This window comes from Cervus canadensis, chromosome 25 (genome assembly GCF_019320065.1).
Source record: "Cervus canadensis isolate Bull #8, Minnesota chromosome 25, ASM1932006v1, whole genome shotgun sequence".
Lineage (NCBI taxonomy): Eukaryota > Metazoa > Chordata > Mammalia > Artiodactyla > Cervidae > Cervus > Cervus canadensis.
The window spans coordinates 34622318-34694406 of NC_057410.1; the positions used below are offsets into that span (position 1 = coordinate 34622318).

A 72089-nucleotide genomic window follows, 5' to 3' on the forward strand; every position below is an offset into this window, starting at 1 on the left:
TATTCTTAAAATTTTGTTTTTGTTGTTAATTTTAGAGTGGAAATAGATGAGGTCACCCAAAGACTAAAAGCTCAGGTACTCCAACATTTATAGGCCAGTTAGAGAAAGAGAAAGCTGAGAAAGGAATTGAGAAGGCATAGCCAATGAGATATGGAAACTAAGGTGGGCTCCTAGGACAGCAATTAGGACAAAGCCAGAGAATTATCCATACAGAACCCCAAACTGCAGTAGAATGAAGAGTGGATGAGAAAAGAGCAAGAATAAACAGTAAATGCATACCATTAGTTTCAGAATTTTTTTTCTGTAAAGGGGAGAAAGAAATGGAATAGTAGTAGAATGAAAATGTGGACTCTAAGAGCCATTACTTTTAATGATGAGACATACCATCTGAAATCATAATTGTAGAGTTTATAGGATGACTCAAGTCTGTAGATATATATTTTTGGACCGTGAAGTGTTTTAAAATAATTTGATTTTGAATTTTATTTTAGAAGCGGCATATGCTCTGATAGCTACGACTGTACCCATGGTGTTTTGTACTCTCACTCAGTATAGAATATCTGCTTGACTATGCATAGGCTGTGTGTGTTTCTACAAATGATAATACAGAGGGGAGCTAGTGGAGCAAGAGGAGATAATTAAAGAAGCATAGACCTTGAGAAGAGAAACAGGGAATTAGATCTTGTTTGGGGAATTTACTTTACTTCTTCCACTGTCACAGGAGGCAAAACAAAGATACACATAAATGCAGGTGGGTTTTATAATGAGTTAATTGAACATTTCTCTGATGACTTTCACCATCACTCTGCTGATGTTCGTGAGGAGAAACAGAATATAGGATGTGTTTCAGGACAAAGGAAATATAATGTCGTCATCTTAGAGTACTGGGAAGGGAATCAACATCAGAAAAAAGGTAGATCTGCCGGCTAGTGTTGAAGCTTATTTTTAAGAACTTGAAGTGACACCAATTGCTGTAGGTGATTTTCATTAGTAATACACAGCTGCTCAGATGCAAGAGAGAAGAGGGTTGGGAGTTATGTTTAACCAAAATTTAAGTTTTCATAAATGAGTATGATGAAAGAAAAAGAAGAAAGAGAGCAGAAAGTGCTTGAAAGGGAGTGATTATGATAATGGCCCATCATATCTAAAAGCTAAGGAGGAATTTGAAGATAGGTAATTTAATAAATAGTGAAAGAGAGACTGAGTCTGTGGAATGAAGTTCTCCTGAGGCAAAGGGAAAAATAACAATACCCCAGTAATAGGATTATGTAATGCCTGGTGCTGACAAACTGGGGTTATGACAGTAGTAGTGGGTAACTTCCCGGGAGAAGATAAGGCAACTCCAAGGCCTCCGTGGTACGTGGATTATGCACATAGAAGCACGTCGTCGGACATGATGACAGGGTTTCAGTAGAGAGTATGAGGGAGCCAGGAGTCAGTCATAGACAAGGAGAGGCTTGACCAGGAGGTCCAGCAGTTGATGACAGGAAGAGGTTGCAGATAATTAAACCAAATGTCATGAGTTTCAGAATGGATGAAGTTATTTTTTTAAGAGTAAAGAGAAGAAACCATTTGGAAGAGAAAATATAGAGCAGGGCACATCCCTCCATCTTTGAGTCCCGTGAGTAAAGAAGAAGCACAGCTTTTACTTTAAGGACTACAGTGGAAAACGTTTCTCGGGAGACAGCCAGATTTTTAAGATTAAGAAAAACAGAGGGGAATTTTTCAAAAGAAACTGAGGACAAAGGAGAATTTTTGGATCCGAGATCAGGCTTGAAAGAAGACTGGAAGAGGAGACTGGCTAAGACTGGGGAACACAGGCAGCACATTGTATCAATACATGAGTGTATGGTGATGCTAGAAGACTTACAAGAGCTGTGAGTGTCTGATGATGACTAGGTATTTGAGGCAAGAAGGGAATTCTTCAGAGCTAATCATGCAAGCAATGGTTTTATCCCTTATAATCAGTGGAGTGGGATATCTATACCCTCCTGCTGAGTCTTCCTGATGTGGTCTTTGGGAGCTGATAACAAGGGCAGAGAGTTGTGGGCAGCCCTCAGGGTGACTATAGAACAGAGAAGGGAATCAGTAGCACAAGACCATTCTGTTTGAAAAATTAATTCTGTCTCAGCAAGAAGAATGGTATTTAATTAACTGTGTAGAGAGTTATGGCCAAAAGGATTTGTATTGATAAAATGTTTTGGGACTTAAAAGGGATAAAGCCATAAGGCCTCAGTTACTAGATAATACAAGTAGTCATAATAACTGATCTCCTGAGCATATCTGATAACCAAGTTCAGGCCCTATTAAGAAAATTATCATGAAACTAGAAGATATTTACCAGGGATATGAAAGGCTAGAACTGGTAATTAATCCTCCCTCATTGTTCAGTGGAGATTAGATCCTCAGAAGGCTGTTACAAATTTGAGCTCCCACAGTTCAAAACAGTTTTGAAATATTGGAGAGGGTCCAGATAAGAAGAAGAGAAAGTACTTTAAGAATTGTCCCTTAAAAAAAAAAATGTTGCAGTATAGTTGATTTACAAAGTTGCATTAGTTTCAGGTATACAGAAAAATGGCTCAGTTATACATATACATATATTCACCCTTTTTTAGATTATTTTTCCATATAGGCTATCGCAGAGTGTAGAGTTCCCCGTGCCTTAACAGTAGATTCTATTAGTTATCTATTTTATTTATAGTAGTGTGTATATGGCAATCCCAATCTCCCAATTTATCCCTCCTCACATTACCCCCAATAACCATAAGCTTGTTTTCTACATCCATGACTCTACTTCTGTTTTATAAATAAGTTCACATGTACCCTTTTTTAAGATTCCATATATAAGTGATATCATATGATATTTGTCTTTCTGTGTCTGACTTCACTCAGTATGACGATTTCCATTTTTATAAGGAAAGAGAACTTGGAAGAAGACTCACAGATGATCATTTTTGCTTTCAATTCTATATTAAGACTAGTAATTGTCAATATAGTGTTAATTCTATATCTAACACAAGTAATTCGGCTATGAAATCATCATGAAAAAACTGAATTTGTGGAGAGTGTTCTGGGGCCTATGAAAGACATCACTGAAACATCAATAACTTAAAACAGCAGTTCCCAACCTTTTCGGCATCAAGGAGTGGTTTTTGTGGAAGACACTTTTTCTGTGGGAAGAGTAGGGGACAGTTCAGACATAACGCTAGTGATGGGGAGCAGGTGAAGCTTTGCTTGCATGCCTGCTGCTCACCTCCTGCTGTGTAAATTTCTAACAGGTGAGTTTCTAACAGGTGTGGCCCTGGGGTTGGGGATGCCTGGTTTGAAGGACAGAAATGCCTCTTTCCAGAAATGCTCTGAAAGTAGCCTCTAGATGACGTGGTGAGCACATCTACGTGACCTGGCATGCACGGCTGCCAGGAGGAAATCACTGCCTCCAAGATGGCCTCACTACTGTTCCAGAGTTCTTTGTAGATTTCATACTTTACATTTTATCACTGCTTCCATTATCAATAAAGCTGATCCTGAGAAAAATAATTCACACTGAGAACAAATTATTTGCAACCAGGTACAGATGATGGGGATAATGACTGAGAGTGCCCTGAAGAGATGGGCAAAGCAGTCTGAAGGACGAAATATCAGCGCAAACCAGAAAGGGGAATGAGTGTTCTGAAGACAGACTATCTCCTCCGTCAGTTTGTCCAGGACCGAACCTGCTCTCAAAATCCAGGGAAGCTATTCACCTCTGGTCATGAAGGAAAGATTCCTGGTGTACAGGTGAGAGCCAGATGCCTAGATTTACAGAAGACATACCAGAATACCAGAGGCACGTTTTAGTTTTCTCTAGAACTTTTGCAGTGTGAGTGAAAGTGAAGAAGAGAAATTTATTTTTTTTTAATTTAATTTTATTTTATTTTTTTTATTATTATTATTATTTTTTCCAGTGGGTTTTGTTATACATTGATATGAATCAGCCATGGATTTACGTGTATTCCCAATCCCGATCCCCCCTCCCACCTCCCTCTCCACCCGATTCCTCTGGCTCTTCCCAGTGCACCAGGCCCGAGCACTTGTCTCATGCATCCCACCTGGGCTGGTGACCTGTTTCACCATAGATAATATACATGCTGTTCTTTCGAAACATCCCTCCCTCACCTTCTCCCACAGAGTTCAAAAGTCTGTTCTGTACTTCTGTGTCTCTTTTTCTGTTTGCATATAGGGTTATCGTTATCACCTTTCTAAATTCCATATATATGTGTTAGTATGCTGTAATGTTCTTTATCTTTCTGGCTTACTTCACTCTGTATAATGGGCTCCAGCTTCATCCATCTCATTAGAACTGGTTCAAATGAATTCTTTTTAACGGCTGAGTAATATTCCATGGTGTATATGTACCACAGCTTCCTTATCCATTCATCTGCTGATGGGCATCTAGGTTGCTTCCATGTCCTGGCTATTATAAACAGTGCTGCGATGAACATTGGGGTGCATGTGTCTCTTTCAGATCTGGTTTCCTCAGTGTGTATGCCCAGAAGTGGGATTGCTGGGTCATATGGCAGTTCTATTTCCAGTTTTTTAAGAAATCTCCACACTGTTTTCCATAGCGGCTGTACTAGTTTGCATTCCCACCAACAGTGTAAGAGGGTTCCCTTTTCTCCACACCCTCTCCAGCATTTATTGCTTGTAGACTTTTGGATAGCAGCCATCCTGACTGGCGTGTAATGGTACCTCATTGTGGTTTTGATTTGCATTTCTCTAATAACGAGTGATGTTGAGCATCTTTTCATGTGTTTGTTAGCCATCTGTATGTGAAGAAGAGAAATTTAATACAAATATATTTTCTCTATATACATGTAGTAAAACCCAGCTTCACAAAACACGTCAGCTACCAAAAGCCTAAAATAAATCTTGTATTCTGGGGCAAAAAAGTTTTTAACGTAATTTGATTTTTTGAGCTCAGATAGATAAAAGAGAAGAAAAGGAGCCTTCTTTTCAAAACACTCAGATCATATTTATGCTTTACTTCTGGGCATAATTTTTTAAAAAGATAATCATGCAAGAGGTTATTGTTTGCCCTCAAAGCATTCCAAGCAATCAAAATAATCTGTTTTCTTTTGTTTCTTCTCCTTACCCAACATTATATAGGTAAGGTTTTTGAAACATTTACTAAATTTCAGTTAATGTCAATGAAAATCGAAAAAAAACAATTCAAGATATGCAAGGTTTGGTAAAATTCTTTCTTCTTAGAACATTTCTGAAATATCCATTTATAGTATCACTGTGTACATTAATGTCTTCCCTTAACTGGTGAATGTGTTGTAGACAAGATATGTTAAAACAAACTTATTCCATTTAAAATTTTTAAGGTGATACATTTGCAATCAGAATTCCTTTAACATAATTTCAGGAGCTTTATGTACTATGTGATTTGGCTTCTGCTGCTTAATTTGAGTGATTATAAAATAATTTGGGTTTTTTAAAAGACTAAGAAGCATTTCCCAAGGTGAGCTTTTCCAAACAGAAAACTGAGTATAAATTATAAATTCCACCTCCCACAGACCAGAATTCACAACCATTGGTCAGGGGCAAATACCACTGGGACGGCATCCTCAGTCCCTGCGTGCCATTTCAACAAGTCGGAGCCAAAGGTAAGTTTTTACACTTGCCTTCTTCTTGGGTTATAGACTTTTTTTCCTACTATAACAACCTTTGAAAAAAATAATTCACCTTGCTTTAATATTTTGGTGAACTTCAATGGATTGGGTTTAGTTTGCTCCTTTTATATTTATATTATTCTTGGAAAATCCAAAATTCTGAATTAGCTTAGGAATTCATAACATACAGTGAAACAGTTTATCTTAATAGCCATGACAGATGCCAATAAAATTATAGTTGTTTCCAATATATTCCTTAAATCAGGTGCCCTGATTTAAAAGCACGTTCTTTGCTAGTATTGACAGGCACTGTTGGTTGTTATTGATTGAAATATCATGCAAAAGAAGAAAATTACAAAAATTAGGTGTTTAAAATGTACTGATGATCATATTGGAATTGTGCAATTAGAATGCCTTTTTAAGCTATATATTTTAAAGCTTTATATAGGTATATGCTATTAAAATATCATTAGATGGCATAAAGTAGATAATAAGTTCAAAGTTTCAACAAGCCACTACATTAAATACTAATGTAAGTATTTGAAGTAAGAGATATGCTTTTTATCTACACATGGATGTGTGTTCTTCATATTTCCAAGGCTAACAGACTGCCTTATTGGTGATAGCTTTAGGGGATACATCAAATGCAAGTAACTTCTAATATGCAGATCTTCATAATCAAATATAGAGTATAAAAGTGAGAAAAAATAAGCAAGTGCATAATTTTTTTGAACAATGAAACTCACCAGAAATGTACAAGGAAAATATATACTTCTTAGATTAGTGGTGTCCATTGTTACTGATTCCCACCTGAATATGGAGATTGGTTGTTGAGAGATTTGCAAATCACACTGTTTTATTAAGCAGGACTTTGTTGGTGATTGCATAATACAGTTTCAAATCTGAGACTGTGCAAAACCTTCTGCAAAGGCAAGTAGAATAGAGGCTTAGTTTATCCTGTGTGAATAAAATTTATTTGAAAACAGCATAGGAGGGGATAAAAAGGAGCTCCTTGTACTACTTCTTATTCTCAGAGGAATTTCATATGCTTCTGCCTAAACCTGCTTCATAAAGACTTTCTTTCAAGTAACTGAAGGTCAGTTGGTCTGCTAATGCATTCAAGTTTAAAGGTAATATTTACCATGAATTCCTTTTTATATGTCTGCGTAGGTACAAACACCACACGTACTGTTCATAAGTAAATCAAAGAAGTGTATCTGAAATACGAAACCTTTAAAATTAGACATGCTTGATAAAAAGCTTTCCAAATACTTTGTTCCTCAATAAATGATCATGAAGTAACACTTTTGATAGGCTTAATTTAAACATTTAAAATTATACTAAGAGATTTTTTTCTAAACTACAATGTATTCAAAGGAGTATACACAGAATTAAAATAATTAAAATTATAAGATATTGACTGATTCCCCCAAAAACGTGATGTTATCATGGAAAATAAGGATTATATTAATTAAAGAATTGCAAAAGATTGCTCTAATCTTGTGTGTGTGCAAATGCTCCTCTAAGGAAATCTTGCTAAATGGTGACTTTTAAACATGTATTCCCATTGATTCTGAATCTAAACTTTAAGTAGCCATTAAGAATTGAAATAAAACACCAAGGACTAAAGGAAAAGTGTTTTTTCTTATCTCCTCCATTTAGTTAAGAACAAATTTTGAAAATATTGCATGAAATATTAATTTTATGTATGTACATATTAAATTATGTATGTATTAATGACACCCAGCGGCAACCAAGAAGTAAAAGGGAAAAAAAAAAGCCTTCATTATTTTGTCTGGAAAAAGACTTGGGCTTAAATGTACAAGAAACAGTCTTAGTTGTATTACTAGCCAACTCTGTCTTGGTTTCCTCATTTTTAAAATGGTCTGAGAGTTATAGTAATTATCATCATCATCATCAGCTCTGCATCCCGGAGCTGATGAAATAACTTCATGCTTAGTAAGTGGGGAAACTTAGATAATGCGAAGGCTTTTGTGAATAAAGTGAAAGTTGCTCAGTCGTGTCCAGCTGTTTGTGATCCCATGGACCATACAGTCCATGCATTCTCCAGGCCAGAATACTGGAGTGGGTAGCTGTTCCCTTCTCCAGGAGATCTTCCCAACCCAGGGGTTGAACCTAGGTCTCCTGCATTGCAGGTGGATTCTTTACCGTCTGAGCCACCTAAGTTTATCACAGTCTTTCTGTATCTCTTTTTCTCCACGTTTCTTTATAAAATAAAATCGATTTATTGTAATTACAATATCTACTGCAAAAATGTGGGTAGGTTTGTGAATTAATTAGAAGACCTGGCATCAATAGTCCTCAGAATCCACACAGTTACACATGTTATGTGATAAATTATCCGTTGAAAGAAAACTACCAGCTTGAGTTTCTCAGTATTGATGGTGCTCTATAATTCCTATTTAGTGCAAGCTATTCATAAGTTATTAGCAATTAAACATTTATGTGTTTCAATGTTTTATGATTAGGAGAGTTTGAAAAATGAAAGCATTAGCAAGCCTCATTGTGGGACTTGTCATCTTGGGCGCTGCTGTGACCGCCCCAACTCTAGAATCCATTAACTACGACTCAGAAAACTACGATGCCACCTTAGAAGACCTGGATCATCTGTACAGCTACGAGAACATCCCAGTGGGGCGAGCTGAGGTAACCGATTCCTCCAACTCCTGAGCCTTTTTAAAGCATTATATGAGGGATTATTGGGGTTTCTTCTCTTCAAATAGATTTTTGTTTACTTAGGAGTAGAGATGGTTCTGGCTTCCCAGGTGACTCAGTGGGAAAGAACTGCCTGCCAGTGCAGGAGATGCAGGAGATGTGGGTTCGATCCCTGGTTCTGGAAGATCTCCTGGAGGAGGAAATGGCAACCCACTCCAATATTCTTGCCTGGAAAATCCCACGGACAGAGGAGCCTTGTGGGCTGCAGTTCATGGGGTTGCAAAGAGTTGGACAGGACTGAGCAACTGGGAACATACACTGAAATGTTCCAAATTAATAATTTTGTATTAACATTTTCTCCAGAACATGTTCAATGTGATGGAAGTTAACACTGGAAGACTATTTTCTTTTTTATACTTCATTTTCTTTATATCTCCTCATAAAGTTGAAAAATAAGAGTTTCTATCAAGTTAGAACAGAGAAAGAGGCAATCAGTGAGAGAAAGGTGAATTCAAATAGTACACCTATAATGATAAAGAAGTTTGGGAAGTTTGAAGTGAAGAAAAAAGATGTGAGAGATTAAAATGTAATAGAATAAAACTAAAAGAATGCAAAAAAGGGACAATGGTTTGAAACTTTACTGTTTTCCAAGTGGAAATATGCTTCCCTAAATGACTGATTACTCTCAGCAGTAATGTAGGCATTGGCAAGGTTACAGACCATTACCTAAATCTAATATGACATGTTCCTAATTAAATGGTAGGCTTTTTATATAACTAAAGGATACAGACTAATTTTTTCTGAATCAGAAAACAAGCAGACCTTGAAATGTTGGAGTATAACAAACATACAACATTGACAAAAACTAATTAAGTGCAAATAAGCCAAAAGGGAAATTACATCACCTCTGCAGAATCAGAACATATTTGGGGCAGTCATTCGAGTGCAAATCTCCTTAGAATAACTTTTGATAACTAGGGACATGAAATATTTAAACAAAAGCATGTATTTAAATTGTATGAGACTTAGATACATCCTTTTTAAGATAGTAAATGTTCTCATCTTTCTTTTTATTGCCTTATTAAATACAGTTAGATTTTCACTGTACAATATTTTTATATCTTCTCCCCACCCTATTCTTTTACTGTCTTTCTCTTGTTTGCCCTCTGTCTTTTTTTTTTTTAGTGAAATTTCAGGCTTGACAGCAGGAGACTTTTCTTCTGAACATTTGGTTATGACTGTTTTTAAATCTTTATTAATATTCACTGTTGATTCATTTCACTGTGTGCCTTCTATTATATGAAGGGGGCTTTCTATAGAGAATTTATAGTTGTTAATATCTATCTTGCAATAAATGTGATGTCTATATCGCTATTGCATCAATGGAGAGCATTACAAGAAAGTTTTCAGCACTTAACTCATCTGCCCTGCTCCTTTTTCCATCTTGCATAAATTTTTTGAAAAACCACAGTGTATATTTGCAGTTATCTACTAAAATAAAGATTTTAAACTTATTTGTCATTCTTCCAAAAAGTATTTCATAGGATTGGTGAGTACCATAAGTGAATTCTCTATTTTAAGTGGAGCTGAGGAATTTGGCTTCAAGGGACTATTTATTCACTTCAGAAGAACAGATGCACAATAGAGAAAACACCTTTTAAGACTAAGCATCCCTTGTGGCTCAAATGATAAAAAAATCTGCCTGCAATGCAGGAGACCTGGGTTCGATCTTTGGGTTGAGAAGATCCCCTGGAGAAGGAAATGGTCACCCACTTCAGTATTCTTGCTTGGAGAAGTCCATGGACAGAGAAACCTGGTGGGCTACAGTCCATGAGGTGGCAGAAGTAACACTTTCACATTTTTTAATACCCTGGGCAAACTGTGAAGGAAGTGAACTTCATCTGAAGACTGCTTTTAAGTTATTCCTCACTGTCAGGATTTTTTTGTTGTTGTTGCCCAAGAGGCCCTATACATTCTCATGAAAGTCTAAAGTTCTTCCTGCCATAAAGAAAATTAAGCTAATCAATATATCCATATAGAGATGATTTAGTAGACAACCTTTCCTCATGTTTGCTTATTCTAGAATAAGAACCTATCCATAAGGTACTGAATGGGTGACATTATACCCTTACATACTCTAGCCCTTATTTCAGGCAAACATTTCTAATTTTCATAATGGCCTACCCAAGCTCAGAAACCTAAACACCAGAGGGTTCCAGAGAGTCACGGACAACACCTCGTAGTTGCTTAAAATACACAAATCATCACTGATAAAATAATCCTTTGCAGCAAAGTCATCATCAGAAAACTGGCTTTAGGTAGGTGATAGACATAGGTATAGATAGAAATATAGATATAAATGTTCTATCAGTTCAGTTCAGTTGCTCAGTCATATCTGACTCTTTGCAACCCCATGGACTGTAGCGTGCCAGGCTTCCCTGTCCATCATCAACTCCCAGAGCTTATTCAAACTCACGTCCACCGCGTTGGTAATGCCATCCAATCATCTCATCCTTTGTCGTCCCCTTCTCCTCCCACCTTCAATCTTTCCCAGCATCAGGGTCTTTTCCAATGAGTCAGTTCTTCGCATTGGGTGGCCAAAGTATTGGAGTTTCAGCTTCAGCATCAGTCCTTCCAGTGAATATTCAGGACTGATTTCTTTTAGGATGGACTGGTTGCAGTCCATCTCCTTGCAGTCCAAGAGACTCTCAAGAGTCTTCTCCAACACCACAGTTCAAAAGCATCAGTTCTTTGGCGCTCAGCTTTCTTTATAGTCCAACTCTCCCATCCATACATAACTACTGGAAAAACCATAGCTTTCATTAGACAGATCTTTGTCGGCAACGTAATGTCTCTGCTTTTTAATATGCTGTCTAGGTTGGTCATAGCTTTTCTTCCAAGGAGCAAGCATCTTTTAATTTCATGGCTGCAATCACCATCTGCAGTGATTTTAGAGCCCCCCAAAATAAAGTCTGTCACTGTTTCTATTGTTTCCCCATCTATTTGCCATGAAGTGATGGGACTGGATGCCATGATCTTAGTTTTCTGAATGTTGAGTTTTCAGCCAACTTTTTCACTCTCCTCTTACACTTTCATCAAGAGGCTCTTTAGTTCTTCTTTGCTTTCTGCCATAAAGTTGGCAATCTTGATTCAAGGTTGTGCTTCATCCAGCCCGGCATTTCACATGATGTACTCTGCATATTAGTTAAATAAGCAGGGTGACAATATACAGCCTTGACGTACTCCTTTCTCTATTTGGAACCAGTCTGTTGTTCCATGTTCAGTTCTAACTGTTGCTTTTTGACCTGCATACAGATTTCTCAAGAGGCAGGTCAGGTGGTCTGGTATTCCCATCTCTTGAAGAATTTTCCACAGTGTGTTGTGATCCACACAGTCAAAGGCTTTGGTGTAGTCAATAAAGGAGAAGTAGATGTTTTTCTGGAACTCTCTTGCTTTTTCAATGATCCAGCAGATGTTGACAATTTGATCTCTGGTTCCTCTGCCTTTTCTAAATCCAGCTTGAACACATGGAAGTTCATGGTTCATGTACTGTTGAAGCCTGGCTTGGAGAATTTTGAGCATTACTTTGCTAGCGTGTGAGATGAGTGCAATTGTGTGGTAGTTTAAGCATTCTTTGGCATTGCCTTTCTTTTGGATTGGAATGAAAACTGACCTTTTCCAGTCTTGTGGTCACTGCTGAGTTTTCCAAATTTGCTGGCATATTGAGTGCAGCACTTTCACAGCATCATCTTTCAGGATTTGAAATAGCTCCACTGGAATTCCATCACCTCCACTAGCTTTGTTCATAGATATACTTCCTAAGGCCCACTTGACTTCACATTCCAGGATGTCTGGCTCTAGGTGAGTGATCACACCATAGTGGTTATCTGAGTCATGAAGATCTTTTTTGCATAGTTCTTCTGTGTATTCTTGCCACCTCTTCTTTATATCTTCTGCTTCTGTTATGAAAGTATAACACACTTGAAAACATAAATGATATATAATTTTAAAAAGATATTTATGAAATAGGTCCAGTAGCAAAAATCAATCAACCAATCCACTCACCTACCACCTATGGAAAAAATAAAAAAACAACTAAATCAATATGATAAAGTAAGGTGACAAGAGGAACAAAATTCAGAAGAACTTTAGTTCAGATCTTCACAAATTATTACTATAAATTTCCTTATAAGCAATTACCATATAATTCCCTATGGGAAAATATGAAATACAGCCAACAGTTCCAGTCATGTGAATGGATTCTAGAATCTGATTAACATGGCATGAATTTCCTGGATGCAGTCTTGGAAGTTTAGATTCTGGAAGGTCAAATAAACTTATATATCTCATCTTTATAAATTAAAGGCAGTGTTTCCACATGTTCTTGATCTTATGGGATACTTTTTGAGTGAACACTGATAACATGCCCATACAGGGTCTCATTGATGAAAAAGTTCAGAGTAAATGATGCACATTGAGAATAAGGGGATCAGATTCTTCAGCTGTTTTTTTTTTTTTTGTACTTGATGCCAAGAGTGTGGTTCTGCATAATTTAGCCTAGAATTTGTTTCATCTGTACAAAAGACAACTTGATATTCTAAAATTGTAAAATGACAGGATAACTGCTTTTAAATGCCAATTTTCTTTCTTATAAAATCTAAGACTTGTCAACTTATGCCAATATAGTTGACCCTTTGGTCTAAACTTGGTATGATTAATACTTAAGGCCTTTGATATATGTGGTAGGCAGAATTCTAAGATGTGCCCTAAATGGCCCATTCCTGGAGGCATCCATGCTCTCTACAATTCTTAACATCATGAATATATTGGGATATCACTCCTGTAATAGGTTATGTTCTACGGCATACTTGAAATTTAAAAAGGGAGATTATCTTAGTCAGCCTGACCTAAACTCATGAGCCCTTTAAAGTCAGTGTCTTGAAGTTAGGGATAAAATTGGAGTCATGAAAGAAATTCAATGCAAGGGAAATGATCTGTTTCTGGCTTTAAAGTTAGATGGGTATACGGAGCAGGAATGCAGGAAGTCTCTAAGCTGAAGAGAAGGTGATAGCCAGCTAGTATATGGGGGTAGAGGAAACCCATTTCTAAATATACAAGAAACTTCAAGACCCACATGAGGTTACAGCCCTGGTCATCACCTCTATTTCGGCCTTGTGAGGCCTTAAGCAGAGAACCCAGTCAGGTCATTCTTGAACTTCTGATCCACAGAAACTATGAACTTAAAAATGAGTATAGTTTCAAACTGCTATGTGTGTATGTGTGCTAAGTCACTTCAGCCGTGTCCGACTCTTTGCAACCCCATGGACTATAGCCTGCCAGGCTCCTCTGTCCACGGGGATTCTCCAGGCAAGAACACTGGAGTGGGTTGCCATCTCCTCCTCCAGGGGATCTTCCTGACCCAGATAGCAATTTTCAATGCAGCAACAGAAAACTAATATAATATGTAGTGATTTAAACTGCTTTTCTGAAAGCCACATTTGAATTGCTGTAAGGCTGCAAGGCTTGCATTTATGAGTCCAGTGATTTATTTAGTCAGTGAGCCAAACCACCCTTGGTTCCCAGGGTTAGAATCTCAATAGAGCTTTATTAATTTCTACTGGTAGTAGTATAATCATTACCTCCTCAGTGGTTGGAAAGTATTTCTTTCAATGGTTTGAAAATTATATACAGTTAATATTTCAGACTGATGACTTATGTGATTTCTGAAAATCTACAATATCTGGGATCCACTGGACATATGTTAGAAAAAGATTTTAGACCCAGCAATTCCATCACCTGGGCTTTCCTGGTGGCTCAGCAGTAAGAATCTGCCTGCCAATGCAGGAGATGCAAGTTCTATCCCTGGGTTGGGAAGATCCCCTGGAGAAGGAAAGGGCAACCCACTCCAGTATTTTTGCCTGTGATGCCCCATGGACAGAGAAGCCTGGTAGGTTACAGTTCATGGGGTCACAAATGAGTCAGACATGACTTAGCAAATAAACAACAACAACAAATTCCATCACAATGTTTTAAATTATCCTGTGGATAAATCTGCTGATATAAAGTTGCTGCAGTTTTTACCTCTAGCTTTCATTTTACTGTAATGATATGAGTAGGAACTGGTTATAAGCCATTAGACTGAAATGCAGATGTTTTCCTTCTTGATGGATAATAGCTTAATTATGAGCACTTATTACATGTCAGTACTGTGCTAGGAATATCACATGTATTATCTCATTTATTTCTCCCAACCAAAGAATGAAATCCATTATTATTCCCATCGAATAGATAAGAATGTTGAGACAAAGAGCAGTTAAGTAGCTTGACTAAGATTACAGTTATTCATAATATATAATCATAGTGATGTTCTCTTACCAGAATATAATTTCTAACAAACTAATAAAGATTATATTGTCCTCCCTTCATTTTCTACCATTTTCTAATCGTCCTTTTAACTTGCACTGGTTTTGGTTGAACTTAATGCCAGGTGCATTCTATACTGCACTCTGAGAAAGAAAAACATTCTTCTATGGGTGCATATGGTGAACTAGAAGTGAACTTTATAGACAACTGAAAGTTACCTAATTTTTTAAGAAAAAATGGTTTAAGACTACTTAAGAATTGCGAATAGGTATATGTATCTAAGTTATAAGGAATAACCTGAGTGTGTAGGGTCCAAGGAAAATTTCACTAATTTTTTTAAGTGGTTCATGAAAAATCTAAATAGTTCAAAATTCTGTATTCTTTGAATGGCTTAAGTTGAGATTGTGCTTTTGACTGAGCAGGTATTTGGTGTTCCCATTTTCATGATGCAGTTTTTGCATTATTGATTGTCTGTTTCTCTTAGGTCTAAAAAATCATTGGCCTTGCCCATGAGTAAATGATTTTGCTTAGAAACGTACTCAGTGACTGTATTCATATTTATTGAGGTTCTGCTGAAAGGTATGAACTTCCATTCCTCCAGGAAATTTTCCTGGCTCCATCCAGGTAATTTGACTTCTCCACACCTCTATCACATTATTTAGTCTTGCATAATTACCTCTATTTAATTGAGCCTGCACTGTTCCCATATCTTCAATAAATACCAGAGATGTTATGCCATGTGGTCCCATGAAGCACTTGACTGTATTTGTCATAGGATGGTGTCGGGGACATTTAGGACAACATCACACGATGCTCTTTCATGAGGACATGAAGGAAAAATTTCTCTCAGTGTCAGAACAGGCTGCAATTTTTAAGAAATTTGTTTATGTTCCAGGCCATCCATCTTGTAACTGTGTCGGTCATTTTTTTTTCAGAAAACTAGATCTTAATTTTTGCCTCATTCTTCCCTGGCTTTGTATTATTTCCCACACCTCTATCTTCCCGTCACCCTAATCTCCTCATGGAGGTTATTTTCTGAAATATTACCATGTGTGCTTTAAAAATTGCCTCATATACATACTGGAAGGAGTGAGAGTATGCATTCATAAGGAAATAGCATTAATAACTAGCCAAAAACATCATTAATAATTGGCTAAGAGTAAGTTTCTTGAATGAGGAATGCTTTTCTTGCTGTTACTCTCCACTGATCTTAAAATTAAGGCCTTTTTTTTTTTTAATTTCACAGAAAGAACAGGTGGCCAGGTTGTTTAAAATTATCCTTAAAACAAAAACTTCCATTGAAATAAATATATTCAGCTTCAAAAATAGCATTTATCAATAAACTTTGCCAAGGAAATGAAAATTAAATTTAGTGAAGTTATAGGAATGGGAGAGAACTCAGTGAAGGCAGTTGTATCAATTAAGAATGGAGCAGTGATTTTTCTACTGTCATAACAGGATGCTATGCAAAAAAAATTTTAGAACATATGTTGATGGCATGTAACACCTGAAACTGCTGAAGTAGAATCAAACTAATATGGGACTACTTATAGAAATCAATGTCCACTTTAGATAATGACATATAAAAAGGATCTTAAAATTAGGTTATACAAGTATAATGAATTGGTGTAAAACTTCATTAATACTAGAGAGCAGTTTGTCTCAAAACTCATCTGTATATATTCTGAACAAAAAACAATTAAATTAGAAATATTTCTACTATTTATTTCTTCTGGTGAAAGAGGTATGCAATACTTTATATTGTATCTGGAATCATGTCTCACTTTGGCCAATTTATACAATATGTTTTAAAGTTTCAAACATATGGTTGGCATATAAAATACCTCTTATTGGAAGAAGTAACTTGTTAAAGTGTCACTCGGCCTGAAGTAAATATCCTTTTCAGGCTATGGCAAAAATTAAAAGCTAAAATTTCTCTTTACCCTCCCTTTTCATCAAAGATGCTCTGAGGATGAGAGGAAAGAATTTTGCTGATGATCCTTTAATATGGTTGTCTGATTGAGTTTCCATATGTTTCTTTCCAAAGCAGCATTAAACCGTTTGATTTTTATTTTAAGCTATTTGAAAACCTTAAAAAAGTGAAGCAACAAAAATGTACAATCATGCAGGATCATCAGGAGAAAAAGATTACTGATATTATTTGCCAGTGATTTGTTTGTGTTTGTATCTGTACTATACATTATTTGTGAGACCACAATATAAGTTAATTATCAAAACTGGCCCTTGAAATAAGACTTATTTTTCAGAGCAACTGAGGATCAGAGTTCTTATTCAACTAGTAAGTTTCAGAGTAAAATTTAAACCAGATTCTTCTGATGCCAAAGTAGAGAGACCCAGGCACTAAAACCTCCATTATTTTTCAATTCCTTCTCTTTTATCTTTGCTTCTTTTAGCTGTGTCCCATATTGAGGCTTACTTTCTCTGAAATTAAGTTATTTGAGTATTAGGAACCAGATAAAGTTTTCTAGTGATTGCAATTAATATACTATCTAAGTATCTCTCTTAGCTGTCAAAGTATTTAAGGAAGAGACAGGAAAGATGATCCTTCTGAACTGGAAGCAGCTTTGTCAAAAACATGGTGATTGAGTAAACTTGGCCAAACACATTTCTTCCTTGTACATTTTCAAGAGAAAGTAGAAAATAAGATACAGCTTTCATTGCCAGTGTTCATGGTCACATTCTTTTAGATAATTAGTATAAATCACTTAAATCAATTTGAGCACCAGACTTATGCTTAGCGCAGAATTTCATCACACTCGGCCTACCTACATGCCAGCATGTGGAACCCACAGAGTACTCTTAGTAACTCAGACTGAATGAATGGCCCAGGGCCTATTTGGAAACAAAATTTTGATATAATGATGACAACAAAGAACACTTTCAAGACTGAGTATTGACTGGTGGGGTAATTTGGGAGAAAGATAAATTTAAAATTCTGTTTTGTTTTATAAAAATCTTACTTGGTGCTGAATAAAAACCCAAATAGTATTCAGGATTTTGAAGACTTTAACAAAACAGGGAGATGGGCCTATAATTTAAATATTATGTGCTGGAGGAATGGAGTTCACTGGTTAGGCACAGACTGGCAGAGTGGAGACTCTAAGCAAATAAACAAGTAGGATATTTGCTTTTCAACCTGGCTTTGCCTGGGCACTTAAATCATTCCACGCACACTACAAAGAATGGGGATAGAAACCACCAGCTTTGGGTGTTGCTCATGTATACACCTGATTCACCCTTGAGAGGCAGTTTTTCACAGAGTTGAGTGACATGGGCTATGGAGTCAGACTCCTCATGTGTGAGTCTCAAGTCTGTCACACCAACTGTGTGGCCTTGGACTGTCATAAAAACCCTCTGAGTTTCAGCTTCCTAGTCCTAAGATACCTTGGGAGAAGACTCTTGAGAGTCCCTTGGACTACAAGGAGATCAAGCCATTCAGTCCTAAAGGAAATCAGTCCTTAATATTCACTGGAAGGACTGATGCTGAAGCTGAAGCTTCAATATTTTGGCCACCTGAGGTGAAGAGCTGACTCACTGGAAAAAACCCTGATGAGAAAGATTATCTTCAGAACATGTGATTTAGCTCAAAATTGTTTTTAAGGGAATTTTTGAAAGAGTTAACTTTTGAAGGTAGCAGCTTTAAAAATGCAAAGAGCCAACTCACTGGAAAAGACTCTGATGCTGTGAAAGATTGAGGGCATGAGAAGAAGCGGGTGACAGAGGATGAGATGATTGGAGAGCATCATCAACTCAATGAACATGAGCTTGAGCAAACTGTGGGGGATCGTGAAGGACAGCGAAGCCTGGCATACTGCAGTCCATGAGGTCACAAAGACTTGGACACGACTTAAGAGACTGAATAACAATGATTTAACTTAGAGCCTGGAATATAGCTAACATTCAATGAATGTTATCTTTACCATGGAATCAGTTATTAGTCAACAGCCACAGAGGGTTATGCACTGGTGATCAGAGAAGCCTTCATGGAAGGGAGAGGATCTGTGCTATAATGAAGACTAACTCTACTGGCATTGGTTCACTTTGGATCCACTTACCAATCTTTTGCTGAAAGTCAGGAATAGAAGCAGGTAAATCAGACCAAGTCCCTCCTTGTCCCTCAGTAGCTCTCAGGCTAGTCATCTTATAAACGCACAGCTTCAACACAATAAAGGAAGTGAAAAGATTAGTATAAATAAGATCAGTAGTTTAGGGACATAAGGTGTCTATGAGTTCAGCCACAAAATATACAGATGTGCTGAGAAATTATATATCCAAATCTGTCATGAGTCACAGACCTGATAGAAAATCTTAGATATAAATTATTTTACTCATGTGTTTATCTATTATTGTTTTTGAATAGTATGTAAGTCTAGTTACATGCATAAATGCTATAATGAATACAGAAATATATATATAAATATACTTATAGATAGAATCAGATTAACATAAGCTATATACAATGGGTTTCCCTGGTGGCTCAAATGGTAAAGAATACACCTGCAATGTGGAAGACCTGGGTTTGATCCCTGGGTTGGGAATATTCTCTGGAAGAGGGCATGGCAACCCAATCCAGTATTCTTGCCTGGAGAATCCCCATGGAGAGAGGAGCCTGGCAGGCTACAGTTCATGGGGTCATAAAGAGTCGGACACAACTGAGTGACTAAGGACAGCACGAGCTATATATAATAATATTATCTCATAAAATAGTTTACAAAATATATATATATAAAGTATATTGTATTACATTTCCCACATCACATCTTGTATTATATATTATTAATTATGTGTTATATTATGATATAAAATATAAATTAAGACAGTGAGGCAAAGAAAAGAGTTGTTAACATTATATGAAGCCAGGGGTTGAGTACATATTTGAAAATGCATACTATTCTATATATGACACATAGAGATACATATAATATAGAAATTTTCTGGGCAATAGTGTTAGGTTTTAAGGAACCTTATATATGTTCCTGCTATGGCCTACCTAAATTTAGGATCAACTAAGAGACAGAAATGAGACTAAGACCAATAGAGTTCAAAATATCCCCCTTGTTACTGATAAAGGCTAAGTTGCAATATATGATTTAGGTGTGAAGCAACTGTGGGGTTTTTATTATAAAACTTCAGATATAGGCCAGGTCATCAGTCACAGGCAAGGCTAGTCAACCACAGACCTCAGAATACAGTAAACCTTATTGCCTGCATGAAGGGGCAAAACCGAACGCATGCTCCTGGCAAACAGGCAACTTCTTCTGAAAAAGAAGACAGCCACTCATGCTGAGCTCCTTTTCCTACTCACTAATCACCCTGGTCATTCTTCTCCCCTTAGGAGGAGTGGATGGACCTACTCCCCAACACAGTGGCCTCACAAGCCATTAGGCTTGGGCCCTGAGTTCAATATCGACCTCCACATCAAGAGAAGAAGTCAGCCCACTTTTTAGGACAGTGGCTCCTACATTCCTGAGTCCTGCCCTTGAGGCCTGCATGAGACCAACCAGCACTCTTAGATATCCTCTGTAGATCTGATCACACAAAACCCTCAAGTAGGTCCAAGAACATCAGTGAATTTATCTCAAAGATTGAAATTTCACTCTCAGTTCTATGTTCTAACCTCAAATTATATCAAGGCCCAATATTTAATATCAGAGCTTCTGCAATGAAGTGAAATGCTGAATAATTACACCAATAAGACAGAAACATAGAGGATACAGATTTGCATATAGCTCCCCTACCTCGATAAAGTTTTTGAAGAAAAGTTAAAAAGTACACATTAATGTCCCTTGCATATTAAAGCATGTTGTTTAGTCGGTAAGATATATCTGACTGTTTTGCAACCCCATGGACTGTGGCCTGCCAGGATCCTCTATCCATGGAATTTTCCAGGCAAGAATACTGAAGTGGGTTGCCATTTCTTTCTCCAGAGGATCTTCCTGACCCAGAGATGGAACTCGCATCTCCTACACTGGAGGCAGATTCTTTACTACTGAGCCACCTGGGAAGTCGATAATCAAGTGTGAGTGAAAGTCACTCAGTCATGTTTGACTCTTTGCAACCCATGGACTATACAGTCCATGGAATTCTCCAGGCCAGAATACTGGAGTGGGTAGCCTTTTCCTTCTGCAGGTGATCTTTCCAACCCAGGGAGCGAACCCAGGTCTCCCGCATTGCAGGCAGACTCTTTACCAGGTAAGCCACAAGGGAAGCCCATATTAAAGTAGAAACTTGTTTAAATCCAAAGAAATTATAGTACAAAGTCAGAATTACTTGCCTCATGATTTAAAAGATCATAGAATATGGACTCCAAAACTCCCCTTTTTCACAACCTGAGTGGACTCTACCAGGTACAGATGTAGTTCTTCAAAGGCACATAAATTGCTATTTGTTCATTACCAGGTCTCCCATGACCCTGATATTTAAAGAGAATGAAGTACTTTTTGCACATACAATATTATCACAATATTGACCCCAATCTCCATGAAATTTTAAGAAACATGTTAATCCTGAGTCCCTAAACAGCTATTCTAGGCAAAAGTGTATTCCTCATGCCTGTACATACTATTGCCAGAGACCAAGAAGAGAGTTGATGGTATCTGAGAATTCAGAAGATGGAAGAACTTTTGGTTTAACCTCATCCAGATATTGGTCAACTTATGTTCATTGTCCCTAGTATGCAGAATTTGAGGTCAAGTACAATTTGGAGAAATCTCCAACTTCCACTAGAAGTTAAATTATGGCACTGTTTTACCTTTCTTAGAGCAGCTGTTCTCCAAGTGTAATTCTTGAGCTGGCAGCACCAACATTACCTGAAAGCTGGTCAGGTATGCAAACTTTCAGGTTCCACTCCAGATCTAACAAATCAGAAACCTACCCTCCAGGTCATTCTGATGTACCTATGAGCTGCACTGAACTAGAAAACATCCCCAAACATCATGTCTCTTCTCTCAGAGTATCACTGGAGATATTACTGTTTCCTGGCCCAGTTTTAAACATCCAGTTTTTTTAGCACAGGTGATTGATGACTTCCCTGGTGGCTCAGTTGGTAAAGAATCTGCCTGCATTGCAGAAGACTGCCTGCAATATAGGAGACCTGGGTTCCATCCCTGAGCCAGGAAGTTCCCCCTGGAAAAGGAAATGGCAACCCACTCTAGTATTCTTGCCTGGGAAATCCCGCGGACACAGGAGTCTGGTAGGTTACAGTCTATAACATTGCAAAGAGTTGGACATGACTGAGCAACTAAACCACCACCCCACCAATCATCAGATCCATCTGAAGCTTATCTTTCTGCACATTCAAAGCTTCTGAACTCCATTTTCCTGCTAAATCCTGGTTTTCTGGTTCCTGGTGTTGCATTGAGTATGTGTTCTTTCAAGTGATAGATGGTTGTAACCAAGGATTTTCAGCCAGGGGTTTCTCCAGTCTGGAAGCTCTGTGTCCCAGGGGCTTTTACCCTTGCTTCAGGCTGTGAAATTCAAGAAATCCACCTCCCAGAGAGTTTCCGCTTCTTCCCCACAGTTGTTTTTGTTTTGTTTCAAGCTGGAGAATCAGCCTCAGCAGATTCCTGAACTGAAACTGCCAGTTGAGGTTTCTGATGACTGTGGCCCTTGGAAGGCCCGTAAAAAACAATCCCTCTGCTGTGGGCTTCCATAGTGGTTCAGAGGGTAAAGCGTCTGCCTACAATGCGGGAGACCGGGTTCGATCCCTGGGTTGGGAAGATCCCCTGGAGAAGGAAATGGCAACCCACTCCAGTATTCTTGCCTGGAAAATTCCATGGATGGAGGAGCCTGGTAGGCTACAGTCCATGGGATCGCAAAGAGTCGGATACGACTGAGCAACTTCACTCACTCACTCAACATTTCAGAGTTCCAGGACTTAATTGGCACTTGTGTCTCCTACGTTCTAGTCTGTGGAATTAACGTTGACCTTGGCCATATATTTGAGTCACCTCTAGAGTTTCAAAGTGAAAGTCGCTCAGTCGTGTCCGACTCTTTGCGACCCCATGGACTGTAGCCCACCAGGCTGCTCTGTTCATGGAATTCCCCAGGCAAGAATACTGAAGTGGGTTGCCATTCCCTTCTCCATGGGATCTTCCCAACCTAGGGAGGCAGATTCTTTACCGTCTGAGCCATCAAAGTACATTTTAATGCTTGGACCACAACTAGATTATTAATATCAGAATATCTAGGGGTAGAACTCAGATTGGGTGTGACGTCCCTCAGCTATTCTTTTAGTATTCGTCAGTTACTATTGTTTTTAAATCAGTTTAATATGCTTTTTAGTTTGGTCCTTTTACTTCTTTAGTACTGTGTGCCTTCTAGTAACGAGAGTCTTCTTTCTTCTCTCCGGTCCAGACTTGTTTTTCTGACAAAAGTGAAAGTGTTAGTTGCTCAGTCATATCTGATTCTTTGCAACCTTATGGACTGTAACCCACCAGGTTCCTCTGTCTGTGGAATTTTTCAAGCAAGAATACTGGAGTGGGTTGCCATTCCCTTCTCCAGGGGATCTTCCTGACCCGGTGTTCAAACCCGGGTCTCCTGCATTGTAGGTGAATTCCTTACCATCTGAGCCACTGTTTTCTGACAAAATTCTCCAGATATTGTTTTGTGGCATCTTCTACAGAGACATTAAAAAAATCAGTAAATGATAAATCTGAAAAAAGTAACATTGTTCAAAAGAATTTTGGAAATCTTCACATTTCTGAGTTGGATAATCCCATACTAGACATGTTCTTCCACTACATTCTAACCCAGGATTGGACCTGACCTCTTATTGTCCTGCACAGCCTTTTAAAAAAATGCCTGTGTGTTTGCATACCATAACAGTGTAAGCCTCTCTGTTCCTAGCAAACTCAAGACCAAGTTTACCATAACTCCCTAGGAATGTTAGAATGAGAAATTTGTGGAATTAGGGAAGATCCAGTGAAAATAGGGCATTAAAAAAAAAAAAAGGCTAGGCAGGACAATAAGAGGTCAAGCAATGTTGTCATCCATCAGGCTGTACAATTATTGGCTTATGATGTCAATGTACTCGAAATAAGATGCAGATAGGTGGGCCCCAAAGGATAATCAGTGACATCATGTCAATATCTTTGCTAACTTTCAATGTGGGCTTTAAAAAGGAAAAGTATATGTGTAAATATATAAAACACTCCATTTCTTAAAGCATATAAGGAGAAGAACAAATGAAATGTGTCTAGAAGGTATTGAGGATGGATCAAATCTTTTTTCAAAGTGTTCTCTCTGGAATTATGATATTGAAACTCTGATCAAAGACATAAATATGAAAGAAATCAAATTCAGAACATTTAGAAGTCCTTCACCATAACGATATTGAATCTATAACATATATATAGAATGGAGATTAAAACAGATCCATACATTTTGATACTGAGATTAATAAGGAAGATCATAGAGCCAAATATTACCAGAGTCAATTAACTGCTACTCAGCAGCCTTCTGTTGACAGGATGACTTCTATCAGGCTAATGACTGCAAAAACTTATGATAGTCAACAAATTCAAGGATTTCAAACCCTTGAAAAACAGCCTTCTGTTACTTTACGTCATTATAGAGCTGATATACACAGGGTCCTCTGTTCTGCTTCTGTTTCTATAAAGTTGTAACTATAATTAAGCCCCCAAGTGAAGCTACAGAGACTACAGAGAACATACTGGTGGCAATAACAGGGTTCAGGGTAGCATACTAAGTTAGAATGGTCTTTTGAATTTGTTTAAAGTCATTTTGCTCCTGCGAGATTAAGTCAGATTTCTAAATTTGCAAAATTTTGCAAGGCTTTACCACCAATCCTGTACAATAGAAAAAAATGTAATGTGATAGCTATTTTGAAGACAATTGAATCTTAGCTGCTTCTCCCTAGAACATCCTCTGAAATGCAAGTTTTCCTGTTTAAAACGTCTATAATTACCCCTGATAATACATAAATCATCATCATGGATGAATAGCAGTTGTACTCAGAGGCGCTCTGCATATTAAAAGGCACAGTTTGTTATCCTCTGTGCCTCAAGAAAGTCTGTGTTAGAAGGAACAATTTGCTTTGTGTTAGGATGGGAAAGATTGAAACTTAAAAAAAATACTAAATTACTCCATCATAAAATAAAGAGCCAGTGTTTGAAAGGTTCCAAATATCTTGGTTTTCAGTCCAACTTCTTTGTTTTCAATTACTGTGATTGACTCTCTCCCCCTACTCCCATCCTCATGAGATTACTGATTTCAGCCTGCACTAAATTGTCCTTCTGGCAACCTTACTTGGGGAACAAGGGCAGTAAGGGGAAAGGGAACATGAACTGACTTTGCTATTAGATAATGTTTCTACCGCCTTTGCCAAAGTCCCCTACCAATATCATTTGGAGACATTCAATTAGAACTAGATGATACATTTTGTGAGAACTAAGATATTAGAAACCTATTAAGTTTCTGGAGCCTAAGGGGGTGATGGTGAACAGAGTCCTGAATAAACTGGGATAAAACTGAAGTTAAAAAAAAGTCTTTCTGGCAAGTAAAAATGAAATATTGCCATTTTCTGACAACAAGAAAAGGAAATGAGAAAATAAACATGCGAACAAAGAAAAAAACACTGAGGTCCCAGAAGAGACACCAGCTAGAGAGGATATGATTAAATGTAACCTTCAAATCATCAGCTTTTGTTTCTTTTGCATTACAGCTTTCACTTAAACATAGCATTGAACACAAACCTATGAAGAATAGCTGTACATTAGGATAGATTTTTTTTTGAAAAAGCATTTACAGGTTTTTGTCAATACATACATCATATCTTAGCAAGTTAACATCAAATATGACTGTATGCTATATTGGTTAAAAAAAGCCATTAACTAGTCTTGATTTTGACTTTCAGGCATTTATTCATTCTATAGATTTATTAATTTTGCATTAAGCTAATAAAATACTGAGATTTAAAAATAGATAAATTGAAATAATGGTGAACTGAGTAAAATTTGGTGATATATTTCAGTAAGTACTACATAAGTGACCTAGATCAAAGAACAGTAGTCTGTCAAAGAGAAATTAGAGAGGATAGAGAGACCAAAAAAATGTGCATATTTATATTTTTCTAATGTCAATGAAATGTGCTAGGTAAATAAATTCCAAAAATATTAAAAATTGTTTCATTAGTTTAATTAGGAAATGGATAAGAAAACAAAAATTGAAAAGGTCTATTTTAGGGCAAGTTACATTAGCAGCTGTAACAAATAATTCAAAATCTCAATGGCTTAATGCAATAAGGAATTTATATCTTGCTGACATGGCTACCTAATGCAGGTCAAGGGGTTTACTGCCTTCCAAGTAGTTATTCTGGGATTCAAACATCTTTCATGTTAGAACGTCACCATCTTCACCTTTGGACTTCAAAGTCACAGTGGATCTTGTGTTGACAGATTAAGGGAAGAGACAGAATCTGGAGAAAGAATGCTTGCTCTTCCCTGATTTGAACCAGACATTGCACATGACCTTCTCTCCCTATCAGTTGGCCAGAACTAGCCACATGACCCAATCTCAAGTCTAAGAAAGTGGAAAATTGATTTCAGCTGAATGCCCAAGAGGAAAATGAATATATGAAACTATCTTAGCTTAACCAGACTAGAGCTTCATTCTACATAAAAGCTTATTTCTTACAAAATTGAGAGAAAATTATAATCAATGCTGCTTGAATTTTACATTCTACCTACATCAGTGTTATGTGATATTTTTTATACTTGTCAATTTCAGGAGAAAGACTGATTGGCTGCCAAGTTCTCTCATAGGGCAGCATGGCCTTGGGAGGGTGTTCAGCCTTCAGCCTTCATGTGTAGCAACAGACTAATGTAATCAGTCATGGTCAGATATGATGGTAGGTTGATAAATGACACTAAGAAAAAAATCACAAGAGGCTTAAAATATGTACAAGAAAGTCTATTTATGAATTTATAATGTGAGGTCATTTCCACCGATGACAATGCTCACTTCTCCTATCCAGAGCTCCTCTTTCTCAGAATGAAGATTTATAAGATGTTAGATTATTCAGCATAAATTTTTTTGGCTGAGTACAGAATCAGTAAGTATTAAGGAAGTTGTGTAGTTTTATGACAATCATAATCAGATTTAAATCCTGGGCTTACTACATAGGAGCTGTGTGACCTCAGACAGCCCTCTCAGCCCTCCCTCCTTCCATTCTCAGTTTACAAATCTGTTAAATGTGCACAATCATTGCACCTTCCACAGAGGGCTATTTTTGAGAATTACATGCAAATCAATGGAAAGTATAACAGTTGTTCATATACAATGAGTACTCAATCCATGCCCAATATTTTCAGCTAGCCCATAGTGAGATCCAATGAATCCTCTCTTCTCCATTTTAGGGATGATATCTTTAGGTTCAATGAATTTAATGTTTCCCTCTTCCAAACAATGATGTCTACAATAACAAGCTATCATATATTTCCCCGAGCTCGATTTTTCTAGACTACCTTCTTCTTCAGTTTACTTGCAGGATACCCAGGTTCGACCCCTGGGTCGGGAAGATCCCCCGGAGAAGGAAATGGCTACCCACTCCAGTATTCTTGCCTGGAAAATTCCATGGATGGAGTAGCCTGGTAGGCTACAGACCATGGGGTTGCAAAGAGTCAGATATGACTAAGTGGCTTCACTTTCCTTTCTTTGACTATATCATCATCACTAATGAGTCAAGAATCATGAGTCAAGAAACTGCTCCCAAGGGTTTGAGATAAACAGTCTCTTCTCATTGATCAGATCTGCATCATAAGAACAATCTAAAGTAACTTCAGTTTCTTGGGCTGGGAATCTCATTGTGACTCTATCCTGGACTCTATTTTATATACTAAAATCTGCATTATTTTTTCCAATAGGATCAATTATATTTTCATTCTTGGATCAATGTTTAGAAAATATTAATGACAGGGAAAATGGACAGTTGACCAAAGCTTAAGTGTAACGCTTGGCACAAGCATTCAGTCTAGCTGATTAGATAATGATAAACACTGCCAAACCTTCCATCATTTATAAATGCATTCACTCTTTTAGTGATCCTTTCACTCATTCATAAAGATAGGAATCAAACCCAAGTAACGATTTCCATCTCATATGTATTACATTTTCTTTCCATTCTTTCCATCTCACAGGTATAACATTTTCATTGAGTTTTTCACTGGAAACAGTGCAGATTAAGCACAGAGATGAAAAGTATTAAAATATCAAAAAACAAAATATACTAGTTTTTATTAATTCAAACAGTGCTTCAGAGCAGCAAAATGGTTTCTGACTACTCTGAACAGGTGTGAGTAGCATGCTCAACAACAGGTCTCTACTGAAAGAATCAGTGACAAATAAGACAATTAGAAGAGGTGTGGCTGCTGATTCTGAACATACTAATTATTCAAATTTTTACTCTGAAATTAAGACAAATAAATTTAGGCTTAATGGTAGTAATTCAGTTGCATAGATCATTTAGATATGCATTTTGCTAGGGGGCAAATTGATTTGATTAAAATGATTTTTTAAAATTTTGGGTATTTTTTTGTTTAATATTAAGCTTCTTATTATTGGAGTATAGTTGATTACAGTGTTGTCTTAGTTTCAGGGGTATAGCAGAGGGAGTCAGTTATATTATAGCCACTCTTTTTAGATCATTTCCCCATATAGCTCATTACAGAGTATTGAGCAGAGTTCCCTGTGCTATACAATAGATCCTTATTAGTTATATATTTTTATATATAGTAGTGTATATATGTCAATCCCAATCTCCCAATTTATCGCCCCTTCTTTATGTTACTGTCACTTAAAATGATGCTGGGTGCTTTTAGAGAAAGTTTCTTCCGTGGGCAGCTCTGCAGACTATTTTTTAAAAATAAATTTTATTGGAGTATAATTTCTTTACCATACTGTTAGTCTCTGCTATCCAACTAAATGAATCAGCTATATGTAAATACATATCCCTTCCTTCTTGAACCTCCCTCCTACCCACCCTCATTCCACCCATCTAGGTCCTCACAGAGCACCTAGCTAAGTTCCCTGCCTACTGACTATTTGAGAGTGAAGGTCTCAAATCTTTCACAGTTTTATTAATAACAATATAAACACAGCCAGTAAAAGTCTGAGTACACATAATCTGGTAAAAAAAAAAAAAAATGTAACTGACTTTCTTTCTGCTTAGAGTCCTTATTTCTCCAGGAGCAGAAACTTTATCTAAGCCACCTCAGGGTCATTTCAGCCCTATTTTCTCAGAGATTGCATTGAGGTACAGGGTTACCTCCATGGAATCAGGGCTGTGCTGCGTGTGGAGGCCAAGGGATGGTGGAGGACACTTCTTGGTACTATTATCTCTTCAGTGTGACATTTGCAGAGACCTCACTGTGACTTCCCAAGTGGCTCAGTGGTAAAGAATCTGCCTGACAATGCAGAAGATGCAAGAGACATTGGTTCGATCCCTGGGTCAGGAAGATCCCCTGGAGAAGGAAATGGTAACCCACTCCAGTATTCTTGCCTGGAAAATTTCATGGATATAAGAGCCTGGCAGGCAACAGCTCACTGGGTCTCAAAGAGTCAGACATGACTAAGAGACTAATTTCAGCACTCTACCCAGCCTGTGGGCTATGCATCTGTGATCTCTGATAGAAATATACCTCTTTCATGGATATGGAAGGTACTTCTAATCACTGTCTGCCGTGGCATCAACTATCTACAGTTCCAAGGCCAGTAAACAAGAAAATAGAATGAGACAACCAATTAACTCAAAGATATACTCTACTGGTACAGGGTCAAGAAGATAGGCACAAGAAGTAATGACATGTGGAAATGATCTTGTACTGTGTCTTTAAATTTAGGGAAATATAATGATCAGATCAAAAGTCAACTCAGTAGGGAGCAAGTCTGAGTAAAACAAGGAGGTGAAATGAAAAAGAGGGGAGAAAAACTCCAAAAGAATAAATATATATATCAGAGGTTCAGTTATGTGTGCATTTGAGAAAGGGGGCAGGGGTATTTTCTGGCCATTTATGTTTCTTCCCAAGTTTAGGATTCTGCAGCATTAAGCATAAAAGTCTGTTACTAGGAGAGCCAGGTGGTTACGTTTCCCTGGTCTTATTTTCCTGCATGCATTGCCTCAACCACTTCATATCACGGTATGAAAATTGTTAAAGAGGAAAAGAAGACAGAACCCTAAATCGCTTCTATCCAATGGTGAGAATAAATGCATCTGCAGTGCAAAAGGCTCTCCGGGCACAGTACTTTGAAGTTATAGTTCTGTAACTTTGCTGAACTGAAAATGCATTCCTTTTCCTCGGTCTTAAAAGCTGCTCAATATTCACATTTTATTAGCAAGGAAACATGAACAAAACAGTTTTTGATAAACACAAAAGCTGTTTTGCCTCATTATATTGAATGACAACTGAGATCTTACAGCTTCACGTCAAATCAGTGGAAAAACAATTATCTGTAAAAAAAAAAGTATGCACAAACATTTTTCTACAAAGCTAAAGATTCAAGGCAACGTGTCTGGAATGTGTTTCTCCCTTTAGGCTGCCTCCATTCCATGAAACATCTGTCTCAATTTCCGTTCTTCCCAGAACCTCCTTTTGGTCTCTCTGCAAATCCATTCCTTCTGAAACTGCCTCCTTCTGACCCTGCAGATGGAAACCGTATGTTTCTCCGTTTAAGGAAGTGTGCCCAATCTTCTCAAGCAGAGATTTCTGGACACGTTTTATAATATCATGTATGGCTTCCTAATGCACCCAATATACTGTAATTTGCTTTAGGTTTGCTTTCATGCTTTAAATGCAGTAAAGTAAGCTTTAATACCTTCGTTGATTTTTCTTAGCAAAATGTCTAAAACTAAGCATGGTGCTGTGAATTAGATATATTTTGGGCAAGCAAAATTTTTTTTTATTATAATCGATAAGCACTTGTTGATCACCTACTACGCTACAGCCTTGGGGTGCAAAGACAGAAGACCTAACTCAAAGTGTACCATAGAGTAGTCTTGGGTTGGCAGAAAACCGATGGAATCAATACCATACAACGCAGGAAGGGCTGAAATGGAGAAACTACAGATGCGCAGAAGGAGACAAAATCCAAAAAAATAAATTGACCAAAAAATAGTTTAGTTTCCTTTAAAGGGGTAATTTTCCTTTGTGAAGCAATGTATTCAAGTGTATAAAAGTGACATTAAATCATAAGTCTATCATAAAATTTTAAAATAATCTGAAACAACTATCTAAAATACTCAGTATCTAGTCTAATTATGTATTTATTTTACATATATCATATTTCAAACATGAAAGAAATAGCTTGCATATCATGTTGACATTAAATAAGTTAGAAAGTAATTTGTGTGTGTATGTGTTTAATGAAAACAAATAAAGAAGGATGAAAAAAATCAAGGTGATAAAGGGAAACTTGGGAAATTCTAGGGTGCCATGAAAAGACTAGTCCTCTAAGGATTATTCCTACATAAGCCTGTGAGCGGGTATAGTCACTCAGTTGTTTTTCACTGTTTGCAACGCCAAGGACTATAGCCCACCAGGATTCCCTGTCCACAGGATTCTCCAGGCATGAATACTGGAGTGGGTTGCCATGCCCTCCTCCAGGGGATCTTCCCCACCCAGGGAGGGGACTCATGTCTCCTGTATCTCCTGCTTGGCAGGTGGAGTCTTTACCTCTGAGCCAGTTCCTACATATTGACAACCAATTGTCTTGAGCAAATTTCTCACCCAAAGTTTCAAGGTCAGCAGGAAGTTAGGGTAGGGAGGTAGGGATTTACTAAGGGATACAAAGAAACAGGGGCTTCCCTGGTGTCTCAGTGGTAAAGAATCTGCCTGCCAATGCAGGAGGCCCTGGTTCAATCTCTGGGTCAGGAAGATCCCTTGAAGAAGGAAATGGCAACCCACTCCAGGTTTTCGCCTGGAAAATCCAATGGACAAAAGAGCTTGGTGGGCTACAGTCCATGGGGTTGCAAAAGAGTCCACTCGACTTAGCAACTAAATAACAAAAACAAAGAAACAGACGCTGAGATAAGCAAAGAAAGTTGAGAGCAAGGGGTTCTTCCAAGTGCCAAACAGTGTTCTTAGAATCAAAAACTCACCACATAAAACATGCAAGAAGAGGAAATCAAGAATAATCTAAAGTAGAAGCCATCTTTGACTAGGTTTTCAAATTTTATAAAAGTGCCTTGTATTGTCAAAGCTCTCAAAAAGGTCAATTTTAATATCCCAATATTATTGGTAATATTGGTTATTCAAATAACAGTGAAAGTATATGAGAAATGGCATTCCATGATCAAATCATGTAGTTTTTATACCTTTACATATTTTAGTCTAGCATAAAGGATACTTTTCACTAAAAATGCAACTGAAGGAAGTGTAAGTCCCTGTAAAGGAACAGAATATTTGAATCTAGAAAATCAAAGGCTAAAAGGACTTGAAAATACACATCAGTTTCTTATTGGGAGTAGAATTGGGGCTGCAGGAGGAAGGGGAATTTCAGATTTTACTCTCAGAAGCTTTCACAATAAGGCATTCTTGCAACACTATGTATTTAGAAAACAATAAACAAGGTTATTTTTAAACCTATGAAATAAACACACGCGGGTGTTTTAAAGATCAATAAGACCAAAATTAAAAGGCACTGGAAACTATTACTAAGATTTGAGAAACAAAATTAATTAAAAACAAAACAGGAACCCATGTGCCTTCCCAGGCCAGCAGGCGTCACAGTGTTCAACTTCAGGACACCAGCGACCTCTTGTGGCAAAGATGGATACATTTTTAAATTTGTGTCTGCCACAAAAGGTGATTGACAAGGTTGCCTGATGAAATTCTGCTTGTTTTTTAGATTGAAATAGCGACAGTGATGCCTTCCGGGAACAGAGAGCTCCTCACCCCGCCCCCACAGCCAGAGGAGCCTGAAGAGGAAGAGGAAGAGGAATCTACCCCCAGGCTGATCGATGGTTCTTCCCCACAAGAGCCTGAATTCACCGGGGTTCTGGGTCCACAGACCAATGAAGGTCAGGTCCATCACAGTTGGATTGTAATGACGTTCACTTGTCCATTTCTCAAAACTGCCAAGTTCCAACTCTGCAGGGACCCACATGACCCAAGGAGAAAGCTTTGCTAGAGGCTAGGTTTGAAGCAGGAGATACACGTGTATTTTGTGTTAAAATATAAAGCAGTTTTAATAATGCAGCTTTGTCATGATGGAAATGATCAAATAACCAAAGATCTGGGGTGAAAATATTTGTCTTGTATCATTACTCAAAAAGCTTTGTGGTGGAATGCATTTCTAGACCAAAGGATAACACTATTAGCAAGATCAGAATCCATGGCTGAGATCAGGTCCCAGCATTTCAAGGAGATATGTGATGATGGTGAGGATGATGGTAATGGTAGTAATAATGTTTTCCATTGATTGAGCACACAGTTTCTGGGGGCCATAATGCTCAGCATGTCACATTATCTCATGTGACTACTACAACCTCCCTGTGAAGGTATTAGTATTCATTTTTTTTTACATTCTTACTTAAGAAACTAGCTCAGAAAGAGATCACAGAGCATCAGTTTCACACATTGAGTTTCAAGCAAGCTTGTTCTGCTTCTTGAGTGTGTTCTTAGTGGGAACCAGGCTGCCTTTCCACTCAGTCCTAGGAGCAGAGAAAGGAAAAGGGAAGACAGGGTTCCATAATATTGGACTCCACTTTGTAGGACCTGAAAGTTATGTAAACCAGGGCCTTTAGGGTCATAAAAGGAATTCCTGGTGCTAAATGTGAGTCTACGGTTTGTCTATATTTCATGTAAGAATTTGTCAGTGTCAACCTTGGGAGGTATTCAAGTGGACTCACACTAGAATACTTTTACATACATGGAGAATGTGTGTGCTCTGATGAGGGGGGTACAGAAAAAATGAACAGTTTCCATTGCAAAGGTCTATTTAGCATCAAATGTCTCTGTACTGTAAGTTCTGGATATACAAAACATCTTTAAATGACTACTATTTTCACAGATATTTCTGTCTAGTACAGAGAGACGGACATGTAAACCAACTTAGAGGCAGTAAGTGTTACAGGTAATACAAGAAAAAGTTTGTACAGAACACACTGAGAGAACAAAATAGAGGAAAGAGCGTTCAGATCCCCACTTTCAGATTTGCTGGGTGTACTGTCTTGAGCAAAGCATTCAATATTTTTTTGCCTTTGCTTCCTCACCTAGAAAATGGGATAATAAGTAATAGATGTTACCTCATAGAGTTGTTGCGAGGATTAACTGAATAAATTTAGTGCCTGGCCCACAGTAAACATCATCAGTGTTAGTGATTCTTATTATTGATAGAAGAGAATTTTTTTTATTTAATCTCAACAAATCGTTCAGTGTACGATACATTAACTACAGGCACTGTGTTGTAAGCAGATGTCTAGAACATAATTCATTTTACACACCTGAAACCATTTCCCCCTTCCCCCCGTCCCTGGTAATCACCAATGTACTCCCTAATTCTATGAGCTTCTCACTATTCACTAAGAAGTCCTATGAAAAGTTGTCTTTTGTGAAATGCTGCCAATATGCCAGTCCCTAAAGTGTTTTATATTGTGTCTTTGAAGAGACACAATAGTACTAAGTACATGCTAGTTATTATTATTTTCACTTTATAAATAGGCAAACTAAAATTCCAAATGCCATAAAAGTGGTCCAAGATCATGGAGGTGGTACGTAACGGTGCTGGAATGAAGACAGAAACCACTAAATCCTGTCTTTAATGAATATATCATAGTCTTTCCACACAGTCAACTTTCTGTGGGGGTGATAGAACATGCTAAAAACAGAACCAGGGAGATACACACACAATGAGAAGGAAATGTGTATACCCAGCAGAAAGTCCTCAAAACAGGGAAATGAAATATCTCTAGAACATTACTTACTTTTAAGTAATTTCAGAGCTTTCAAAAGTTGACTGATTTGGAATTACCTGATGTGCCAAGACTAAGAGGAGCAGAATGCCCAATCTTTTGAAAAGCTCTAGTAAAATTTATGGCTCAATAATGTAAATTTTGAAACAATGTAAGAAAAATTATGACTTAAAAAATTTGTTTCTTAAAGGAGTCTAAGTAATGAAATTAAAAATTTAATTCACACTTTACTTTGCACAGAAGTAAATTCTAAACTTTAAAACTTAAATGTAAATTGTAAATTGATTTAAGTCAAATAGTTTGGAAATATTTAAAACATCAAAAACCGAAACATTGTTACTATAAATGTCAATTTCTAGAAATAATATTCAGAAGCTACATTGAGTAGGCTTGAGTTATAAGTGAAAAAAAAGCTAGAATTAAAAGCAATTGTTGTGACTATATATAATTATTCTAAGCAATTATTGCTAAATTAGCATGGCCATGAATATATAGAAGAATGAAATGCTTTTCTTCTTGAAACTTTGTGATAAAGAGAAAATATTTATTTATAATAATTGGAGAAATTAGCAAGTATTAAATATTTTATAGCTCTCCCTTAAAATTTTTTCCCAAACTTCCATTCCTAAAATAGCTTTCATTCCTGAAGTTGTTATAAGTGATTTTTTCTATTTAATGACATTGTTTTCTTGGGAATCCTAACTCTATAATTAAAATCACTAAAATGCGCCTGCAATGCAGGAGACTTAGGTTCAATCTGACCTGGGTCAGATTTGAGTTGCGAAGAGTCAGACACCATTTAACAACTAAACAACAACAAGAATAAGACCTTAATAGGTGCATTACTAATTCTTGATCTCAAACCACAAATGGATCCTTCAACAAGGGCAACCAAATGTCCTGATTTGCCTGGGAGTGAGGGATCCCAAGACACGAGGCTTCCAGTGCTTAAAACCAGCAAAATCTCAGCTAAATGAGGATCACCAAGCAATCCCAAGAAAGTCTTCCATCACTTTTTTCTTCTGTCTCTCATGGCTATTTTACTTTCTCCATCCATCTCACATCTCACAACCATTCTCTCCTTCTCCCAAAACTCCTCAAACTAGTCAGAGAGCTTAGCTTCCTCCTACACAAAGAAAATACAGTCTTCAGGTCAACGGCTCTTTGGTCTTTCTATTTTCAGACACATAATTTACCTACATCTATATCCACACCCTACATATTTTACATACATTTCTATCTACATCCAGCAAATTTGGAAAACTCAGCAGTGACCACAAGACTGGAAAAGGTCAGTTTTCATTCCACTCCCAAAGAAAGGCAATGCCAAAGAACACTCAAACTACCGCACAATTGCACTCATCTCACACATTAGCAAAGTAATGTTCAAAATTCTCCAAGTCAGGCTTCACCAGTACATGAACCATGAACTTCCAGATGTTCAAGATGGTTTTAGAAAAAGAGGAACCAGAGATCAAATTGCCAACATCCACTGGATCATTGAAAAAGCAAGAGAGTTCCAGAAAAACATTTACTTCTACTTTATTGACTATACCAAAGGCTTTAACTGTGTGGACACCACAAACTGGGGGAAATTCCTAGAGAGATGGGAATACCAGACTACCTGACCTGCCTCCTGAGAAATATGCATGCAGGCTAAGAAGAAACAGTTAGAACCGGACATGGAACCACAGACTGGTTCCAAATTGGGAAAGGAGTACGTTAAGGCTGTATACTGTCACCCTTATATGCAGAACACATCGTGCTAAATGCTGGGCTGGATGAAGCACAAGATATAATCAAGATTGCTGGGAGAAATATCAATAACATCAGATACGCAGATGACACCACCCTTATGGCAGAAAGTGAAGAAAGAGAAAGAGCCTCTTGAGGAAAGTGAAAGAGGTGTGTGAAAAAGCTGGCTTGAAACTCAGCATTCAAATAACTAAGATCATGGCATCCAGTCCCATCAGTTCATGGCAAATAGATGGGGAAACAATGGAAACAGTGACCAACTTTATTTCCTTGGACTCCAAAATCACTGCGTTTGGTGACTGCAGCCATGAAATTAAAAGATGTTAGCTCCTTGGGAGAAAAGTTATGACAAACCTAGATAGCATATTAAAAAGGAGAGACATTACTTAGCTGACAAAGGTCTGTATAGTCAAAGCTACGGTTTTTCCAGTAGTCATGTAAGAATGTGAGAGCTGGACCATAAAGAAAGCTGAGTGCCAAAGAATTGATTCTTTTGAACTGTGGTGCTGGACAAGACTCTTGGGAGTCCCTTGGACTGCAAGGAGATCCAACCAGTCCATCCTAAAGGAAATCAGTCCTGAATATTCATTGGAAGGACTGAGGTTGAAGTTGAAGTTCCAATACTTTGACCACCTCATGGGAAGAACTGACTCATTGGAAAAGACCCTGATTCTGGGAAAGGTTGAAGAAGGGGACAACAGAGGATGAGATGGTTGGATGGCATCGCCAACTTGATGGATATGAGTTTGAGCAAGCTCCAGGAATTGGTGATGGACAGGGAAGCTTGGCATGCTGCAGTCCATGGAGTTGCAAAGAGTCGGACAAGACTGAGCAACCAAACTGCCTGACAGACATCCTCGCTTCTTCCCCTTCCTCCTGTTACAACAGAGGCACTGTCTGTGCTCCCTCATGTGGGATGTAAATGCTTCCCACTGTGTTGTTGGTTCCATTTCCTGCTGCCCTTTTTACTTTCAATCTCTCTCCCTTTGGATACTTTTCTTCAAATCTGTCCCACTTTAGTCCATTTCCTCATCATACACACTACAAATATGTCTTATAGTTATCACTATCTCTCTTTCCTTTTTGTTTACAGTCAAACATCTCAGAAACATTGTCTGCATGTTCTGTAACTGTTTCCTCACCTCCTACATCCTCCTTCAGGGACTGTGATCTGGCTTCCAGTCTTATCACTCCACAGCACTTACCGAAGTCTCCTATAACCTCCATAGTAACTACTCCAAGAGACATTTTTCAGTCCTTAACTGACATCTCAGCAGATTTAGATTATTTTCTATTCCCTGTTCCTTCAGACTCTCTCTCCACTTGGCCTCCATAATACTGACCATCTACTATCCTTCTTTTCTTTTAACCATTGCTTCTCTATCTCCCTTAGAAGCTCTCTGTCCTCTATAAGACCAATAAGAGCAATAAGCAGAGAGTGAAGGAGGGGGCTGTGTGTATGTGTGTGTGTGTGTGTGTGTGTGTGTGTATGTGTGTGTGTGAGAGAGAGAGAGAGAGAATAGATAAATAAATGGAGATGTAATATAACTTGAATTTTTTAGGGGGGATCTGTTGCCTTTTCTAGCACATTATCAAAGCCAAGCAAGCACCATCTTTTATCTTGATAACTCATTGCCCCTATGCCCATCCCACTCTGCACCCCCACCCTCCATCAATCAGTCTTCCAGCTCACCTTCAAACAGGGTGATATCGTAACATGCAAATCTGGTCATGTAATACTCCTGCCCATCCTTAGGACAGGAGACAAAACCTGTAACACAGCCCATAAGGCCTGTGTGTTTTGCGTCCTACACATTCCAATGCTTCTGTACTGTAGCTACAGGGACCACCTTTCAGTTCCCCCAGAGTGAAGGGACCTGGCACGTTCTGTGTCCTCTGCCTGCAGACTCTTTCAGCTCACCTCAACAGTCAGGTCCTGCTCTTCCTGCAGATTTCAACTCAGTTATCACCTCCTCAAAGAACCATGACTCTCAGACTGGATCAAATTCTCCTATTGTATGCCTCTATGATATTCCATGACATTTACCACAATCATCATTTTATTTATGTGATTAACATCCATCTTACATAGCAGATCATCAAACAGAACTGTGTCTCTGTGCTTACCACTGTTTCACCGGCTAGCACAGTGCAATTTACATAGAATAGATTCAATAAATGCATATTGAGTGAATTAATAATGATAATTGCCCTACCTTTTCCCTTGATGTTATTTCAGTGGCGTGTTTAAATAATGAATGAAAGATCTAATAAAAATATTATATGTGATGTTTTAAATTTATAAAATACGCAATCTTAATATTTACTTCTGAAAATAGAATTTTCAATAAATATAAAAGCAACAATCATGCTATATTCAGTAAATAATTTAATATAAAATTTTAAAATATTACAAAGAATATATTCATTATTGGGGCAGCCTGAGTTGTTATATTTGACTTTAGTATTCTATTTATAGAAAACTACATAAGAAGATATTAAATATTCCAGAATACTCTATATGAGACTGTAATCTTGCTTAATAAACATTTGTAATCCCATTATTTGTTAGAAATTGCCTGTTGCTTACATATGTTATTTGCCTCTCTTTTAGACTTTCCAACCTGCCTTCTGTGTACTTGTATAAGTACCACCGTATACTGTGATGACCACGAACTTGATGCTATTCCTCCGCTGCCCAAGAACACAGCTTATTTCTATTCCCGTTTTAACAGAATTAAAAAGATCAACAAAAATGATTTTGCAAGCCTAAGTATGGATGCTGGCACTAATATCCTTCCCTTTTGTTTCTTAAATGTTTGCATTATAAAATGTTGTCACTGAAAATGAAATATAAATATCAAAATATGTCTCATAAATCAATTTTTACTTATTTGTATGCTTGAAGGTTTGTTTTAATTACAATAAGAAAGAATGATGAATCATTAAAGGTCATTATGAAACTATATGGATTTCCCAAGTGGCATTAGTGGTAAAGAACCTGCCTGCCAATGCAGGAGACATAAAAAACATGGGTTCGATCCCTGCATAGGGAAGGTCCCCTCAAGGAAGCCATGGCAATCCACTCCAGTATTCTTGCCTGGAGAATCCCCATGACAGTCCCCGGTCCATGAGGTCACAAAGAGTCAGACACGATTGAAGTGATGTGACTTATGCACATGAAACTATATAGTTGTTGATATTCTCAAACTATTTTCAAGTAAACAAAAATCACAAATAATTATACTTTATAGGCTAAAACTCATTATCACATTATCACAGTAAGAGCAGAAAGTCATGACCATCCTATTTAGTAGGATCTGGCTCGTTCAAATAGACTTCCATTGAAGCACAATTTAAAAAAATAAAGCACAATTGCTTTATAATTGATGAATGCAAATCTAAATTCTGACCTTATGATTGTTGCCAACTTTGAAGAAAGTTGATATTTGTCTTCATTAAGTGTTTTAATCATTTGAAAATTTCTTTTTAATTCCTGTGTATTTTCATGCTAATGCATCTATTACTGTTAGAAAATATAATAATCTGCCAGCACGGAGGAAAAAAAATATTTTAAATAGTAAGATCCAGACAAAATTTATGAGGAATACAGGAAAAAGATCAATGCTTTTAAATATAATGAAATATAATGTGTCAATTTCTTTGCTAAGGCTACACTTTGGAGTGCATAAATATGAATAGTATTTGGAGGAAATCCAGGTGGTTCAGTAGTAAGGAACCCGCCTGCCAATGCAGAAGACATAGGGCCAGGGGTTCAATCCATGGGCCAGGAAGATCCCCTGGAGGAGGGAATGGCAACCCATTCCAGTATTCCTGCCTGGAGACTCCCATGGACAGAGGAGCCTAGAGGGCTATAGTTCACGGGGTTGCAAAGAGTCGGACATGACTGAGCCGCAGCTGCAGTCTATTAAGTTTTTATAAAGTTGTTAGAAATAATTGTTTCATTAACTATTGCTAATGCATGTTTATATTTGTTTATATGTGGGAAATTTTATATTTATATTTTTATGTGAGTGAAACATATTCAACTACTTCTATCTTTTTTTTTTCCAGATGATCTAAGAAGGATTGATCTGACATCAAACTTAATATCTGAGATTGATGAAGATGCATTCAGAAAGCTGCCTCAACTCCGAGAGCTTGTCCTGCGTGACAACAAAATTAGGCAGCTCCCAGAATTGCCAACCACTTTGAGATTTATTGACATTAGCAACAATAGACTTGGAAGGAAAGGAATAAAGCAAGAAGCATTTAAAGTGAGTTTTAAGTTTGAATATGAAATACTTTAATCTTTCCATTCCCTTTGCTATCAGTGTCTAGCCTTTTTATTTCCACAAAGGGATTCAATTTGATGAGACTTTTAATGCCTAAAGTAAACTTTAGAACACTATGTGTCATGCCTTTGGGAAATACTGGTACATTCTGAAGCTGCTCAAGAACTAAGAGGAGAAAGCAGAGCTGGAATAAGAAATGGGTGGAGCACCAGTCTGTTAAGTTGCACTTAGGAATGTTATAAGCCAAATGATTCATACTTACCAAAGCTCCACTCAAGGACAGTACTTTGTGTGGTTGGAAGGACAGTTACTTGTACAGAGTGTGGGTGATGCCTTGAGGGTAAAAGCCTTCTAAATTATCTGTAAGGGGGATGGATTCAGTTAGTCTTATGAATTTTGTTTTCTAAGTGAAGGAAACAAGTTTGGGGTTAGAATGGCTTTGCTTGGCATGACCGCAGAGAGTCTGAGAACAGTAACCAGTTTGGCTTTCTCACCCAGTCTTAACTCCCTTCGAGTTGCTTCTCTAAATATCTGTTGGACAAATAAATTTAAGCTACTGTTTGAAGGGACATCTCACAACTTCCATAGAGGCTACAAGGGGTTGTGTGGATTCATTTGCTAGCCCTGGGCAATGGTAGAAAGCCTGTATCTCCACTAGTGCTCCTGTGACACCACTGTGGCAGGCAAGGGAGTTAGGGCACCTCATCAGAGCCTGGCAAAGATCAAATCTAGTCCCCTCACTCAGAGTCTATTGGCATGGGTGACAGTGAGTCACAGTTGTCCTGTGACATTTGGTCGGAGTAGACCTGGTCGTATCTAAACATATATTCTGTCTTGCTAGGGTGCCCTCTTGCTATTTGTGCTGGAGATGGGAGCATTTTCTCGGGGAGAATTTCTCATTTCCCCATTCCTGTAACATGAAGGAACTTCTTGTTATTTCCCACCATAATCCTCAAAATTTTATTGCAGAATCTCTGTGTGGGAAATCAATGCCTTGCTTAAACTGAGAAAGTTAGAGTGGACAAAGTAGGTTCTTCCAGAGACTAAGAAAGATGTTTCATTTACATCGAGAGATATTTGCTTGCTATCAGTTCTTGTGGAACTCATTTGAATTGTCCAGGACTCGACTTTAGAAAGCATGGCAACCCACTTCAGTACTCTTGCCTGGGAAATCCCATGGACGGAGGAGCCTGGTAGGCTACAGTCCATGGGGTCGCAAAGAGTCGGACACAACTGAGCGACTTCACTCACTTAGAAAACAAGACCTGAACAGGCATGTGTTATTTTACAAATAGTTTCATAAACAGGGGATGAACCGTATGACTGTGGCACCACTAATTTCTATTAAGGCCCTACACTTGGAATGTTTACAGGATATGTATGATCTCCATCATCTCTACCTCACGGATAACAACTTGGACCACATCCCGCTACCACTCCCGGAAAATCTGCGGGCCCTTCACCTCCAGGTAGGCTAATACTAGTAAGTTATGCCCAGCACATTCATGGAAAACGGATGCAGACGGGAGAAGCCACGATGCAAAAGCTGTATGATGGCATGTTAATACACTGTGACAGTTTTTTTTTTTTTCTCTCATTTATTCTCTCTCTCACTCTGAGTACAAGCTGTCTGCACATTCATGACTCATCTATACTGATTTATTTCTGATAACTAACTTTAGTCTTTATTTTCATTCTTTGCCACCTCATAATGCATCTTTTTGGCACACAAATCTTTTTTTAGAAAATAAGAGCTTCATCTGCTGAAGAAATGTGTGAAGATTAGAAATGGAAGAGAATAAGAGAGAAAGAAAAATTTAATTTGATTTATAGCTTTCAGAAGGAAAAAAATGTCAGTTTTAGCTCCTGATTTTAGGTTCCATGAACTGAGTTAAAGTCAATCCTAGGACATTCCTATCTGCTGAGAGATGATGGACTTTCATTTCTCTGGATTAAGAAAATGCAGTTTTTTTCTAAACCAACATATTTGAAAGCTTGCGTTATTTTAAATTCCTTTAAGCTACATTTTATTTTTGAAGTAATGAGTGAAAACACATTTTCAAAATGTTATGATCTAATATTTTCTAAATACTGGGTTGGCCAATAAGTTTGTTCATGTTTTTTTCTGTAAGATGTTATGGAAAAACCCGAACAATATATTCCACTGAAGTATATTACAATATGATCAATTAAAAAACACTTTTGGTTGTTGAGACAAAGAAAGATAAATTACTTCTTATTTCAGATGTAACTTTTGGTATATAGTTGTAATCACCTTTCTGTAATAATTTCATCTGTTCTGTGGAATAAATCTGTAGAGAACATAACCATTATGTGCTCAAAGACACAATATCATAGTGCAATATTACAGTCTTTTAGGATGAAAAGTATAAACCATCACAAGAAGTGATTCTGCTGTGTGAGAGCAAGTCTGATTCTTTCTTCTTTACTCTGTGGATTCTGTAATTATTTACCTCTGTGTCTTTTCTTCCATCCCTATTTACATCTTTCCATACTTCTTTCTGGTGTCTTTGTGTGTGTATCTGTCTATGACTCTTAGATATCTATCTCTTGAGAGTTTTTCTGACTAACTTCCTTAATGTGATGCCCTTTCTAGCCCTTATCTGGTTTCTGGATGGCTCTCTATTGGTCTTCTCTTTTTCTGGGGGTGAATGTCTATGTCAATGAGAATTTCTTGCCTGGTTTAGGATTAGAAAGATTTTCAAGGGAACCATAAAAGGAATTGGAAATTTTTTTCCAATTCTAAATTAAATTTCATTACTACTGTCTGATGATATTGAGTCTACAGAGTAACCAGGTCTCTGATGTTATATTTAAACATAATGTGCTTGTATATGCAATCTAAGTTTTTTTTTAAGTGATTGGCTTTATATTCCCTATTCTAAGGTTTAAAAAAGTATCAAGTGAACATTTAAAAATATTTCTCTTTCACAATCACCTCACCAATATCCAGTATAAAGCTGTTTTTAATTTACATTGTCTTCATTTTATATTTATCTTTAATGCTCTTATAAAAATCTCTTTTTGTGATTCATTTGAAAAATATTTTCCAACATACTATAAGAATGACAGATCTGGCAAAAGCAGATTCCCTGGGCTGAAATTCTACTTGACACTATTTAATGATTGAACAAATATCTAAACCTCCCTGCATCTCAGTTTTAGTTTATAAAGTGGGTGCTGCATTCACGGATACATGATAATGACTTAAAGATAAGGCATGATAATTATTAACTGAGTATCTATTACCTATCAAAGAAAATAGAATAGTGCATAGGCACTAAATCTATATTATTTCTCATGGACACTTTGTAAAATAGTCAATCCATCAGAAAGACATAAGGGTTATAAATATATATGTACCTAATGACAAAGCCTCAAAATTTATAAGGACTTCACTATTAGAATTGAAGGGAGAAAAAGACAATTCAACAATAATAGATTCCTCAATATTCCACTTTCAATAATGGATAGAACAACTAGCCACAAGATATACTGAGAAACAGAAGACTTGAGCAACACTAACAGCCCTAATGAGCCCTAACAGTCACATACAAAACTTTCAACCCAACAGCCATTTTGACATTTTTTTTTTCTCATTCTTGAACTTTCCCTGCATATTACTCAGAATTTGAACTTGACATTCTCTCTGTCTGGGACATTCTTACCTCAGCTGTCTCCCATGCCCCTGCCTCCTTGTCATTCCATTCTCAGCTCCACTGCTGTCTCTTAAGGTAAGTTTTCACAGACACTTTCCTTTCTTCTTAGTTCAGATTATTTTTGGAAATAATTTGTTTTCTTTAAATTTGCTTTTTCATCTCATTATCTTATACTCCCATTAGTGAAGTAAGCTCCATAAAGGCAAGCATATGTTTCTCATGTTTATTGGCTTATCCTCACTGCTTAGAAAGTGTTGACGTATATAATAATTGCATAATGTGCATTTCTGGATGAGAGAAGGAATGAAAAAGTAAAAGCAGGGGTGGAGTAAAATGGACTATATTATTAATCAATATGAGGAACAGGTGATAACTCATCTAATAATTTATCTTAATCTTTTTTAGAATAACAACATTCTGGAGATGCATGAAGATACCTTCTGCAATGTTAAAAATTTGACTTATATTCGTAAGGCATTAGAGGATATTCGACTGGATGGAAACCCTATCAATCTCAGCAAAACTCCTCAAGCTTACATGTGCCTACCTCGTTTGCCTATTGGGAGTCTTGTCTGATTTCAGATAATGGTTAGCATTATGATGCCTCCTATAACAAAATGATTCTTCCTGCTCTCTTCAAAAAGAAACCTCAGCATGATACTTTCAAAATATGTTCTGGAAGATGATATAAGTACATAAAATACAGCTAAAAGTTTTAATATATGATAGCAATGTAGTAGTCTAAGAAAACACCAGATGAATCAGAAATAAACCAAAAATGTACAGAAATAGGAGACTAAGAGAAAATATTTCATAGATATTCTTATAAATCACATGTAATTTTCAAGTTTTAGGAATTCATATCCTATATAATTTTAAAGTAATCATAATAAAAATTAAAAATTAACAATGTAGGTATATTGCCAAGATTTAAATGCTTTAATTAAACTTTTCCTTTTTTTTTTTACTAAAGCATGTTTTTATTTTCAAATTAATTAAAGAAAATGAAGAAAAGAATAAAAATATTTGAAAATTATGAGGGCCTTGTGGAAAATATTCATTATAATCACAACAAGCAAATAATCGTAATACACATAGCTTCAGTATTTTAACAATAATATTTTATCATCCTAAAGACCTGCCAACTGATTTTAGACCTTTCCTAATTATTAGTTATTATTAGTTAACTGGTGTGCTGCAAGGAGATCCAACCAGTCCAACCTGAAGGAGATCAGTCCTGAGTGTCCATTGGAAGGACTGATGCTGAAGCGGAAACTCCAATACTTTGGCCACCTCATGCGAAGAGTTGACTCATTGGAAAAGACCCTGATGCTGGGAGGGATTGGGGGCAGGAGGAGAAGGGGACGACAGAGGATGAGATGGCTGGATGGCATCACTGACTCAATGGGCATGAGTTTGAGTAAACTCTGGGAGTTGGTGATGGACAGGGAGGCCTGGCATGCTGCAGTCCATGGGGTCGCAAAGAGTCAGACACGACTGAGTGACTGAACTGAACTGAACTGAGTATTTCTGTGCCTGTGAAAAAAATAAAACATAGAAAGTGGAAAATATAACCAATAATATGAAAATGACAGTAGGGAAGAAGTTAAGGAGAGAAAATGGAACTTTCTGAAATGTGTGATAATAATACAAAAAACTGAAAGATAACAAAAGAGTGCACAATGAAAGGTGAGTTTCTTTCCTGCAGCAAACCCTAAGTTCCACTCCTTGGAAATAGTCAATGGTTTCTTTCATTATTTTATCAAGTTTTTCATGAGAAGCAAAAATAATTGCTCCTCTTTTACAAAAATACACATGGATATAATATGTATATATATATATCACTATTATGTATGTATCAGTACATGTAAATATGGATTTTTAAGCACAATAGATAATCACTATTTTTCTTGTTTCACTTAAAACTATTCCTTGATCATTCCTACCATATCTATCATATTGGCACACACAGCTCTACTGATTTTGAAAAACATATATCAGCCTACTACAAGAATGTATATTGTTACAACAGGAACCAATTCTTGAACACAAAAGATGTACTAGGCATCTAAGGTTTTTCTGCATGTATTAATTCACAGCATCCTAGGAGTTGAAGATAGCAATGACTATTCCAATCACAGATCCGAGAGAAAGCTTAAACAACTTGCTCCTGGTTAAGGGCTGACCCCAAAGGCCTATTCTACTTCACCTCACTGTCCTGTCTCATATACCATGAATGTGTCTTTTCCCTGTATTGGAATACAAGAAAATGGTGTACAGACTGGACAGGGAAGTTGTTATGAGCTGAATGCTTACCCCCAAAATTTGTATACTGAAGTCCTAAATAACCCCCTCCCCATTGTGATGGTGTTTGGAAATGGGGCCTTTAGGAGTTTAATAAGGGTTAGATGAGGTCATGAGGTAGGGCATTCATGATGAGATTAGTGGCCTTATAAGAACAGGAAGAAAATGAGATTGTGTGTGTGTGTGTGTGTGTGTGTGTGTGTGTGTGTGTGTGTGTGTGTACCTATACTAAAGAAAAGTCATAAAGAAATCAAAGATGACAGAAATAGATGGAGAAATATACCATGTTCCTGGATAGGAAGAATCAATATAGTGAAAATGAGTATACTGCCCAGAACAATCTATAGATTCAATGCAATCCCTATCAAGCTACCAACAGTATTTTTCAGAGAACCAAACCAAATAATTGCACAATTTGTATGGAGATACAAAAAAACCTGAAATAGCCAAGGTAATTTTGAGAAAGAAGAATGGAACTGAAGGAATCAACCTGCCTGACTTCAGACTATACTACAAAGCTACAGTCATCAAGACAGTATGGTACTGGCACAAAGACAGAAATATAGATCAATGGAACAAAATAGAAAGCCCAGAGATAAATGCACACACCTGTGGACACCTTATCTTTGACAAAGGAGGCAAGAATATACAATGGAGAAAAGACAATCTCTTTAACAAGTGGTGCTGGGAAAACTGGTCAACCACTTGTAAAAGAATGAAACTAGAACACTTTCTAACATGAAACACAAACATAAACTCAAAATGGATTAAAGATCTAAATGTAAGACCAGAAACTATAAAACTCTTGGAGGAAAACATAGGCAAAACACTCTCTGACATAAATCACAGCAGGATCCTTTATGACACACCTCCCAGAGTAATGGAAATAAAAGCAAAAATAAACAAATGGGACTTAATTAAACTTAAAAGTATGTGCACAACGAAGGAAACTATAAGCAAGGTGAGAAGTCAGCCCTCAGAATGGGAGAAAATAATAGCAAATGAAGCAACTGACAAAGAATTAATCTCAAAGATATACAAGCAACTCCTGCAGCTCAATTCCAGAAAAATAAATGACCCAATCAAAAAATGGGCCAAAGAACTAAACAGACATTTCTCCAAAGAAGACATACAGATGGCTAACAAACACATGAAAAGATGCCCAACGTAACTCATTATCAGAGAAATGCAAATCAAAACCACAATGAGGTACCATCTCATGATGGTCAGAATGGTTGCTACCCAAAAGTCTACAAACAATAAATGCTGGAGAGGGTGCAGAGAAAAAGGAACCCTCTTACACTGTTGGTGGGAATGCAAACTAGTACAGCCACTATGGAGAACAGTGTGGAGATTCCTTTAAAAACTGGAAATAGAACTGCCATATGACCCAGCAATCCCACTGCTGGTCATACACACTGAGGAAACCAGAATTGAAAAAGACACATGTACCCCAATGTTCATCGCAGCACTGTTTATAATAGCCAGGACATGGGAGCAACCTAGATGCCCATCAGCAGACGGATGGATAAGAAAGCTGTGGTACATATACACAATGGAATATTACTCAGCCATTAAAAAGAATGCATTTGAATCAGTTCTAATGAAGCGGATGAAACTGGAGCCTATTATAGAGAGTGAAGAAAGTCAGAAAGAAAAACACCAATACAGTAGACTAACACATGTATATGGAATTTAGAAAGATGATAATGATGACCCTATATGTGAGACAGCAAAAGAGACACAGATGTAAAGAACAGTTTTTTTGGACTCTGTGGGAGAAGGCAAGGGTAGGATGATTTCAGAGCGAAGCACTGAAACGTGTATATTATCATATGTGAAGTGGATCGCCGGTCCAGGTTCGATGCATGAGACAGGGTGCTCAGGGCTCGTGTACTGGGATGACCCTGGGGGATGGAACGGGGAGGGAGGTGGGAGGGGGTTTCTGGAGGGGGAAAACATGTGCACCCGTGGCTGATTCATGTCGATGTTTGGCAAAAACCACTACAATATTGTAAAGTATTTAGCCTCCAATTAAATATATTAGTTTAAAAAAAAAGAAAAGCCAGGTGATGACATAATGAGAAGTCGTCCATCTGCAATCCAGGAAGTAAGCTCTCACTAGAAATCAAATCAGCTGAGACCTTGATCTTGGATATCCTATCCTCAGTCTATGGTATGGTATTATGGTAGCCCAAACAGACTAACACAGGTGCCAAGCTCAGTGTTATCTTTTTGCATGCCACAGTGACTTCCAAATGGCCAAAGGCCTTTGAGTCACATTTGAGTAAACACTTCTGGGTTCTAGAGTAGGCTTCCAGATACCCAACCTCCAGAGATTCAGCAGAAAGATGGACTGAGACACTTTGGACCAGGAGGGTAAAGAAAGACTCCCAGCAGGCAAGGCTGACTTACTCATTTTCAGAACTTTGCATATGCTTTTCAATAAAAAGAAAACACACAATTATAATAATAATAGTAAACAGGCAATAAAGAATCCAGCCTGGAATATATTAGTGTTTATAGCAACATGATATAAAATATAACTTTTATTTTTTAATGGAGGAAAGGGTCCATAAATTCATAATGCCCTGCCCACACAAACTACTGATGATCTCAGATCTCCCCACAAATGACATAGAAAACCCCTCTGTTCTCACAGTATTCTCAACACACCATGACTACAAAATCATGAGAATGGGGTGTGGGAAGTTGTAGTCAAAGGAAAGAAAGAGGGAGGAGGGATAGAGTGAGAGAGAGAAGGAAAGAATGAAAAGAGAAGGAAAGAATGAAAAGAAAGAAAAAGGAAGACAGGAAGGAAGGAAGAAAGAAAGAAAAGAAAATACTGGGATAAAAAGAGTATCATTATGCAAAAGCTATGGGGTCAGTTGACATTCTCATGCGCATTATGACTGCCTACTCACAAGGCTCCTTTACAGATGTAATTCATCAACTCTATAAGGACAAAGTAACTACTATAACCCTGAAAATATAGTATGTGATAATAGCATTCCTTTTAAATGTATCCCATTTAAATGACCACTTTAAACACATCACATTCTTAACTGAAAGCTCTGATTCTAAAATTGATCCCTGATTAAACACAATCTTTTTTCCTTATGGCAACAGTTTTTCTTCATGAATATACTACACACATTTCTTTTTCTCTAAATATTACAGGTTCTTTTCCAAGGGGGAGGCCATTGCATTTTATTGTCCCACATTATAGTGTACTTTAAAGCTATTTATAAGCAAACATCTCCATATTGAAATTCCTAAGTAATTCTCACCAAATACACATATTTCTCAGATAATAGGACTACAATATATTTTGCTAATCCTCTGAAAACCTTGAGTTGTTGTAGGGTTAGTAATATTTTCAAAAGGCAATAGCAAATAATACCTACACAGACTACTATTATGAATGTAAAATTCACACCCTTACTTCTCTTTAAATCTGTAGCAACACTGTCTTTGTAGTTATTTTATTATAAACTTTCCCTTCACAATTTACTTAAATAATATGAGAATCATAAATGGAAAATATCACAGTGGCATTCCCTGATGTACAAGGTGCCTCATTAACTTTCAAACACCAAAACTTTCCAAATTGTGGAGAGAAAGCAATGAGTAATTTTGAATCCTTTTCTCACTTTCAAAAAGTCGGAAAGGCTTAATATCTTGCATTTAGTCTCTGTAACCACTAGATGGCGACGACATTTTAAACTACATGAATATCTTCAGGGTGGAAAAAGGCAAGTTTTTGAGAGTGCATAAAAGGAGTTATGTTTATATTACTTTTTGTATATCATAGCAACACATTGATTACAAAGATAAATCTGAAATATGCTTTGCATTTCATTTCTCTGACCAAATGTATCAGGTATATCCCACTTTTCTCTGAAGAATTTTATTTACAAGTTTAATTAGCTGAGCTGAGCTCTCCAAAATCCAGTCAAAAAAATGCTAAAATCTAATAAATATACCCAATTCTACCACTCCAGGAAAAAAAAGGATAATTAATATTGGCAACCTGGAGTAACTTGATATATGTGATAAAATATTTTTTATAAAGTGTCTAGCTTCAGTTTCTTTGGTATAAGGACTTTTACTGACTGAATCTTGAGTTACTACTGCCATCAAGTGTTAGAATTCATTCTTTTCAAGTCACCCAAATGCACAACCAAGACTGCAGTGTTTTCAACCTAACAAAATAACACTCTGAATAACATAAAACAGAGCAAAATCAATGCTGTTACATGGCACTCATTAGAATCTCAAAATGCAGCAGTATCATTAAAATCTCCCAAGTTGCAACTAGTTGCTATAAAGGACATATCTGACTGCCTTTACTTGAAACGTGTGCAAGCAGACTAAAGTGATCCCCAATGGTTTCCTGCCTGTTGGCATACGTGCCTTTGGCATCCAACCTCTCTTCTTGAGCGCTGGTAGGACCTGGGCTTTGCTTCCAGCCAAGAGGATATGACAAAGCTCAGGGATGTCACAAAAGCCAAGCCCCATGATTATGATACACACATGTATGTGTCTCTGAGTGTTCACCGTGCTAGGAAGCACGAAGGAGAGGCTCCTGGCCAGTGTGAGAGAGTGAGTGGCCACGTTGAGGAAACTCATGATGGGGATCTGCAGGCTGCCTCTAGGACCACCGTTGTCCTCACCAACCTGCCATTAGCCTGCAGACCTGAAGACTTCCTCCAGCCAACATGCAAGCTAAAGTTTAGGGCCTTCAGTTAAACAGCCACAAGGAAATAAATTCTGCCAATAACATGAATGATCTTGGGAGCAGATTTTCCCAAATTGCGCTCCAGGATGAGAGCACAATCAGCCAAATGCTTATATCATAGCCCCAGGGAGATCCTGAGCAGAAAACACAGCTAAGTTGTTCCTGAATCCCAACACTTGGAAATGCTGAGAAAACAAATGTATGTACACATTGTTTTAACTATGGATGACTAAGTTTGTGGGAATTTTTAATGTAGCAATCTAGATGGATACAATATATAAATTTATGGTGTGTTGGGTTTTAATGTTGAATCAAAGTATTTCCTTTTGCAGTATTTGAAGAATACGGGTCAATTTTAAAAGTCTTTAAAATTTCTTAACTGCATTTCTGACGGTGATGCTTAACAAGCTCCAGTGCTAATTCTCTTGGGTAATTTACCAGTACATGAACAATCAGTATTATAATGTAAATCTACTGAAAAAAAAACAAAAATCATAAATGGTAATTTGCTGCTTCTCTTAAGAAAAGGAAGACAATTCTGCATTAATGTTATTAAGTAGGGAGGACAGATTTGAAAGATATATATCTCACCACGGAAAAAGTGTATAAAGCCAGTATTACTTATATAAAGTTCACATCAACTGATCAAAAAAATGCCCTTAATTATCCTTGAGGTAATTTTTTAAAGAAAGAAACAGATGGGAATTCCACTAATCAACATGCTCAATTTCTAAAGATCTCAATTAAAACTCAATATCATATACCATATATGTTCTTAGAAAAATAAATCTGGAATAGCACAGTTCCAACTTCAGCATATCAGGGGGTGAGTCACCACCAAGTGTGTGAGAGTCTGTCCAAAAATGGACACTGGAGGCTTAAAATGTCAGCATTCTGCCCTTGGACTCAAGCAAACGTGTCTCCTCAGCAAACCACAGAGCAAATGAACTTGAATGATGTCTGTGGAGTCTATAAGTCCCATGTCAAAGGGTGGAGTGCTGATCCAAGAACCCCTGTACTATTCTCAATTTTCAGCCAGGAAAGTATCAATGACCTTTGCAAGCATCAGGGCTTCCCCACATTGTGCTTCTCTGTCATTTAATGGAACCTTGTATGGACTCAGTTCCCAGTGGGCAGTGTTCCATTTTGCACAATTCCACGGAGCACAGGAAGGTAATAAAGGAATATACTTGATAGTTTTCTGTAGGGTCAAAGCCGGTGGTACTTTTCTGCTGTTTCTCAAAAGTGGGACAGGAAAAAGGACACAAGGATGGGGACATCTAGTCTATTTTTGCTTCATGCATAAGGTTAGTTATCTTTACACGTACTGTATCAATCTCTTGACAAGTCCTAAAACATGTAAGTATGACAATGATGCTAGTTCCCAGTTACTAAGTGCTAAGTACCTGTGCTAAGTACTTTAATCGATACTTAATCCTTAACATAACTCTATGCAACAGGCACTATAACTGTGCTCATGGTATGGGTAAGGAACTGGAGGCTTCCAGAAGTTAATAGTTGCTGAGTTGAAGTTGAAGCACCTTTATTTTTTACTGTTGTTATTTGGTTGCTAAGTCATACTTGACTCTTTGCGACCCCATGAACTGTAGCCTGCTAGGCTCCTCTGTCCATCTGATTTCCCAGGCAAGAGTACTGGAGAATGGGTTGCCATTTTCTTCTCCAGGGGATCTTCCCAATATAGGGATCCAGCCTCAGTCTTCTGCACTGGCAAGCAGATTCTTTACCACTGAGCTCCCCGGGAAGCCATTATTATTATTATTTTTTATTAGCCCTTCTTTTTTAGAGCAATTTTATATTCACAGCAAAATGAGAAGAAGGTACAGAGATTCCTCATATACTCTCTCCCCCATTATAAACATCCTCCACCAGAGCGGCTCATTTAATTAATAATGAACCTACAGTGACACATCATTATCAACAGAAGTCCATAGTTTATATTAGGGCTCATTAGGGCTCCTCTTGACGGTTACACCTTCTACAGATTTGGATAAACCTAGACTTCCCAGCGGAGAAGGCAATGGCACCCCACTCCAGTACTCTTGCCTGGAAAATTCCATGGATGGAGGAGCCTGGCAGGCTGCGGTCCATGGGGTCGCTAAGAGTCGGACACGACTGAGCGACTTCACTTTCACTTTTCACCTTCACACATTGGAGAAGGAAATGGCAACCCTCTCCAGTGTTTTTGCCTGGAGAATCCCAGAGACGGGGGAGCCTGGTGGGCTGCCGTCTATGGGATCACACAGAGTCGGACACAACTGAAGTGACTTAGCAGCAGACTTCCCAGATGGCACTAGTGGTAAAGAGTCCACCTGCCAACACAGAGGACTCAGAAGACACAGGTTCTATCCCTCCATTAGGAAGATACTCTGGAGGAGGGAATAGCAACCTACTCCAGTATTCTTGCCTGGAGAACTCCATGGACAGAGGAGACTGGCAGGCTATGGTCCACAGGGTGGCGAAGAGTCTGACAGGACTGTAGGGAGTCATTCAGGGTAGGCTCTTGTCTATTTAAACCAAAGCCCATACTCTTTAACTGTAATATTACAGAGGCTCCCAAGGTACCATGCTGCCTGGTTAACAAAAAGACGAAAAGAAAAACAACTGGCACAGTAGCATTCTTACAAACCAACCCATGGGGTACATCCTGGTAATGTTTAATCAAAGCACATGTACATGATATACTACAGTTAGTACGGAGCTTCACCACACAGATTCCCTGTTCTCTTCATCACAGCCCCGTTTAAGCTGTTTGGGCACTGCAGTAACCTCACTAAGAATTTGGGCTAAGAGGTCAAATACGTTTAAACACTAGCCCTTAAATTCACTGACCTCACAAGCTCGGGTAAATTAACGTCTAAGCTTCCTAACCTACGAAACGTGGTAACAAGACCTACCTCACAAAGTAGGTGTGAGGCTTGTGAGCCATGAGCCCACCTGCAGAGTAAGCACACGCAATGAACGTCTGCCATCTGGTTTTATGCATGATGAAACAGCTCCAGAAGTTAGCGCAGGGGCCACAATGTAAGGCATGGTGCCCTGTCCCCGACTCTAGGGGCTTTCTCTTTACCCCTTCCATCACCCCAAAGGTGTAGGATATTATTTCTCAACAGACAAGTTTCTCCCCAACCCCTGCCTCTGGGTTTGGCTGAGGGTCCATCTTCTCTAACCCAGGACCTCAAGGTGGTTTGAGGGTGCAAAGAAACGGCCTCAGGCGGTTCCTAACGTGGGCTGCACAAACCCAGCCTCCGCCCTCCCTCCCGCAAGACCTACGTCACAAGCCCCCTGCGAATGTTCACTGGGCACCTGGTTCCGGCCGGAACCCCACCTCCACGCCGGGGGAGAACGATCTCAACCCCAATTGGCTGTCTCCCAGGGCAACCAAGGATGCGGTGGGCACGCGGGGCCCCGGCCGGTATTTAAAGGCTGCCGCGGCCCACGCCACCCCAGTCCGGCCCGGACGGCGACGGTGAAGCACCTGGGTTGAGAGGGAGTAGCAAGGTAACGGCGCGACCCCTGCCTCCCCCCCGGCCCCAGCCCGCGCATCCAGTGAGGCGGGTGTGCGTGGGACCCCGGAGCGGGTCTCACCGCGCGTTGCCCACCCACCATCCTTACCCAGCCCCAGTCCCACCCAACCCGCCTGGGCAAGACAACTCGGGTGCGAAGGATCAGAGCTTACGTGGAGAGCGACTGAGCGAGCAGAGAGGCGGGGATCCTTCTGGAGACAAAGGCGTGATCCCAGCGGCGGGCACGTGGTGCTGGGCAGAGAGAGAAACGAGGCCCTTGAGACCGTCAGATCTGTCCAAACGCGACGACAGCTTCTAGGGCGCTACCGTGTCGACCTCTCGGAGCACCCTGAATCATGACCCAGACCCTCGACACAAAAGAGGATCCTCTTAACTTGGGCGGCGGCTGGGCATCCTCTGCCCCGTTAGGCACCTGGTCATCCGGCCCCCGAAGGCGCAGGGGCGCTCCTGTTTACAGGCGGCGGCCTCGCTACGGTCCCAAGGCCGAGTACAAGCCCCCGAGGAACCAGCCGAAGCAGCAGTACGGTCCAGGCCCTTGGTTCCAGCCACCTCGGCGTCCCTACTGGGCCGTGTATTCTAACCGGGGGCGCTGGGGAGGGCCCTGGCGCCCACCTCCAGCGGGATTCTGGAAGCCCCCGGGCCGGGTGCAAGTGATCCGGGTGTATGGCCTGCATCCGCTCTGCCTTTGCTGCTGCTCCTGCTGCCACGGGCCCTGGAACCCCGGCTGGGCGAGGCCCCCGGGCAGGAAGAAGCGCTGGGGTCGCCGGGGCCGCGGCCTGCGCCGCCACTCTCGCCGCTCCGCCAAGAGGAGCCCTCCGGTGGATCTGAGCACGCTGCTGCGGCCGGTCAACCTGTACGGGTGGCGCGCCCCCGGCATGCGGGCGCCGCGCAACACCACGCAGTTCATCATGAACCAGATCTACGAGGACATGCGGCAGCAGGAGAAGCTAGAGCGCCAGCAGGCGGCGCTGCGGGCGCAGCAGGCCCAGGCGCGGGGCACAGCCTCCCCGGAGGGCGCCTTCGGAAACGACGCGCCCCCTAGCGGTGGCCAGGAAGACGGGGCGCCGCAAGATACTCGGTACAGCTTTGGGCAGAATCCCTCTCTCGTCTTCAGTCCTGACCCAGAGGAGGAAAAGCAGTCGGCCACCTCACAGCTGGTGGAGGAAGAGGAAGGGGAGGCGGAGGAGGAGGAGTGGTGTGACGAGGCGGAGTGTGATGACCAGGAGTTGGAGGGGCAGGAGGAGGATGAAGAGGCAGAGGCCAAGGATGAGGAGGAGGGCGAAGAGGCTGATTATATGGAGGAGCAGGAGGAGGAGGAGGAGGATTTAGCGGAGAAGATAGCAGAGGAAGAAGAGGGGCTGGCGGAGGATGAGCAGACGGAGGAAGAGAATCGTTTGTCTCTGGAAATGCCTTTATCATTCCTAATGGGGGCTGAAGAAGAGAGAGAGAACTTTATGAACTGTACGTATTTAAGCCCCAAAGAGAGAATTCCCCAAGTGCCACAGGAAACACTCTTCATGGTACAGGACATTAACTGTTAAGACATCGGGAAAGGGATTGAGGAATGCGATGGAACTGATTGGAGGCTAAAATGAATTAGCCACTTGTCAAAAACTAATGAAAAAGTGAGTTCCATTAATAAACCTATCTATGTAAACCCCATCTTTGGCCATTATAAAACGTTTAAAAATTGGTGTGTTTGTGTATGACTATGGGTGTGGGGAGGGAGAGCTTTCAAATATAATTTAACTGGAAATGATTAAAGGCCAAATATTTTATTACTACAGCTTGAATATTTCATTTGGTGTTTTCTCCTCTAGATGTTTGAGGGGTTTTTTTTTTTTTGTTTTTTATTTAATAATTCTCTCAATGCTGAAAATGTTTCCTTTTATAACAACTTCATACATCATCTCTACCTAATGAGCTTGGAATGAACAGTTATTTTGACTGTTAGATGCCTAAGAAGCATGTACCATGTTTATTAAATGTTGGTCGGTACTTTTAACATGATAGGTGAAACCACTTTAAAATGCCTATTTTAATTTTTTTTTTCTTATAGATTTTCCACCTTCAGAGTTCATTTTTGAGGGCTGTATTTTGGTAACCCCGTTTGCAGTGTCTTATGGCATCGCTCATTATATTCCTTGTTCCACAGTGCTATGGATCTTCCTCAGAAGAACATGAAGTTGCTTCTGTGGAACTGGTTATCTGCCATGGCCTCCGCAATCCATAAATCCATGAATGGAGAGGATTCCCCATGGTCAGAAGTCAACTTGCACACCTAGTTAAAATCTAAGGTAACTGCAAACAATGGAACATAGATTTTGAAGCCTTGTTCCTGGATATATTCCTTGTCATAAGTTCACAGGAATAATAAAAATAGATTTTGCAGAATGAAATTTTTAAAGATGATTGGCCTTTTGGGGGTGGAATATCTTTTTTTTTTTAATTTTCTTTTCCAATTGTCTTCCTTATAAAGGAGAGTAAAACAAATACGTTTAAGTGCAAGCTTGTGTGAACTAGTTTCTGATGTCTAAACAATTACCTATAGAGAATTCAACATTCAGAATAACAGCTTTTATTCAGATATTTTTAGGAATAATACAGTTCTTGGATCCTTGATTCTCATAACTTAATAGAAGTTCCAGTCATAGCATATTTCCAAAATTCCCCTAAATGAAGGATTTGAGTCCAGCTTCTCAAAAATCACATCTTTTGACAAACTATACTACTAAGTATAGTCTGAACCACCATTCAGTATTTAATGAAGAGAAGACTGTAGGGTGATCTCTTACCTGGATGCTGATTTTATTGCAGCTTTTGGGGGTGATAAGCTTAAGCTGTTAAAAAAGATAATAAAATAATTAAAGTGTTGAATGAAACTACTGTGCTTCTCAATTCTTATTTTTGAATATCAGACATCTTATTCAGTGGTCAACAGGATGAATGTAAGAAGAAAAACTAATGCAAAGATTGTAGGATTATTTTTTAATGATACTAAACAGTCCAAACTACAGTAGTGACTAACCAAACATTTATTATGCTTTTAAGAAATCATTATTTTCTGCAAGATGCAATTTTATGGTGACCTATAAAATTGACCACCCATATGCATTTCTAATGCACAGGGGGAAACCAAGAATCCTGCTGCTGATACTGATCAATAAATCCTTACAAGTCACAGTCTAAAAATACTTTCTCCAAGATACTCAAGTAATCGCTAAGTTCTCATTAAAGAAACACTTTCATTTAGGACTGAATTTCTTCACAATCATATCTGGTCAGTTCTCAAATTATTCTTAGAAAAGATTCCACTTTTACATGACAAAATTTAGCACATGTTAATTGCCTCCACATACACAAGACATTACCCACTAGTCTCTGGAAGGGATGCAAATATGAGTAGTGCCTCAAGAGTTCAGTTTGGGAACCATTATTGACCAAATAATTATGGAACTACCAGGAGCCAGGGACCACAATGATTAGGATACGATGGTGAATAAGCAAAATCCCCTCTTGTAGTTTAGTCCAAAGGACAGACACTAAATGAAGTTAGACAAACTGGCCACTGCCAGAATTCTAAAGGAAGTGCACCACAATGAAAGTATGTATCACAAGGGGGCCCAAGAGAGCAGCTGGGACTCTTCCCTGTAGGGAGAGGTGACTTGAGGCTAAAGGTAGCTGGGAGGAGCTTGGTGATCAGAGGAACAGAGTACAGAAGCACCGGCGTGTCCCGAAGGAGCAGCCAGTGAGAAGTGAGAGAGAAGCCATATTATCCACTCCTTTCTGCACTACCCATATCTTCTGAATAGTCCAACAAAAAAATTAAAAAAAAATAATGAAAGGAGAACCGAAGTCATTGGTGAGTCTCTACCTGAGCTTTTTTTTTTTTTTTTAAGCCAGATACTGTGATGATCCCTTCACTAACCTTGAAGGCTGATATGAAATGATTAAATCATGCCACAGGGTGGGAGGTTTGCACATCCCAGAACACCGATTACACTTTTCAGAGACCTACCCAGCCACTCCCGTGTAATGAAGGGGTCCTGGGCATTGCTGCTCAGCATGACTGGATCACCATGGAGACGCTCCACACCACTTGGTGGTTCAAGAGTACCATTGTTACACATGGCTCAGAATAAACCCCATCTTTATTTGTAGAGGTAAGTATGCTTGATGAAAATTCACGATTTAAAAAAAAAAGTTCTTAAAATCGTTTCAAACTTGAAAGGACACAATGCTAAAGAGCTGCCACTTAGCTGTGTCTTTCAAGAACGGGGTAATATTTGCTTTGTTAAATGTCAGAAAAATAACATTATAAATCATAAGTCTATTCAGAAGGCCTAGGCTTGATAAAAATTTTTGCTGTCTATTCTCAGGTGTTTTTACACAAGAGATTCTGGTATTTTCCTTTCCAGTGACTGACAGCATTTCTTAATTTATCTTCATTACTTTGTCTCCATAGTAACTTAATGGAATTTTTTCCTGTGAAAATATTAGTCCTCTAAGGATGGTAAATACACTTGGCATTTGGAGATCAACTCTGAATTCTCTGAGAATGGTTTCATAACATTTTGTAACATTTGCATATGAAGACAAGAGTTATTCCAACATCTTTAGTTTCATTAAAATAAACATGAAAGGTGAAATAACTCAACTATACCAAACCCACAGAGTCTGGGAAGAAAATGATATAAGTATCACTCTACAGGTGTTCTTGGGTCAAGAATAGGATAAGAAAACACAGCTTCTTCAGTTTAATTTTTGATTTTAGCAGAATAATAAAATGATATATGCAGCTAAATTACATTTATACAGGTTCAAATTAACAATCATAATTGAAAATTACTGTTAATATAAATTGGGCTTCCCTGATGGCTAATAATGCTTCTGAATCAATTTGGCCTTGATTATCTGTATATTTAAAGCAAAATCAGCATACGGCTGTATGTTAACTGTTTTAGTACTAGCAATTTTCTGCATCTATTTAACTTTTAGCCAGTTAATGGAACATAACCTGACCTCAAGGTCAGCTGATGAAAGAGAAGAGTTTGGGCAAATGAGTTGTCACTGCTGCCTAAGACTGGTGATAGGTAGCCTTAGGTCTCTGTTTCCTAAGAAATAGCTGTCATACCTTACTACTGCTCACACCTGTTTGTTGTTGCTATTCACTTAGCCATGTGACCCCATGGACTGCAGCACATCAGGCTTCCCTGTTCATCATGATATCCCTGAATTTGCTCAAACTCATGTCCACTGAGTCAATAATGCCATCCAACCATCGCCTCCTCTGTCTCCCCCTTCTCCTCTTGCCCTTCATCCTTCCCAGAACCAGGGTCTTTTCCAATGAGTCGGCTCTTTGCATCAGTTGGCCAAAGTATTGGAGCTTCAGCATCAGTCCTTCCAATGAATATTCAGGGTTGATTTCCTTTAGGATTGACTGCTTTGATCTCCTTGCTGCCCAAGGGACGCTCAAGAGTCTTCCCCAGCACCACAATTCAAAAGCAACAATTCTTCAGCTCTTAGCCTTCTTTATGGTCCAACTGTCATATCCATACATGACTACTGGAAAAACCATATGCTTTTATTCAGCAAAGTGATATCACATCCACACATGATCATAGCTTTAACTATACGGACCTTTTTTGGCAAAGTGATATCTCTGCTTTTCACTATGCTGTCTAGGTTTGTCACAGCTTCTTTTTCCAAAGAGCAAGCGTCTTTTAATTTCATGGCTGCAGTCACTGTCCACAGTGATTTTGGAGCCCAAGAAAATAAAGTCGGTCACTGTTTACATTGTTTCCCCATCTATTTGCCATGAACTGATGGCACTGGATGCCATGATCTTTGTTTTTTGAATGTTGAGTTTCAAGCCAGCTTTTTCATTCTCCTCTTTCACTTCTTGATGAAATGTTTCTGCCTTCTTCACTTTCTGTTAGGGTGGTATCATCTGCATATCTGAGATTATTGATATTTCTCCCTGCAGTCTTGATACCAACTTGTGATTCATCCAGCCCAGCATTTTGCATGATGTACTCTGCATATAAATTAAATAAGCAGAGTGACAATATACAGTCTTGACATACCTTCCCCAATTTTGAACATACCTGTTGTGAAGACCAAATAACCTAATATTTAAGAAGAATTTCATTACAGACTATAAATCACTATTAATTATTGTACACAAATCATCTCAATTTCTGAACATTGGGTCTAAATGAACAAGGCTCAGGATATCTCATTGTAGTTTTGTGGATTGAGATATCTAGATAGTTGATACCAACTGAGCTAAACATGAACCAGCTGGTCCAAGAAATTCAATTTTGGCTTCCAGTTATAAGGAATGTGCAAATGCAGTGGTCTGGCACTTTGGTACTGAAATTGTGGTCCACGGACCAGCATTATGGGAACCACCTAATAGCTTTTTAGAAATGTTGCCCAGGCTCCACCCATACCTACTGAGTTGGAATCTGCTTTGTAGAAAGGCATCTAAGCACACACATGTGAGACCTGGAAGATCTGTGGTTTAGGGGTTTGTGCATTGCAGAGCCCTCTTGGGAATTTAATAATTAAGACTGTGGTTTGTGTGTTCAATACTTCTGTTTTGTTCCACTTGTGTGACCTAAGTCATGTTCCTGAAATTGTGGCTTCTCATTTTCCTCATCTATAGTATCCACCTCCTGGGATTAAATGAGATTATGATGATTAAATGGGTCAATGCTTACCACATTCTCAGAACAGTGATACTCAATATCTGCCAGTGACAATATGCATTTAACAAATGCACAGATGAGACCACTGACATATTATGTGGTATCTAAAAATCATTTGTTAATAATTAGGGCAAGTATAAATGTAATATCTAATAAGACAATCAGAAAAAATGATTCATTACTTGTCTTGTTTTCTCTTGGATAACCGTAGTCAGGTATGTTACTCTGAGCTGTGTATTTCATTGTGAAGGACTGTAAGAACCAATTGAATCTCTGGAGCTGGACTCATTCCCCAAGTATACTTTCTGCCCTCTGCCTCTTCCCCTTACTGGTCATGATACTTCCTTTCCGACTTTAATATTCTAATAGGTAGTGCTAAGAATTACCCACTCAAGTCAAGATCATTCCTTTCCATACAGGCAATGCATCTTTTCAAAATCAAAATGCATGCATCATAATGCCTAAAGAGGAAGGTTCTGTGTTATGCTAAACCTGAATACAATGAAATTCCAGCAAATATGAAATACCTTCTATAAGCCCCTTACATAGAACACTTAAGGTAGTCAGAACAGAGATCTAAGAATTCAAAAATCATTTAAGCATATGCAAGATTTTAACACATTATTATATATAACCACACTATGAACTAATACTTTATTTTCCTTTTATAGATGAAGGGCCTTCAATTCAAATAAGTAAATTATTTCAGGACTTTAAGTCCTCTATTCTGAGTTCAAAGTTGTGGGTCCAGTATGTTATTGGAACACATCTTCCTGTTGTTTTATTTAAAATAAGTTTGCTAGGAATAAAAATTCCTATAGTAAGCTTAATCTGAGTTCCAAAAGGGTAGGAAAAAATTCAGTCTCTTCAATGTGGGTTTGGTAACAATGGAACCTAAGGAACCTAATTATAATTCTTAGTAGTAGTTTAATAACTTCTATAATTCATGTGATGACAATCTAACAAATTGTTGGTTAATATTGTGTATGTATACCAATATAATATAACATACCAATATAATATATAATTATATAATATAATTATCAACATAATATTCTGTATGTATACCAGTATAATATACCAATATCACAGTAATCCAATATCACCCAATTCTATGCCCCAACCACTAATGCCAAAGAAGCTGAAGTTCAACAGTTCTATGAAGACCTACAAGACCTTCTAAATTAACACCCCAAAAAAATGTCCTTTTCATCATAGGGGACTGGAATGCAAAAGTAGGAAGTCAAGAGCTACCTGGAGTAACAGGCAAGTTTGGCCTTGGAGTATAAAATGAAGCAGGGCAAAGGCTAACAGAGTTTTGCTGAGAACGCACTGGTCATAGCAAACACCCTCTTCCAAGAACACAAGAGAAGACTCCACATGGACATCACCAGATGGTAAACACCAAAATCAGATTGATTATATTCTTTGCAGCCAAAGATGGAGAAGATCTATACAGTCAGCAAAAACCAGACCAGGAGCTGGCTGTGGCTCAGATCACGAACTCCTTATTGCCAAACTCAGACTTAAATTGAAGAAAGTAGGGAAAACCACTAGACTATTCAGGTATGACCTAAATTAAATCCCTTACAATTATACAGTGGAAGTGATAAATAGATTCAAGTGTTTAGATCTGATAGACAGAGTGCCTAAAGAATTATGGATGGAGGTTCGTCACATTGTATAGGAGACAGGGAGCAAGACCATCCCCAAGAAAAAGAAATGCAAAAAGGCAAAATGGTTGTCCGAGGAGGCCTCACAAATAGCTGAGAAAAGAAGAGAAACAAAAGGCAAAGGAGAAAAGGAAAGATATACCCATTTGAATGCAGAGTTCCAAAGACTAGCAAGGAGAGATAAGAAAGCCTTCCTCAGTGATCAGTGCAAAAGAATAGAGGGAAACAATAGAATGGGAAAGACTAGAGATCTTTTCAAGAAAGTTAGAGATACCAAGGGAATATTTCATACAAAGATGGGCACAATAAAGGAAAGAAATGGTATGGACCTAACCGAAGTAGAAGATATTAAGAAGTGGCAAGAATACACAGAACTATACAAAAAAGATCTTCACAATCCAGATAAACAAGATGGTGTGATCACTCACCTAGAGCCAGACATCCTGGAATGTGGAGTCAAGTGGGCTTTAGGAAGCATCACTACGAACAAAGCTAATGGAGGCAGTGGAATTCCAGTTGAGTGATTTCAAATCCTAAAAAATGATGCTGTGCAAGTGCTGCACTCAATATGCCAGCAAATTTGGAAAACTCAGTGGTGGCCACATGATTGGAAAAGGTCAGCTTTCATTCCAATCCCAAAGAAAGGCAATGCCAAAGAATGCTCAAGCTACCCCAGGATTGTACTCATCTCACATACTAGCAAAGTAATGCTCAAAATTCTCCAAGCCAGGCTTCAACAATACATGAACCAAGAACTTCCAGATATTCAATGTGGATTTATTTAGAAAAGGCAGAAGAATCAGAGATCAAATTGCTAACATCCGCTGGATCATCGAAAAAGGAAGAGAGTCCCAGAGAAACCTCTACTCTTGCTTTATTGACCTCGCCAAAGCCTTTGTGTGGATCACAATAAACTGTGGAAAATTCTGAAAGAGATGGGAATACCAGACCACCTGACCTGCCTCTTGAGAAACCTGTATGCAGGTCAGGAAGCAACAGTTAGAACTGGACATTGAACAACAGACTTGTTCCAAATCAGGGAAGGAGTATGTCAAGGCTATATATTGTCACCCTGCTTATTTAACTTATATGCAGAGTACATCATGGAAATGGCGGGCTGGATGAAGCACAAGCTGGAATCAAGATTGCTGGGAGAAATAGCAATAACATCAGATATGCAGATGACACCCTTATGGCACAAAGTGAAGAAGAACTAAAGCACCTCTTGATGAAAGTGAAAGAGGAGAATGAAAAAACTGACTTAAAACTGAACATTCAAAAAACTAAGATCATGGCATCCGGACCCATCAGTTCATGGCAAATAGATGGGGAAACAATGGAAACAGTGACAGACTTTATTTTCTTGGGCTCCAAAATCATTGCAGATGGTGACTACAGCCATGAAATTAAAAGACGCTTGCTCCTTGGAAGAAAAGCTAGGATCGACCTAGACAGCATATTAAAAAACAGAGACATTAATTTGCTGACAAATTTCCATCTAGTCAAAGCTACAGTTTTTCCACTAGTTATGTATGGATGTGAGACTTGGACCATAAAGAAAGCTGAGCACCGAAGAATTGATGCTTTGGAACTGTGGTGCTGGAGAAGACTTTTGAGAGTCCCTTAAACTGCAAGGAGATCAAACCAATCAATGCTAAATCAACCCTGAATATTCATTGGAAGGACTGATGCTTAAGCTGTTGCACCAATACTTTGGCCACCTGATGGGAAGAACTGACTCATTGGAAAAGACCCTGATGCTGGGAAAGATTGAAGGCGGGAGGAGAAGGGGATGACAGAGGATGAGATGGCTGGATGACATCTCCAACTTGATGGACATGAGTTTGAGCAAGCTCTGGGAGTTGGTGATGGACAGGAAAGCCTGGCGTGCTGCAGTCCATGGGGTCACAAAGAGTCGGACATGACTGAGAGACTGAACTGACACTAAAACCAATATAAACACTTTTGGTTGGAATAAACACCGGAGTGGAATAAATTAACCTAAGATATTATTGTGATGCTGTTCATCTATAAAATTACTCACAAACATTTGTGGGTAATTTTATAGATATATAAGGTATCTGGTTAATATTCATAATATTACCACTTTATGGAAGATTCAATTTTGTGCTACACCTAAGGATAAACTATTAATAATAACATCATCTGATATTTTCATAAGGCATTTGAACTTTTTATAATGATTGATATTTCTGTTATCATGAAATATTTGAGTATTCTCTCCTATGAATATGTTTAGTCTTTTAGCATGTTACTTTTAGTTCTAGTAATTTAAGACAGGTTAACTGATGTTAATGTATCAGTTCTCACAGAAATCCCTGGTAGAATAGATGATCCATCTAAAATTTATCATTAAATAGCATCCCCATGGACAAAATCAGAATGCTGTTATATATAACTGCATTTTTGTAATTTCCTATTGATTGTAGCAGTCCCTTGAGTTGAGAGATTATAATATAAAATAACAAGATAAGGTCAAGTCTAAATGTCTGTACATTTCCCCTTGCTCCCAGAAGATTTTCCAAAGTCAATGTTGATTTTTATTTTTTCCATAAAAAAGAAATGCTGTTTTCCTTTTTCTTAAAAACAAGTTTTATGAATTCCACACTATTTCCTGCAGTTAACTCATGACCTCAAAGTATATACTTTAGCACAAATATTTAAATACAAAACAAAGTTAATAAAAGTAACTTTTCTTTCTGTTATTTACCTTCTATTTTGTCTTCTTATGCAGACTGTGTGCTCAATAACTATTAATATTTAGGTGCCACCTAGTGGCAAAATAAAATATGTATACAAAAATGCTACTGGTGGTGTTCCTCTTGTGCTTACAGATGCATTTTTGTGGGACACATAATACATTGATACATATAAAAAGAGTATTGTAATGTGTTGCCATGAAAAATCATATTAAAATATTTTATTGTTTATTTGAATATGTTGTCATATGCTGTGGTGTTTAATAATAGTATCTTTTTGCTCAATGAGACTAAGCCACAAATATAAAATTATCAAAGTTAGTAAAGGCAAAAGGGAAAACTTAGACCCACAAGAGGCCTTGGATTTCCCTAAATGATTATTTTTATACTTATAATAATTTTCACTGTTAATAAGAGTTTAAAGACATTACTATGAAAATATTTTTAATTGCCTTTGACATCCACTGCACTAATAAACATTAGCAATCTACACTCACAGTATAGGTTTCGCTTTTAATACTGAAAACAGAGAAGAAAATTGACAAATTTGAAATTTATATGCCTAAATCTTTAAATCAAGACTGCTAAAGTAAACAATGCCTAATACTTTAATCCTGGAAAATAAAAATAAGAATATATATCCATTGGCCTACTTTCAAATGCAAGACTTGTGATAGTCAGTTACCTCCTAGGACTTGAGCATCATTTAATTTATTAATGATCACAGCCACTAATTACTGAGCAATTTGTTAAGGAAAGAGACAAACCTGTTTATTTGTTGATCTAGCGACCAGAGGATAATTCATACTTGTATTACAGCCCAATTTCCAGCTCTTTCCAAATGCTTAACCACTTCTATTGGAAGCATAAATCAGTGCTAAGGACTGGGTCTTCCTTAGCAGACAGTTTCCACATTTACCACTTTCTTAGCAATGCATTCATCAATTGTCCCAGAGTAGGTCCTCCTGCTTCGTACATCCTTCACACTCACTCCATTAATAATTCCATTATCCTTTTAAAATTACAGTTGTCTGTGGCTCTCTCCTGGCTAGAAAATCCTATAGGGGAAGGAATAGATTTTCTACTTCCAGTACAGTCTTGCCTATAAGAAGCCCTTCCTAAACATTTTTAATATTATGAAAAACAAGTAAAATTAAATGTATGAAATGAACTATGACTATTAGGTGGTTCTAACAGGGAAGCATAGTGACTTATTCATGATGTGTGTACTAAAACTACTTTCAGTAGGATAACATAAAGAACAGAGAGGAAGGACAGAGCTGTTATAGTAACAGGTACCCAACTCCATCGCTTGTGGCCCGAACCCTGTTATAGAGCAGCCCGGTTCTTGGGACAGACAGATCTTCATGGGAACTGAATACAAAACCCTTTGATGTGACGAGGAAGCTGTTGGCTCCCCCTTGCTGGGCCACAGAATCAGGAGGATGAACCAATCGCCTTCATAATACCCCCAGCAACGGTTTGTAAGTGCACCTTATAATAAAAATGTTTTCTACAATTCAAAGTACCTGATTTAGAAATTCAGAACAGCCTAACACTTATTTTATTCCATGTTTAAGCTAGCATTTGCTAAGCTGTTACCCTGAACCAGGGCCTAGCCTAAGCCCATGAGTGTAGTTCTGAAAGTGTTAGTCGCACAGTGGTGTCTGACTCTTTGGGACCCCATGGACTGTAGCCCACCAGGCTCTTCTGTCCCTGGAATTCTCCAGGTATTCCCTTCTCCACGGGATCTTCCTGACCCAGGGATCGAACCCTGCAGACAGGTTCTTTATCATCTCAACCACTAGGGAACTTTACCAACGAGAAAGCTGGTGCTAACAGCTGTTGAGCAAACTACCCCAAGTCACACACCTAATAGGTGACAGACATGGGAAGCCACTCAATCTGTTTCCTTATCTCATTAACTCTGCTTTGTGAAATGGATGGGAGGATGGTGAAATTTTAAATTCAGTTCAGATTATTTTGGGATATAATTCTGAGTCAATATTCAAAGTCAAACTTTTGCAGTTATACTGCATATTATCATACTGTCCTGGAAAAATGCTGAGTCTCAGTAATTTATGTCCAAAGCTTCTGTGATAAATTATTTATGAGACGAGAAATTTCAAAGAGAGAAAAGAATCAGAGTGCAAAACTACTAAAATATTCACATCATTAGAGAGGTTTTCTGGCCCCTTTCCCCTTTCTTCTAAGGTCAAAGTATAAAGCTCACTCTGACTGCAGAATTCTTAATTTTCTGAATTAGGAATTGGCTGTCACTAATGGAAGTGGGTGGAAATGAAAAATTGCTAACTACTGGCAGGAGAAGAGCTGGAGGGTACCACCTGGCAATGACCGTTAGGGGGAAAAGTTAAATACAGTATAAAAAGTAAAAGCAGCAGCCAGTATCGGGAGGTCAGTTGAAAGCATCTGGGTCTAACAAAGAATCCAAGTGTAAAAGCTGAGAAAGGTTTGCTATGAGGAAAGTATCAGGAATTAGAGTAAGAATAGAAATAGGAAATGTGGATGAAATGTTAAAAGAAGCACTTAGCTAGGAACAAAGCCATGCAAGGTATTACAACTCGTATATCCTTATGAAGATTCTTGAGAGTCCCATGGTCATCAATGAGATTAAACTAGTCAATCCTAAAGGAAATCAACACTGAATATTCATTGGCAGGACTGATGCTGAAGCTCCAATACTTTGGGCACCTGATGTGAAGAACTGGCTCATTGGAAAAGACCCTGATGCTGGGAAAGATTGAGGGCAGGAGGAAAATGGGGTGACAGAGGATGAGATGATTGGATCAAACACCAACTCAATGGACACGAGTTTGAGCAAACTCAGGGAGATAGTGAGGACAGGGAAGCCTGGTGTGCTGCAATTCATAGGGTCACAAAGAGTTGGACATGACATAGTGACTTAACAACAACAACAACAATGTCCCTACGATTACCAACAGACCTAGCCATAAGCATGGGCAAAAGACAGTGTTTACATCTTGGTGTACTTTTAAACCCTACTTTCTTCAAGATAGTTTCTACTAGTCAATGGCATGTTCATGTTCTTGTCAGCTTAAACATCTCACCTTAAGCCTCGCCACTCCTTTAGCTTAAGACAAATTTTATCCTTATAGGTGAACTATTAGATTCTGTATATGTCAGGAGAGAGTTGGCAATTAATAATGCTGGATGAATATATAATATTAGCATGGATTTGTTTATTCAGTTTGGCAAAGTAGTTGCTTTGAGGGAAAGAGAGCAAACCCACGTGGAGAAGAAGAGAATAAGATTTGATGGGTATTCAAATGTAGTGATGCACTGTTGATAGAGGGTAAGAGGAAAAAGTTGATTGGTCTAGACTGTGTATACAAGACAGAGCTACAGGAAAATCATGAAAGTCAAGTACGTTTTAGAATGTAGAGTTTTTCAGCATTCAGGGTGTTCATTATTATTATCCATTTTTACATTAAAAACTATAGGACACTATAAAGTTTAGACTCATAATACACTTGCTTAGAAAACAGAAGTTAATTGGTATTAGATGCATTTAATATATCTTGGGAGTGGTGGTGGTGGTTTAGTTGCTAAGTTGTGTCTGACTCTTCTGAGCCCATGGACTGTAGCCCGCCAGGCTCTTCTCTCCCTGGGATTTCCTAGGCAAGAATACTGAAGTGAGTTGCTATTTTCTTCTCCAGGGGATCTTCCCTACCCAGGGCTCAAACCTGTGTCTCCTACATTGTAGGCAGATTCTTCACTAACTGAGCCACCAGGGAAGTTATCTTAGGGGTGTTACATGTGAACCATCAAGTAATTTAAATAATTTTACTAGGCAGTGATCAAGTACCAAGTTTAGTTATCCAGGTAGATAAATTTATAATCCATCTTAATACATTTGAGAATCTTTTCTATTACCAAAGATACTACTCATTCCTAAAGTTATATTTGTGTATGTATAATAATATGATTATATATGTATATCATTATAAGATTATACATGTTTATATATACACACACTTTTGTATGATAAATTAGTTCTCTTTGGTGGCCATTATCTTTTGATTACCTATAAAGATGCTTAGTCTAGTGATAACCTAAAAAGAGATGATAATTTATATTTGCCTTTGCCTTACAAACATTAATTATACCTTCTACAGCAGATTAACTTCTTAACTATGTTTTTCTCTTTTCTGTGGGAAAGTGGTACATTAAATAAACACACACAAAGCAGCAGCAGGTTGAATTTTGGAGACCATCCGTTCATTCACTCACCCATTATGTTTTGTATCCCTCCTAAATGTCAGGCATTATGTACATTCTAAGTCATATAGAGACATCTGTGGGTTATATTCAAGATATCTAATCACTGGTACAATGGGTACCAATCAATCAGAATGGACATTGGCTCAAAGCTCCCTGGTAATGACTACATAAAACAGAGTCTCTGCCTCTGAGGAACTTACCTTTTAAGGGGAAGACTGAGGAGTTAACAGGCACTCACTAACAGTAAGACAACTGATCTAATGAGGGTAAACAGGACAATAAAACTTCTTCAAATAATCCATAAAATTACTTTCTCCCTACTTATACTTTTACCTATTCCATAATCTTGATGCATTAAAAAATCACAATCCTGAGGCATCTGATTAACAAAAAATAATTATCTCCAGAACATGTAATTTAATTCAAAATTACTTTCAAGAGATTTTTTGAGAGAAATAACTTTTGAAGGTAGCAGCTTTAAAAATGCAAAGAGCTGACCCGTTGGAAAAGACCCTGATGCTAGAAAAGATTGAGGGCAGGAGGAGAAGGGGGTGACAGAGGATGAGATGGTTGGATGGCATCACCGACTCGATGGACCTGAGTTCGAGCAAACTTCAGGAGATAGTAAAAGACAGGAGAGCCTGGTGTGCTGCAATTCATGGGGTCACAAATATTCAGCCACTACTGAGTGACTGAACAACAAGCTTAAAAAAGAAAAGCCAAATAGGACATAAATTACTCAAAGCTGCTAAATCATCCTAGAACTACCTTAAAGATTTTTTGCTTTAAGTCCCCTTATTTGCAAAATAATATACAAAGAGTATGACATGGATCATATTTCATGTTGAATATGCTTTCAGAAAATTCAGTGATTCCAAAACACCAGAAATTGAAACAAAGAAAATTAGCCTATTTTCACTTGAATCAACTAGCTAAACTATCTCTCACTCCCCTTGTTCTGATTTGAGACATAGGCAGAAATGCTCAGAAGCAAATAAGTTTAAAGAGGAAACATTTTTGTTAATTTCTAAGGCTAAATTGAGATAGAAATCTTTGACCTGTTTGGCTCAAACTTTTCAGTCCTAATTAAAATTTCTGAATTTTTTAAGTTGATGAATTTGCCCCAAATGTAATTTTCCCCCCGTACTCAAGTTTTGGAATACCTATTTTCTAAAAATATTTCTAGATATGGAAAAAAAAAATTAGAAGTCACGCCCTAATGCATAAGTAAAAACTGTATGCAGTTCTAATGTTACTTCGGAATAGACATAAAATCAGACACAAAAACTCTAGAGCTACCAGTTAGTATGGGTTTCATAGGTGATCCACCTCATTTACTGCAAAATGAGACCATTTTATGTATGCATCTATGTATGTGAAAGTTTCGCTCAGTCGTGTCCGACTCTGTGACCCCATACAAGTCCATGTAATTCTCCAGGTCAGAATACTGGTGTGGGTAGCCTTTCCCTTCTCCAGGGTATCCTCCTAACCCAGGGATCAAACTCAGGTCACCAGCATTGCAGGCAGATTCTTTACTAACTGAGCCACAAGGGAAGCCCGGGAACATTTTACCTGTGTTTATTCTTAAATATGTCATCAGTCATGCAGCCTGTGTGGTGGACTGCAGATGTTGCTTTGACTCATAATTTCCCCTAGGTGGCGATCTTTTCAAAGAAGCTTTGCCAGCACCTCCACCGAAACGAATTAAACTGGTTATCAGCACCCAATATTTATACCCTAAATTGTTTGCTATTTTCAT

At 38.2% G+C, this 72089-nt stretch overlaps 2 protein-coding genes across 4 annotated transcripts; both read left to right on the top strand.

Annotated features, from left to right (window-relative positions):
- The first annotated feature begins 5558 nt into the window (after positions 1–5558).
- EPYC (epiphycan) lies at positions 5559–45407 on the top strand. 3 transcript variants are annotated; one of them, XM_043447294.1, is made up of 7 exons: positions 5559–5648; positions 8144–8321; positions 32577–32748; positions 39011–39169; positions 40471–40673; positions 42065–42160; positions 44777–45407. In XM_043447294.1, exons 2-7 carry the CDS (start codon positions 8157–8159, stop codon positions 44945–44947), a joined length of 966 nt encoding a protein of 321 aa, XP_043303229.1. In that variant the 5' UTR covers positions 5559–5648; positions 8144–8156; the 3' UTR covers positions 44948–45407. The 3 variants fall into 3 exon arrangements, with proteins under 3 accessions (XP_043303229.1, XP_043303230.1, XP_043303231.1); XM_043447295.1 differs by lacking the exon at positions 5559–5648 and adding an exon at positions 6614–6750; XM_043447296.1 differs by lacking the exon at positions 5559–5648 and adding an exon at positions 6672–6784.
- Positions 45408–55206: 9799 nt separating this feature from the next.
- CCER1 (coiled-coil glutamate rich protein 1) lies at positions 55207–56540 on the top strand. The gene has a single exon (XM_043447477.1). The coding sequence runs from the start codon at positions 55297–55299 to the stop codon at positions 56500–56502; it is 1206 nt and encodes a 401-aa protein (XP_043303412.1). The 5' UTR covers positions 55207–55296; the 3' UTR covers positions 56503–56540.
- The last annotated feature ends 15549 nt before the right edge of the window (positions 56541–72089 follow it).

Coding starts and splice junctions, on each gene's coding strand:
- EPYC (XM_043447294.1), top strand. CDS start 8,157: ATGAAAGCATTAGCAAGCCTCATTGTGGGACTTGTCATCTTGGGCGCT. Junction 32,749..39,010: donor GGGTCCACAGACCAATGAAG/GTCAGGTCCATC, acceptor CCTCTCTTTTAG/ACTTTCCAACCTGCCTTCTG. Junction 39,170..40,470: donor AAATGATTTTGCAAGCCTAA/GTATGGATGCTG, acceptor TTTTTTTTCCAG/ATGATCTAAGAAGGATTGAT.
- CCER1 (XM_043447477.1), top strand. CDS start 55,297: ATGACCCAGACCCTCGACACAAAAGAGGATCCTCTTAACTTGGGCGGC.